This window comes from Triticum urartu, chromosome 2, assembly GCF_003073215.2.
Source record: "Triticum urartu cultivar G1812 chromosome 2, Tu2.1, whole genome shotgun sequence".
In the NCBI taxonomy this organism is placed as follows: domain Eukaryota; kingdom Viridiplantae; phylum Streptophyta; class Magnoliopsida; order Poales; family Poaceae; genus Triticum; species Triticum urartu.
The window spans coordinates 18,345,859-18,417,947 of record NC_053023.1 but is presented as its reverse complement, the minus strand read 5'-3'; the positions used below and the strand labels follow the sequence as shown (position 1 = coordinate 18,417,947).

Genomic DNA, 72,089 nt, shown 5'->3' with positions numbered 1-72,089 from the left:
CCTCCAGCGCCTCTCCCGCGCCACAGCAACCCCACCACCCACCCCGCGCCGCACCACTTCCACCCCGCGTCGCGCCACGCGTCACAAAACCTAACCCTAGCCATGAGTTCCTCCTCCTCCACCGTCTCCAACCTGTTCGCCGGTCCCGATGTCACTCTCGTCCACGACCTCAACATCCACGAGCGCGTTCCGGTGAAACTTGATCAATCCACCGCCTCCTACTCCGCTTGGAAGCGGTATTTTTCGCTGGTGTTTCGCGAGTACCTCCTCCATGGTCACGTCGACGGCACCGTGGACTAGGCCCTCATGATCCATGACGAGGAGTGGATGATCCTTGACGCCACCATCATCCGCTGGTTCTACCTCACCATCTCCACCGACCTCTTCCACACCGTGGTGGATGAAGATGACGACGCCTACGCCGTCTGGACCAAGCTCAACGGCCTCTTCACCGACAAAAAGCTGCAGCGCAAGGTCCTCCTCCACGACGAGTTTTACGGTTGCCAGCTGCTTTACTCGTCCATCGACAATTTTTGCATGCGCCTGAAAAAGTTTTCCGATGAGCTCCGTGATCTTGGGGAGACAGTTGGCGACGAGCTCCTCATCAGCACCCTCACCGCTGGTCTTAACGAGGATTTTGGGAACGCCGCGTCCAACCTCACCCTCATCCCGGAGCCTACCTTCGCTAAGGTGGTGGCGTACCTCAAGCTGGAGGAGCGCCGGATGAGGATGGCACGGACTCGGGCGACCCACACCGCCCTCGTCGCCGGCACCCGCGGGGGTCAAGCCCCGCCACCTCCGCGCCCGATGCCGCCCCAGCCGGCGGCACCCGCTTTCTCGCCTGGCTTTCGCCCGCCCCGACTGCTCCCTTCCCGCCGCCCCAGTCGGCGGCCAATGGGGGGGGGAGGGGTCGTCGCGGCGGCCGCAAGTAGGGGGCGCGGGCGCTCACGAAGGAGCACCCGGCCCGCCGCAGCAGGCCTATCAGCCGGCCCCGTGGTACTTCGGCCAGAACCCATGGACCGGCGTTGTGCATGCCTACTCCATGCCGGTTCCCCGTGCCCCTGCCCCGGGTATTCTCGGTGCCCGGCCACCGTCGCACCAGGTGTTCTACGCCACGCCGCAGCCCTATGCGGCACCCTACGGCCAGCAGCCGCAGCCAGGCGGGCTGCCGCTGCTACCCCTGACGGCCCCGCCGCAACCTCTCCAGCCGGCACCGTGGGACCCGGCCCTTCTGGCGGCTCTTCACACCGCTCCTTCACCATCCAGCTACACCGGCGGCGGCGACTAGTATATGGACACTGGAGCTACCGCGCATATGGCCGCTTATCCCGGTAACCTCCACACCTCCTATCCTGTCCACACTTCCAACCGCATCACCGTCGGTGATGGCTCCTCTCTTCCTATCACTCACATTGGTCATGCATACTTTTCGTCTAACTCCACTACAATATCCATGTCTAATGTCTCAGTTTCTCCCGAGCTTATTAAAAATCTTGTTTCTGTTCGTTCTCTTACACGTGAAAATCTCGTTACCGTTGAATTTGACGAATGTGGTTTTTCTGTTAAGGACGCTCGCACCCGGATAGTACTCCACCGATGCGACAGCCCCGACGAGCTCTACCTGTTTCACTCCGCCACCTCCACCACCTCCGCCGCCCCTGTCGCTCTCACCACCGGAGTGGATCTTTGGCACGCTCGCTTGGGTCATCCCAGTCCCGCCACCCTTCGTCATATACTTCGGAGTTCTTCTTTCACGTGTAATAAGAACGAGGATCCCTCGTGTCATGCATGTCGCCTCGGCAAACATGCTCGTCTCCCGCTTAGGGCTTCTTCTCATGTTGCATCGTACCCGTTTGAGTTAATTCATAGTGATGTTTGGACCTCTCCTATTGCCAGTAATACGGGCTATCTTTATTATCTTGTCATACTTGATGATTTATCGCATTATGTGTGGACCTTCCCGTTGCGCCGCAGGTCGGATGCTATATCCACTCTCGCCACCTTCTACTGCTATGTTCTCATGCAGTTTGGTCGTCCCATTCTTGCGTTGCAGACAGATAAGGGAAGGAGTTCACAACCTAGCTGTTCGCACTCTCCTCACCACACATGGCACGACTTTTCGTCTCACCTGCCCGTACACCTCACAACAGAACGGTCGCGCTGAGCGTATCCTTCGCACTCTCAATGACTGCGTTCGAACTCTCCTCTTTCACGCCAATGTGCCTCCGCGCTTTTGGCCTGACGCTCTCGCCACCGCTTCACTCCTCATTAACATCCGTCCATGTCGCACTCGCGGGAACTTTGCACCTCATCACCTCCTCTTCGGTGCACCACCCTCTTATGAGAGCTTCGCATCTTCGGCTGTCTTTGCTACCCTAGCATCGCCGCTACTGCGCCTCATAAGCTTGCACCTTGCTCCGTCGCCTGCATCTTTCTCGGCTACCCACCTAACACTAAGGGCTACCGCTGCTATGATCCTGTCTCCCATCGTGTTTTCACCTCCCGGCATGTTTACTTTGATAAGATGGTGTTTCCATTTCAGCAGCAGGTACCTCTTGTCGCCTCGTCGCCGCCGGCCACCGGCGGCCCTTCGGTGACTCCGTCAGGTGGACGGCCCCGACCGGCTCTCGGACCGCCTCCGGGCTTTTGCGGTTCTCGCGCCACGGGACGAGCTGCATCTCGCGCCCCCATGCCGGCGCCTGCCCTCTCGGCCTCCTTGGCCGACCACGACGCCTCGGCTGGCGCCCCCCTTCACCCGCTGACCCCGACTCGGGTGCCGCGGGCTCGGGCGCCACCGGCTCGGCCGCCCCTTCGGCCGCCTCGGCCGCTGCCTCTTCGGCTGCCGCCTCGCCGGTCCCGTCGCTGGCCCCGTCGCAGGCCGCCTCGCCGGCTGCTTCGCCACCCGCCTCGCTGGCCGCTCCGGTGTTGCCGTCTGGCCCTGTTACACGGGCTAGGACTGGCGTTCACCGTCCGAGACTGTGGTACTCGGGCGATGAGTACCTCTTCGCCGCCTCCACCGCGGAGCCGTCTCCTCTTCCCGCGTCCGCTCGCGCAGCCCTCCGTGATCCTCACTGGCTTGCGGCGATGCAGGAAGAGTTCGACGCTCTTCAGCGGAACCGTACCTAGACACTGGTTCCCTGGCCTCCTCGCGCCAATGTCATCACCGACAAGTGGGTGTTTCGCCACAAGACCCGCTCGGATAGTACACTTGAGTGCTACAAGGCTCGCTGGGTGGTTTGTGGTTTCCGACAGCGCGCTGGCGTTGACTTCACTGAGACGTTTGCCCCGGTTGTTAAACCGGGCACGATCCGCACCGTCCTTCAGCTCGCGGTGTTCCGAGGCTGGCCAGTTCATCAGATGGATGTCTCCAACGCCTTCCTCCACAACCATCTTGATGAGCAGGTTTATTGTGAGCAGCCCACCGGTTTCGTCGACGCATCTCTCCCTGGCCATGTGTGTTTGCACCCTACGGGCTCAAGCAAGCACCCTGCGCCTGGTACCAGCGGATCGCCGAGTTTCTTCAAACACTGGGTTTCAGCGTCACTCGCTCGGATGCCTCACTTTTTATCTATCGACACGGTGACACGACTGCATATTTGCTCCTCTACGTCGACGACATCATCCTGACGGCCTCCTCCACAGCTCTTCTTCAGCAGATTACTCTTCGGCTGCGTGACGAGTTTGCCATCAAGGACTTGGGTGCTCTACATTATTTCCTTGGCATTGAGGGCTCGCGACCGGACGGCTTCTTTCTTCATCAGCAGAAGTATGCGCGCGAGCTTCTTGAGCGTGCTGGCATGCTCAACTGTCACCCTGTTGCTTACTCCTGTTGACACGAAGGCCAAGGTTGCTGCTCTTGAGGGCTCGCCAGCGTCGGATGCTCCCTCCTACCGGTCTATCGTCGGCGCTCTTCAGTATCTGACTCTCACCAGACTGGATCTTCAGTATGCTGTTCAACAGGTGTGTCTCCACATGCACGCCCCTCGTGACTCCCATTGGACTCTCGTGAAGCGGATCCTCCATTACATTCGCGGCACGATGACCCTCGGGCTCACCCTCACGGCGTCCACTTCTCTGGAGATGATGGCCTACTCCGACGCGGACTGGACTGGCTGCCCAGACACTCGTCGGTCCACCTCCGGCTACTGCGTCTACCTCGGTCCTTCACTCGTCTCGTGGTCATCCAAGCGACAACCCATGGTTTTGCGCTCAAGCGCGGAGGCTGAGTACCGAGCTGTGGCTAACGCTGTTGCTGAGTGCACCTGGCTACGACAGTTACTTCAGGAGCTGCATCACGACGTCTCCCAGGCTACGGTTGTCTACTGCGACAATTTCTGCGGTGTACCTCTCCGCCAACCCCGTTCATCATCGCCGGACTAAGCACATTGAGCTGGACATTCACTTTGTGCTGCGAGCAGGTGGCCCTTGGACGTATTCGGTGTTGGGGAACGTTGCAGAAAACAAAAATTTTCCTACGGTTTCACCAAGATCCATCTAGGAGTTCATCTAGCAACGAGTGATCGATGCATCTACGTACCTTGTAGATCGCGAGCGGAAGCGTTCAAAGAACGGGGATGATGTAGTCGAACACGACGTTGATTCAAATCACCGATGATCAAGCACCGAATGGACGGTGCCTCCGCATTCAACACACGTATGGAACGGATGACGTCTCCTCCTTTCTTGATCCAGCAAGGGGGGAGGAGAGGTTGATGAAGATCCAGCAGCACGACGGCGTGGTGGTGGATGCAGGGCGTCACAGTAGCAGGGCTTCGCCTATACTACGAGAGAGAGACGTAACGGGGAGAGAGGGAAGCACCAAAGGATCAGCGCTGAAATCCCTCCTATCCCCCACTATATATAGGAGGGCCAAGGGGGGGTGGTGCGCAGCCTAGGAGATCCAATCTCCTAGGTGCGGCGGCCAGGGGAGGGTTTCCCTCCCCCCAAGGCACTCAGGGGTGCCTTCCACTAGTGGGACTCCTCCCATATGGAAACCCTAGGCGCATGGGCCTAGTAGGGCTGGTGCCCTTGGCCCATCAAGGCCAAGGCGCACCCCCTACAGCCCATGTGGCCCCCGAGGACAGGTGGCCCCACCCGGTGGCCCCCGGGACCCCTCCGGTGGTCCCGGTACAATACCGAATAACCCCGAAAACTTGTCCCGATTGCCGAAAACAGCAACTTCCTATATATAATCTTTACCCTTCCGGACCATTCCCGGAAACTCCTCGTGACGTCCGGGATCTCCATCCGGGACTCCGAACAACATTCGGGTACTGCATACACATATCTTCATTAACCCTAGCGTCACCGAACCTTAAGTGTGTAGACCCTACCGGGTCGGGAGACCAAGCAGACATGACCGAGGACGACTCTCCGGTCAATAACCAACAGCGGATCTGGATACCCATGATGGCTCCACATGCTCCACGATGATCTCATCGGATGAACCACGATGTCGAGGATTAATCAACCCCGTATACAATTCCCTTTGTCAATCGGTATGTTACTTGCCCGAGACTCGATCGTCGGTATCCCAATACCTTGTTCAATCTCGTTACCGGCAAGTCACTTTACTCGTACCGTAATGCATGATCCCGTGATCAACCACTTGGTCACCTTGAGCTCATAATGATGATGCATTACCGAGTGGGCCCAGTGATACCTCTCCGTTATCCAGAGTGACAAATCCCAGTCTCGATCCGTGTCAACCCAACAGACACTTTCGGAGATACCTGTAATGCACCTTTATAGTCACCCAGTTACGTTTGTGACGTTTGATACACCCAAAGCACTCCTACGGTATCCGGGAGTTACACGATCTCATGGTCAAAGGAAAAGATACTTGACATTGGAAAAGCTCTAGCAAACGAACTACACGATCTTTGTGCTATGCTTAGGATTGGGTCTTGTCCATCACATCATTCTCCTAATGATGTGATCCCGTTATCAATGACATCCAATGTCCATAGCCAGGAAACCATGACTATCTGTTGATCAACGAGCTAGTCAACTAGAGGCTTACTAGGGACATATTATGGTCTATGTATTCACACGTGTATTACGATTTCCGGATAATACAGTTATAGCATGAATAAAGACAATTATCATGAACAAAGAAATATAATAATAATACTTTTATTATTGCCTCTAGGGCATATTCCAACAGTCTCCCACTTGCACTAGAGTCAATAATCTAGTTACATTGTGATGAATCGAACACCCATGGAATTCTGGTGTTGATCATGTTTTGCCCTAGGGAGAGGTTTAGTCAACGGATCTGCTATATTCAGGTCCGTATGTACTTTACAAATCTTCTATGTCTCCATCTTGAACATTTTCACGAATGGAGTTGAAGCGACGCTTGATGTGCCTGAGTCTTCTTGTGAAACCTGGGCTCCTTGGCAAGTGCAATAGCTCCAGTGTTGTCACAAAAGAGTTTGATTGGCCCGACGCATTGGGTATGACTCCTAGGTCGGTGATGAACTCCTTCACCCAAATTGCTTCATGTGCTGCCTCCGAGGCTGCCATGTACTCCGCTTCACATGTAGATCCCGCCACGACGCTCTGTTTGCAATGCACCAGCTCACTGCTCCACCATTCACATATACACGTATCCGGTTTGTGACTTAGAGTCATCCAGATCTGTGTCGAAGCTAGCGTCGACGTAACCCTTTACGACGAGCTCTTCGTCACCTCCATAACGAGAAACATTCCTTAGTCCTTTTCAGGTACTTCAGGATATTCTTGACCGCTGTCCAGTGTTCCTTGCCGGGATTACTTGGTACCTTCCTACCAAACTTACGGCAAGGTTTACATCAGGTCTGGTACACAGCATGGCATACATAATAGAACCTATGGCTGAGGCATAGGGGATGATACTCATCTCTTCTATCTCTTCTGCCGTGGTCGGGCATTGAGCTGAGCTCAATCTCACACCTTGCAAAACAGGCAAGAACCCTTTCTTGGACTGATCCATTTTGAACTTCTTCAAAATCTTATCAAGGTATGTGCTTTGTGAAAGACCTATGAGGCGTCTTGATCTATCTCTGTAGATCTTGATGCCTAATATATAAGCAGCTTCTCCAAGGTCCTTCATTGAAAAACTCTTATTCAAGTAGGCCTTGATGCTGTCCAAGAGTTCTATATCATTTCCCATCAAAAGTATGTCATCTACATATAATATGAGAAATGCTACAGAGCTCCCACTCACTTTCTTGTAAACGCAGGCTTCTCCATAAGTCTGCGTAAACCCAAACGCTTTGATCATCTCATCAAAGCGAATGTTCCAACTCCGAGATGCTTGCACCAGCCCATAAATCGAGCGTTGGAGCTTGCACACCTTGTCAGCATTCTTAGGATCGACAAAACCTTCCGGCTGCATCATATACAATTTCCTTAAGGAAACCATTAAGGAATGCCGTTTTGACGTCCATTTGCCATATCTCATAATCGTAGAATGCGGCAATTGCTAACATGATTCGGACGGACTTTAGCTTCGCTACCGGTGAGAAAGTCTCATCGTAGTCAATTCCTTGAACTTGTCGATAACCCTTAGCGACAAGCCGAGCTTTATAGATGGTCACATTACCATCCGCGTCTGTCTTCTTCTTAAAGATCCATTTATTTTCTATGGCTCGCCGTTCAACGGGCAAGTCAGTCAAAGTCCATACTTCGTTTTCATACATGGATCCTATCTCGGATTTCATGGCTTCTAGCCATTTGTCGGAATCCGGGCCTGCCATCGCTTCTTCATAGTTCGAAGGTTCACCGTTGTCTAACAACATGATTTCCAAGACAGGGTTGCCGTACCACTCTGGTGCGGAACGTGTCCTTGTGGACCTTCGAATTTCAGTAGGAGCTTGATCAGAAGTATCTTGATCATCATCATTAACTTCCTCTCTAGTCGGTGCAGGCACCTCAGGAACATTTTCTTGAGTTGCGCCATTTTCCGGTTCAAGAGGTCAATACTTCATCAAGTTCTACTTTCCTCCCACTTACTTCTTTCGAGAGAAACTCTTTCTCTAGAAAGGATCCATTCTTGGCAACAAAGATCTTGCCTTCGGATCTGAGGTAGAAGGTATACCCATAAGTTTCTTTAGGGTATCCTATGAAGACGCATTTTTCCGACTTGGGTTCGAGCTTTTCAGGTTGAAGTTTCTTGACATAAGCATCGCATCCCCAAACTTTTAGAAACGACAGCTTAGGTTTCTTCCCAAACCATAATTCATACGGTGTCGTCTCAACGGATTTCGACGGTGCCCTATTTAAAGTGAATGCGGCAGTCTCTAAAGCATAGCCCCAAAAAGATAGCGGTAAATCGGCAAGAGACATCATAGATCGCACCATATCTAATAGAGTGCGATTACGACGTTCGGACACACCATTACGCTGAGGTGTTCCAGGCGGCGTGAGTTGTGAAACTATTCCACATTTTCTTAAGTGTGTGCCAAATTCGTGACTCAAGTATTCTCCTCCACGATCTGATCGTAGAAACTTGATTTTCCTGTCACGTTGATTCTCAACCTCACTCTGAAATTCCTTGAACTTTTCAAAGGTTTCAGACTTGTGTTTCATTAAGTAGACATACCCATATCTACTTAAGTCATCAGTGAGGGTGAGAACATAACGATAGCCACCGCGAGCCTCAACACTCATTGGACCGCACACATCAGTATGTATGATTTCCAATAAGTTGGTTGCTCGCTCCATTGTTCCTGAGAACGGAGTCTTGGTCATTTTACCCATGAGGCATGGTTCGCACGTGTCAAATGATTCATAATCAAGAGACTCTAAAAGTCCATCTGCATGGAGCTTCTTCATGCGTTTGACACCTATGTGACCAAGGCGGCAGTGCCACAAGTATGTGGGACTATCATTATCAACCTTACATCTTTTGGTACTCACACTATGAATATGTGTAGCATTACGCTCGAGATTCATTAAGAATAAACCATTGACATCGGAGCATGACCATAAAACATATCTCTCATATAAATAGAACAACCATTATTCTCGGATTTAAATGAGTAGCCATCTCGATTAAACGAGATCCTGATACAATGTTCATGCTCAAACATGGCACTAAATAACAATTATTGAGGTTTATAACTAATCCCGTAGGTAAATGTAGAGGTAGCGTGCCGACGGCGATCACATCGACCTTGGAACCATTCCCGACGCGCATCGTCACCTCGTCCTTCTCCAGTTTTCTTTTATTCCGCAGCTCCTGTGCTGAGTTACAAATATGAGCAACGCACCGGTATCAAATACCCAGGAGTTACTACGAGTACTGGTAAGGTACACATCAATTACATGTATATCAAATATACCTTTGGTGTTGCCGGCCTTCTTGTCCGCTAAGTATTTGGGGCAGTTCCGCTTCCAGTGACCCTTCCCTTTGCAATAAAAGCACTCTGTCTCAGGCTTGGGTCCATTCTTTGACTTCTTCCCGACAGCTTGCTTGCCGGGCGCAGCAACTTCCTTGCCGTCCTTCTTGAAGTTCTTTTTACCCTTGCCCTTTTGAACTTAGTGGTTTTATTCATCATCAACACTTGATGTTCCTTCTTGACTTCTACCTCTGCTGATTTCAGCATAGCAAATACTTCAGGAATGGTCTTTACCATCCCCTGCATATTGAAGTTCATCACAAAGCTCTTGTAGCTTGGTGGAAGCGACTGGAGGATTCTGTCAATGACCGCGTCATCCGGGAGATTAACTCCCAGCTGAGTCAAGCGGTTATGTAACCCAGACATAGTGAGTATGTGCTCACTGACAGAACTATTTTCCTCCATCTTACAGCTGAAGAACTTATCGGAGACTTCATATCTCTCGATCCGGGCATGAGCTTGAAAAACCATTTTTAGCTCTTCGAACATCTCATATGCTCCATGTCTCTCAAAACGCTTTTGGAGCCCCGGCTCTAAGCTGTAAAGCATGCCGCACTGAACGAGGGAGTAGTCATCAGTACGTGTCTGCCAAGCGTTCATAGCGTCTTGGTTCTGTGGGACGGGTGGATCACCTAGCGGTGCTTGTAGGACATAATCTTTCTTGGCAGCTATGAGGATGATCCTCAGGTTCCGGACCCAGTCCGTATAGTTGCTTGCCATCGTCTTTCAGCTTGGTTTTCTCTAGGAACGCGTTTGAAATGAATACAACGTTGGCCATTTGATCTACAGGACATATTGTAAAGATTTTTAGACTAAGTTCATGATTAATTAAGTTCATCTAATCAAATTATTAATGAACTCCCACTCAGATTAGACATCCCTCTAGTCATCTAAGTGTACACGATCCAAGTCGACTAAGGCCGTGTCCGATTAACACGTGAGACGGACTAGTCATCGTCGGTGAACATCTCCATGTTGATCGTATCTTCCATACGACTCGTGTTCGACCTTTCGGTCTCTGTGTTCGAGGCCATGTCTTCACATGCTAGGCTCGTCAAGTTAACCCTAAGTGTTTTTGCAGTGTAAAACTTCTTACACCCGTTGTATGTTAACGAAAGGATCTATCACACCCGATTAAACACGTGGTGCTTCGAAGCCACGAACTGTAGCAACGGTGCACAGTTAGGGAGAACACTTCTTGAAATTGTTGTAAGGGATCATCTTATTTACTACCGTCGTTTTAAGTAAACAAGATGCAAAACATGATAAACATCACATGTAATCAAATAATAACAGTGACATGATATGGCCAATATCACATAGCTCCTTTGATCTCCATCTTGGGGCTCCATGATCATCCTTGTAGATCGTCATACTCATCGACATGTAAGTCGTGATTCCTTGTACAAGAACATGATCAATCTCATACATCACATATATCATTCATCACATCCTTTTGGCCATATCACATCACATAGCATACCCTGCAAAAACAAGTTAGACGTCCTCTAATTGTTGTTTGCATGTTTTACGTGGCTGCTATGGGTTTCTAGCAAGAACGTTTCTTACCTACGCAAAGACCACAACGTGATATGCCAATTGCTATTTACCCTTCATAAGGACCCTTTTCATCGAATCCGATCCGACTAAAGTAGGAGAGACAGACACCCGCTAGCCACCTTATGCAACTAGTGCATGTCAGTCGGTGGAACCTGTCTCACGTAAGAGTACGTGTAAGGTCGGTCCGGGCCGCTTCATCCCACGATGCCGCCGAATCAAGATAAGACTAGTAACGGCAAGCATATTGAACAAAATCAACGCCCACAACTACTTTGTGTTCTACTCGTGCATAGAAACTACGCATAACTATGCATAGACCTAGCTCATGATACCACTGTTGGGGAACGTAGCAGACAAAAATTTTCCTACTGTTTCACCAAGATCCATCTAGGAGTTCATCTAGCAACGAGTGATTAGATGCATCTACGTACCTTGTAGATCGCGAGCGGAAGCGTTCAAAGAACGGGGATGATGTAGTCGAACACGACGTGATTCAATCACCGATGATCAAGCCACCGAAACGGACGGTGCCTCGCGTTCAACACCACGTACGGAAACGGATGACGTTCTCCTCCTTTCTTGATCCAGCAAGGGGGAAGGAGAGGTTGATGAAGATCCAGCAGCACGACGGCGTGTGTGGTGTGGATGCAGCACAGTAGCAGGCTTCGCCTATACTACGAGAGAGAGACGTAACGGGGAGAGAGGGAAGCACCAAAAGGCTAGGTATGAAGTCCTCCCCTCTCCTCAACTATATATAGGAGGGCCAAGGGGGGGTGGTGCGCAGCCTAGGAGATCTAATCTTCCTAGGTGCGGCTGGGCCCCAAGGGGGAGGGTTTTTCCCCCCTCTCCCCCCAAGGCACCTCAGGGGTGCCTTCCACCACTTGGACTCCCCCTTGGTGGAAACCCTAGGCGCATGGGCCTAGTAGGGCTGGTTCCTTCCTTGGCCCATCTAGGCCAAGGCGCACCCCTACAGCCCATGTTGCCCCCCGGGACAGGTGCCCCACCCGGTAGGGCCCCCGGGACCCCTCCGGTGGTCCCGGTACAATACGATAACCCCGAAACTTGTCCGATGGCCGAAACAGCACTTTCCTATATTATAATTCTTTACCTCCGGACCCATTCGGAACCCTCGTGACGTCCGGATCTCATCCGGGACTCCGAACAAACATTCGGGTTCTGCATACACATATCTTCATAACCCTAGCGTCACCGAACCTTAAGTGTGTAGACCCTACGGGTTCGGGAGACAAGCAGACATGACCGAGACGACTCTCCGGTCAATAACCAACAGCGGGATCTGGATACCCATGATGGCTCCCACATGCTCCACGATGATCTCATCGGATGAACCACGATGTCGAGGATTAATCAACCCCGTATACAATTCCCTTTGTCAATCGGTATGTTACTTGCCCGAGACTCGATCGTCGGTATCCCAATACCTTGTTCAATCTCGTTACCGGCAAGTCACTTTACTCGTACCGTAATGCATGATCCCGTGATCAACCACTTGGTCACCTTGAGCTCATAATGATGATGCATTACCGAGTGGGCCCAGTGATACCTCTCCGTTATCGGAGTGACAAATCTGACAAATCCCAGTCTCGATCCGTATCAACCCAACAGACACTTTGGGAGATACCTGTAATGCACCTTTATAGTCACCCAGTTACGTTGTGACGTTTGATACACCCAAAGCACTCCTACGGTATCCGGGAGTTACACGATCTCATGGTCAAAGGAAAAGATACTTGACATTGGAAAAGCTCTAGCAAACGAACTACACGATCTTTGTACTATGCTTAGGATTGGGTCTTGTCCATCACATCATTCTCCTAATGATGTGATCCCGTTATCAATGACATCCAATGTCCATAGCCAGGAAATCATGACTATCTGTTGATCAACGAGCTAGTCAACTAGAGGCTTACTAGGGACATATTATGGTCTATGTATTCACACGTGTATTACGATTTCCGGATAATACAGTTATAGCATGAATAAAGACAATTATCATGAACAAAGAAATATAATAATAATGCTTTTATTATTGCCTCTAGGGCATATTTCCAACATTCGGGTCCTCCACGTTCCGACAGCACAACAGTTCGCCGATGTGATGACGAAGGGACTGCTGACTTCCACCTTCGAGGAGTTTCGTTCCAGTCTTTGCGTCACTGGCGCCGCTTCGACTGCCCTGCCGGGGGGGGGGGTGTTGAGTATATTATGTACGTGTATATTTGTGTATAGGGCCCACCTCCTGTTTCCTCTGTATAGTTGAGGTTATGGCTCCCCTCTGTACTCATATATACGTGCCTGGTGCACTAATCAATACATCGCGATTGCACAGCCCACATCTTACCCTTCTACACTAATAAACGGATCTACGAAAAGGGAAAACTCACAGTTGCGACAACTGACACACATGCAACATCCCACTGGTCGCAACCTGGAAAAATTGGAGTGAACTTTTCAATGAATACTGCTCAACTAGTGATTTTGGCATTTTTAAATACTATTAAATGGGTTTTTAAGCGTCAGATGAAAAGGACTCGCCTGAAATCCAGACGAACCTCACGCGCTCATGTCTCCCTCTCAGTATTTGTCTCATTTTCACCGCATATTGCTTAGTAGAGCGATTTGCCCCTGCACTGCAGCGTCATGGTCTCCAACCTTTTCATCTGGACTAGTATATTTTTTGTTCTTTCTGCTATTTTATTATTATTTTATTTTTGGCAAGATGTAAATACTTTTGTGATGATAAAATATGAATACTCCGAAAAAACCTGTCGTAACACAATTGTTAATACAAAATATTTAATTAATGATTGTTACATATAGAGCTGATTTCGCATAGGGCCTAAGGGCATGTACAATGGTTGATAAAATAGTCTTATTCTTAAGTCTTGCATGTAATTAAGAGATGACAAAAAAAGATGTCTACAATGGGTCATTTCTTAGCCTTATCTTCATAACTAGTTATTCCTAAAAACATGGTGACACATATTGTGCTAAGATATCATCTCTTGTCTTATCTTAAATAAGAGAAGACAAGCCTTTTCTTATGAGTTCTCTCTCCTCTACCTCATCATTTATCCTACATGGCACTCCTAAGATAGCATCATTGTACATGCCCTAAGATTTTAAAGGTACGGTCCTGGGATTTATGCAAAGTATTTATTCTCTCGACACTCTGCTCTAGGTACATGGTGCCTTGCCATCCACGGAGCACACCGGGATCCAGGGGCTGACCGTTGGCTCCGCTGCTGCGACTGCGCCGTCCACAACACAAACACGAAAAAAAAACCACCTCAACATGCAAACATGCATTCGAATTTCCATTCTATTATTCAATTATCCTATTTATATTTAATAAATATTTAACTATACAATAGTTAAACACAGTAAATCATATGTACTTTTATTTTTAGTTCTCATATTATTACCCCGCGTGTTTATGTTCATGCAAGGGTTTTTCCGATTCCGATTTTTCAGTATGGATCAGTAAAACCGGTTTCCGTAAAATCTTGGAATTTTCAGATATTTTTGCCTGAAATTCTCAAACAAATTTTGAATTCGAAAATTTTGTGCCTCAGTATAAATTGTTTACACCTGGTTTTAACTATAAAACAATCAAACATAATAAATCATGTATTTTTTTACTTCTAATATTATTACCCCGCATGTTTATGTTCCACGCAAGGTTTTTTTTCTCGATTCCATTTTTTTGGTAGGGACCGGGAAACCGGTTTCCGGAATATCTTGGCATTTCAGTTTTTTCCACCAAAATTTTCAAACTAATTTTGAATTCAAAAAAATTCATGCCTCAATATAAACTGTTTACGCCTGGTTTGAACATAGCGATGTTCTTGTTCATGTGGCCAGCCTATCTTCTCTACGTATGGAAGCTTGCGGGTTTGAATAACCCTTCCGTGTAAATTGTTTTTTCTAATTTTGTTAAGCTTGAAAAAACTTTAAAAAGTCAGTTGGCAAAACTGGGATTCAATCCTGTGCACCCACATAATTCATACCATCATACTATGAGTTATCTTCTGTTTAGATTTAGAAAGGCATATGAGAGCTATCTGACATATGTTAGCCATATAAATTCAAATAATTCAAAAAATTTGGGCAAAATTTGAATTTTCACTAGGTAACGGAAGGCTGGTTTTCGACCGGTTTCCCAAAATCTCGGCCGAGAAAAATAACCTGGTTCCATGTAATCAAATCTAATTAAAATATATTGCAAAATTTCCACAACGACGTGCAAGTTATCATCTAGTTTATTAAGCAAGGGTGGAAACGAGGTACACAGTGCCAATTAAGTGGGCAGGAGGAAAAGATTGATCGCATGTCCTCTCCTGCCCTCTGGCACGCTTTGTCTAGAATGTGCTAAAATGCGTATTTAGTCTCCCCGTATGTTCAATGGATGGTTCAGAACTGCTGAAATATTTGATAAAAAAGTTTGCCAGTTGGGGTTGCTGCAGTTCGGCATAGTATCTGGAACACGCGAAATGATGCTTGTCTCTGGCACACACAAAAAAACTGCATGATGCGTCCGTTGAGATCAACTAATTGGATAATGGATTCACTATTGGTCACTTATGTGAAACAGGTGGTAAAGAAAAGTCTGTTGCAGTGGGGAGTAAGGCTTTTTGAACACCCGACAAACGAAGTGTTTGTGGCTATGCGGGTCTAGAGACTAACTTAACTAATGCTTGATGGTTGATCTCTGAGTAGTTTTCTGGTGTTGATAAGGTGTGTTATAGTCGCTATTTTCTGCTTTTGTATAGCCTGGATGTAGAGTGTTGGTTGTTTGCCTCAGTCGTCAGTATTTTGCATTGGTAGTCGGTACATTGCAGTTGACCAGGGGTGCTAGCATATTTTGGTTTGTTGTCGGTCTTTGCTGGGTTCGGCGGCTGTTTAGCTAGCTTGTGCTGCCTTGTTTCGATGTTGCTTCAAGTTCGATGGTCTTGTTGTTGCAAAGGGTCTTTTTATTCCCCTTAATGGAGATGTGTGAGATAGGACTGGATTCTTACTAGTTAGCACCACAAGTTGGTGGGCTAAGCGGCTCCAATTTGAACCTCACCAGCACCTAATTTGAACATTAATCTTTTTTTTGGATGAAAAAGTCTGTGTCTATATAGTACACACCGACCAACACACTATTTTGAGATATACATATAGAAAACAATTAACATGTTACAAGATTCAGCAAATATGTTTAGCGGGATTCAAAAGCGTCCTATTTGACCAAGCTGCAGAGCTGCTCGTTGCCTCTCGATGTGGCAACAAGGCAACGTCACGAGAAAACAGCAGGACGCATCAAACCAAACCGGTAATTAAGGGGCTGTTCGGGAGTCCACCAGCTCCCTGGATTTTAAGAATCTGGAGAGTACCGATTCACTCACTCCACAGTTTTGAACTAAAACTCCACCAACTCCGGGAGCAGCAGCGTGGAGCGGAGGGACTCCGAACAGTCCCTAAGTTAAGTCCAACCAGACCAGGTTCAAGTTGCATAACCAACGAGATGCCCTTTGGGTGTTTTTATTCGAACAAAAAGAGGACCTTGCCCGTAACACAATACAAAAAGACTACGGATTTGAATTAATTTAACTTAACACAAACCGGGACCAACCGGGACTAAAGGGGGCCTTTGGTCGCGGTTGGTGCCACCAACCGGGACCAAAGGCCTTGTGCTGCTGCGGCGTCGAAAGTTTAGTCCCACCTCGCTAGTTGAGAGGGGTGCGCAGTGGTTTATAAGCCCCACTGCCGCACCCCTCTCGAGCTCCTCTCCATTGCAGGCTTACGGGCTAATTGTCACTGCTATGCCTTTGGGCCTAACTGGGCCTCCTGCGGGCCTGAATCCTGGCCCATGGATGGGTTTCTAGTCGTATTCAGGCCGTGGGGGCCCAGTAGGTGGCATTTTTTTTTCTTTTTTTCTATTTATTTTTTCGTTTCTACTTAGAACTAAATACTTATAGTTTTTTAGTGATTTCTTTTTTCTTTTAGGTCACAAAAATTATAAACTTTCTGTTAGTGCCATTAGCTTTAAAATTTGAATAGTAATTTGAATTTTTTAAAAATTTGTGTGAATCACTATTTTATGAATCACTAGTTTACTAAATTTGTGTGAAAACACTTTGTGTATTATATTTACTATGTACAATCTTTCTGCACAGAGATACCAAAAATTATAAACTTTCTGTTAGTGCCATTAGTTTTCAAATTAGAATAGTTAAAATTTGAATTCTTTGAAATTTGTGTGAATCTCAAGTTTGTGATTAACTTTACTAGTGCCATTAGTTTTCAAATTAGAATAGTTAAAATTTGAATTCTTTGAAATTTGTGTGAATCTCAAGTTTGTGATTAACTTTACTAGTGCCATTATTTTTTCATTTCTACTTAGAACTAAATACTTATAGTTTTTTAGTGATTTCTTTTTCTTTTAGGTCACAAAAATTATAAACTTTCTGTTAGTGCCATTAGCTTTAAAATTTGAATAGTTTAAATTTGAATTTTTTAAAATTTGTGTGAATCACTAGTTTACTAAATTTGTGTGAAAACACTTTGTGTATTATATTTACTATGTACAATCTTTCTGCACAGAGATACCAAAAATTATAAACTTTCTGTTCGTGCAATTAGTTTTCAAATTAGAATAGTTAAAATTTGAATTCTTTGAAATTTGTGTGAATCTCAAGTTTGTGATTAAAATTACTAGTTCCATTAGTTTTCAAATTAGAATAGTTAAAATTTGAATTCTTTGAAATTTGTGTGAATGTCAAGTTTGTGATTAACTTTACTAGTGCCATTAGTTTTTCATTTCTACTTAGAACTAAATACTTATAGTTTTTTAGTGATTTCTTTTTTCTTTTTAGGTCACAAAAATTATAAACTTTATGTTAGTGCCATTAGCTTTAAAATTTGAATAGTTTAAATTTGAATTTTTTAAAATTTGTGTGAATCACTAGTTTATGAATCACTAGTTTACTAAATTTGTGTGAAAACACTTTGTGTATTATATTTACTATGTACAATCTTTCTCCACAGAGATAACAAAAATTATAAACTTTCTGTTAGTGCCATTAGTTTTCAAATTAGAATAGTTAAAATTTGAATTCTTTAAAATTTGTGTGAATCTCAAGTTTGTGATTAAAATTACTAAAAAAATGAACATAGATGCGCCTATAGAGAAAATTCAACCTAAATTCATAATCAATTTCCTATGAATTTCAGAGAAATTCATTATGAATTTAGGTCAAATTTCCTGTATAGGGGCATCTATTTCATTTTGAGAGGAGCTCAACAATGCAGAGAGGGAACGGGCTTAATAAAACCAGTGTGGCGCCCTTCGGTTGGCGAGGTGGGACTAACATTGTGAATCGCAACGAGAACCGACCATTTAAGTCCCGGTTCGTGGCAATGACCGGGACTAAGGGGGCCTTTGGTCCCGGTTCAGGCCACCAACCGAGGCCAATGGTGGTGGGCCAGGAGCCAGGCCCATTGGTCCCGGTTCGTCCCACCAACTGAGACCAAAAGGTCCATACGAACCGGGACAAATAGCCCACGTGGCCCGGCCGGCCCCTTAGGCTCACGAACCGGGACCAATGGTGGTGGGCCAGGAGCCAGGCCCATTGGTCCCGGTTCGTCCCACCAATCGGGACCAAAAGGTCCTGATAAACTAGGACCAATGGCCCACGTGGCCCGGCCGGCCCCCTGGGCTCAAGAACCGGGACCAATGCCCCCATTGGTCCCGGTTCTAGACTGAACCGGGACTAATGGGCTGACCCGGCCTAGACCATAGCCCCCTTTTCTACTAGTGCATAATAAGCTTATAGTCTTTTTCTTATTCTTCTTCTTTTCCAAAATGACATAGGTTAGCTTCATTTTACCTAAGTTGGCTCTAATATACTAACTTAGAGCTTATATGCTTAGTTTCCTATAGGTTAGCTCCAAAATAACTTATGTTAGCACAAAATGATCAAGTTTACATAATAAGCTTATAGTCTTCTTCTTATTCTTCTTCTTTTCCAAAATTCTTCTTATTCTTCTTCTAGTGTTCTTCTTCTTCTAGTATTCTTCTATCTTCTTCTAACTTCTTGTTTATCATTTTGCAGATTTGATTTAATTCACGGAAGCTTGCATGGATGGAGTGCTTCTTTTCCATTTGTGTTTTTATTTTGTATCAATGTGAAACTTTTGTGAATTGATGGATAACGGTGTTGGATGAACAATGTGAAACTTTTGTAATATGTAACGATGGAACTATGTGTTGGCTATGTATGTATATATGATGGAACTTGTGTGTTGGCTATGTATGTATATATGATGGAACTTGTGTGTTGGCTATGATTGTTATATGGATGCTTGTTGTATATATATGTGTTGGATATCTCATAGGTGAAATAGTGACCTGAGATTAAGAAAAAAATTAAAAAAATTGTTACTAATGGCGCACTACCGTGTGGTGCGCCATTAGTATAGCAGACACTAGTGGCGCACCGTGGGCAAAACTAATGGCGCACTGTCTGGTGCTCCATTAGTATATCAGATACTAATGGCGCACCAGTGGTGCGCCATTAGTAAAAAATTCTAGTGGCGTGATACTAATGGCGCACCAGTGATGCGCCATTAGTAGGCAAAACTGGTGCGCCATTAGTAGCCATTTTCCTAGTAGTGATAGTGCCATGAATAGACCCGGTTTATGGGTAGATTCCCGATAAATCGCTTGTCATAATGATAAATCGGCGCAAACGATAAACGGTGAAGATAAGGCATCATCTTATCAGTGACCCCAAGAGTACCGATAAATTGGATGATAAATCGCCGAATCGGAAGATTTTTTGAACAGTGGCCAGATTCTCACCCTTTGGGTTTGCTTAGCCATCCTACGAAGATGCTCTGTTCATCTTGGCCTTTGTGTGATGAACATCGAATCATTGATGGATTTGTATCTCCTTTGGCTGGATACAGAGGTCGATATTCCGAGAAGAAGGGCTTCAGACTTTCCTGGGTTTATGAAGTGAAAGAACTACGGTAACCATCCAGTTCTTTTTGGAGTTTGCACATGAATCCTACATCTTCCACGGGATGTTTATAGGCCTCATTTTTTATGCATCAAAGTTATAACAGGGGTTTGGTTATTGCAACAGGTAGCTTATTTACGCCCTAATTCCCTTTACTTTTTTAAAATGTGTACATATCAATGTTTAGTGTCACTTGAAGTCAGAACAAAGAGCTGGTACACCGGACACAAAAGAAAGGAGTAGACTGATATACAGATTCAGATGATATAGTTCTGTAGATGTGAAGCATGGAAAGTTCTAGGTAAAAGTGAATTGATTGTCGGAATTGGGGGCACATTCTCACCGGTCTGATGTATCTATAATCACAAATTCAACATGTAATTTAGCAAGTCTGCATGCTGTTTCATACTAGGTTTTGAATATTTGGGTTTCTTCTGCTTTGGATGAAATTATGATTTTATAGGCCAAGGAATTTTACTTCAGGATTCTCGGCTGTCCAATCACCAAACTTTGAGGTGAGCTTTCTCTTAATTTCTTTTTAGAGGTGTACTTATTTAGAGCACGGATGTCTTCGTCTCACTTGATACCTACAAGAAGTGAGTTTCTCTTAATTACATGAGAGTAAACAACAGATGACCGGATACATGGTTGAGTATGGTTGTAATCAAACGGCATATTCACTTGAGCTTTTAAAACAGGCAAAATGTTAATTCTTTTATTGAGTTACTCTAAAAATAGTCCTCTTGATTTATGTATTGATATCTCCAGTTCTACATTAGAGTATTAAATGTATGTCTGTTACGTAACGAATACTGCTTCACAACCCCATCTTATTATTCACTCTAGTGCCTTAAGTGTGTGTTATTGCATCCATTGGTTACATCATGTGGTAGCCTGATAAGTAGCTGGCTTGGTGTCGTATTTTATTGGTTCCGTATGGTATTTGTTATATAATATACCGGGTAAGCATGCACTTTCCTCCTCCGGAGGATATTTGTATAGATGTGGTTTTCTAAAATTCATTTTGTTTTCATTGAGAAAACCACATACTGTTGGAGAAGTATTTAATTATGCTCTTACTTTAGATGTTCTTTTACTGCAGTGTAATCTGCTAGCAGAGCTATACACTGCAGAGTACAGAGTTGATATGAAGCTCTGCTAGGTTCCGAACAGAAAGATAAACCATATTCTAAGGTTCAACATATTATTGTTTCTTTTGGAGTTCTTCCTTGGAAACAATCAATGATCAAATCATCGTCTTAGGTATTTATTTTTCTCTCATGTGAAGTTAGCATTTTGGTGTTGTGTATTTCCAGATTGTGCTCCCACTAACTTATTTAGCCCCTGTACTAAAGATGAGTGGCTTGATTTGAAAATTATGGTTATGAACACAAAGCTAATTGGTACTATGTTCATAATGATGTGATAACATTAGGCCTTTAGCTACACTTCATGTTTTTCTGATAAATTATTTCGTGTACAGACCGCAGAATATTGTCTTGAATGTATGTATTTCCTGCTAAGCTCAATATTCATCTGGTTAAGCATATACCCCTCACTTTCTTGAAGGTAAATATCTCTTTGCCCTTGGGAACGGGATAGATATTTTTGTGTTCTCGGTGTTAAGTTGTTGTCGTACTTAATATTCTCTTTTTCCTTATCTGTTAAATGACCCTTCCGCCTGTTGCGGTTGGTGCCACTGAAAGAGATGCCAGAATACGTGTGTGTAATGGCAAATGGTAAATGCATTTGTTTCATTTTGTGATCCCACCGACCATGTTAAAATATGCACCTACAACGACCACCGTACGTGACGAATCTTCTTTTTGAACCATGATCCATTTGTTAGGCTTGATACCTATGTTTAGTGTCTGTACCAGGCGTGTTTCAGTTGTATTTCCCTTTGGAAAAGTCACACTATTCCTTCAAATATATTCACAGTAAAGGAAAATAGGTACGTTTCCTAAAAAAGCCCATTTCCTTAAGGAGACCTCGCTCACGCCCGACCCGTTTAAAGAAAAATAGCATGCCTACCACAAAATAAGGCCCAATGATTTTTTTGGATAGGATAAGTGCACTTCAGGCCACCCAGGGTCAAGCACTCAGCGGCGGCGCTAGAGGAGAAACCTTTTGTGCGAGAGTGCTCTCAGTTGAAAATATTCAAAGGTTGGTGCCTCAAGTTAAACTTATCACCTTCGATTCTTTCCCTTTTCTTCCTACTAAGTTTGATCCATCTACTCCTTGCTACACCTCCTCTGGACAAGCAATAGCTATTGCCGTCATTGATGCCGATGAGATTCTCGGCCAAGCGATACCTGAGTGGTTGGAATTGGCAATCATATGCTTCCGGCGGTATCAGTCGCCATGATGACCTCCGCCATTGGTTCTCATTTTGTGTACTTATCAAGACTGCTATCTAACTGTAACTAGCCTTGTGTATAAAGGCCTTGCTTTTGGTATTTTGTGTGGTGCCGCGCATATAACGAAGAATCCGCTTCATCAGGGTCCAATGGGAGTCACGAGGAGCATGCATGTGAAGACACACCTACTGCATGGCATACTGTAGGTCCGGGCATGTGAGCGTCAAGTACTGCAGCGCATTGACGATGGAGTGATAACGCTGCATCCTGTGCAGGCGAGCCGTCAAGTGCAGAGATATTGGCCTTCGACAGGCATGGCAGCAGGCTTGCAGTTAAGCATGCCCGTGTGCTCGAGAAGCTTATGAGCATATCGCTGCTAAAGAAGAAAGAACACATCAGCACGTCGTACCACCTCGATGCCGAGGAAGTAGTGAAGAAGCCCCAGGTCCATGAGGGCGAACTCATATTCGAGACGAGCAGTGAGCTGATAAGGAGCTCAGTGGAGGACGCCATTAGGATGATGTCATCGATGTAAAGCGGGAGGTAGGCGGTAGCAGCGCCCTGATGATAGATGAACAACGATGCGTCAGAGCAGGTTGATCAAAGCCCGAGCCATTGGAGGAAGGCGGCGATGCGCCAGTACAATGCACGTGGTGCCTCTTGAGCCCATAGATGGATCAAGAAATCAAACACACGTGATCCGGATGAGTGGCGCTGACGAATCCGGTAGGCTACTGGCAAAACACCTGCTCGGTGAGATGACCATGAAGAAATGCGTAGGAAACATCCAGCTGATGCACGGGCCATGTGTGAGACAACGCAAGCTGTAAAACATCGCGAATCGTGCCCGATTTAACAACCGGGGCAAAGCTGTCGAAGTCAACTCCAGCGCGCTGCCAAAAGCTACAGACTACCCTGTATGCTTTGTAGCGCTCAAGGGAGTCAGGGCGGGTCTTGTGGTGGAACACTCATTTCCCATTTATGACGTTGGCATGGGGAGGCCGCGCAGCACAAGTTGCCACGTGCTGACGTCCGGTTGTGCTCCAACGCATCAACTGCTTTTGCATTGTGGTGAGCTAGTGAGGGTCGCGAAAAGCAGCGCGGGCTCAAAAGGGAATCGGCGATGGTGATGAAGTTGATGCGGTACACACATACTCTTCAGACGAATAGCACTTGCCGGGACAAAGCACACAAGCGCAAACACGGGTCGTCATGTGGTGCAGCGCTACCGGGGCGGGTAGAGCAACGGGCGAGGGCGCATCCCCATCGAGTTACTTTGTGTGTGACGTAAACCCAGCAACCATCATAAACATAATTGTTTCTGGTAAGCAAACCATCCAAGTTCATGTACCTCTATAGAGAATCGCCAATCTACCATGCTAATGTAGATCCTTGGCCCTGTATAATCCCATCATAGACCCATTAGTTCGGTCCATGGGCGTCAAAGTCCACACCTGGAGGACAGTAGGAAACATGAATCTTAGTGTCCATTCGTATAGGTTGCAGTGCTCGACTACTTTGGCGCTAGGATTAGCAACCCCTGTGCAATTGGCAACCTCCTTGGCCTCATGCAATTGATCATCTGTTCCTCTCCTGCCCTCTTGTGCGCTTTATATGGAATGTGCCAAAATGCACTTTTATTCTTCTTTCCATGGATATTTAATAACTGCTGGAATCCTGGATAAACAAGTTTGCTGGAGTGACCAGAAAATTAGTGCTAGTTGTGGTTGCTGCAGTTCCGCGGACTATCTGGGACACGCCAAATGATGGTGTTTCTGGCACACACGAAAAACCCGCTGGATGGTGTGTCTGTTGTGATCAAACTAATTGGATATTGGATTCACTATTGGTTTCTTTTGTAGAGAAATGAGGTAAACAAAAATCTGTTGCAGTGGCAAGTAAGGCTCTTTGAACAGGTGGCAAATGAAGTGTTTGGAGCTGTGCGGGGCCAGAAACCAACTCACTTAAGGCTATCGGTCTTCGGCTGGATTCAGCAGCTGTTTAGTAGGGCCATCTCCAGAAATTTGGGGCCTCGGGTGGAAACCAAAATGTGGAAAATTTCACATAACAGAAGAATTAATGTGCGTAAAGCATACTGTCACTTTATTAAAAAAATCCAGTCTGTTTTATTTGTACCTTATTTAAGCATATATCAGATATTATGCAAAAATGGTAATGTGATAGCAAAGCAATGAACGAACCTCCTGTTCTACCAAAAAGGACCATCTGTCTAGTATTTCTTGGAATATAATCTTCAATCATATCTTTGTACTATATCATATCTCCAAGACATCAATTTCTGCATCATCTTCCATAACCTCTATTGTATATCATCACCACCATCGTCAACATTAACATCTGCAGTTTGATTTTCAGAATCAAGTTGGCAGGCTCACTAAATATCTATCGACGGCACTTGTTTGAGTTCGAGCCTCAAGATCCAGTCTTTGTTTTGCAACACCAGAATCATGTTTCCTAATTCTAGTAGACATGATGATGATCCAGGAACAAAACCTAACAAATTATAAGTGATCATTGATCAAACAGAGTCTAATTAGATTCATATAGTAATGATCGCTAGATGACCTCTAGATCATTCAAATACAAAGAAATAAATTGATAAAAAAACCTTGCTCTTGGATATTAAAACAAAGTCTAAAGTAGATGTTGCTTCAAGTTGGATGTGTTGAGAAACAATTAACATGTTACAAGACTCAGAAAAATATCTCTAGCAGGGACTCAAAGCATCATACTTGACCAAGCGGCAGAGCTGCTCGTTGCCTGTCGATGTGGTAACAAGGCAGCGTCACAGGAAAAGAGTAATTAGGTTACGTCTGTGTCTCCTTTTCGCTCACACCAGGTTCAAGTTGCATCACCAATAAGATGCCCTTTGGGTGTTTTTGTGCCAGAACAAAAGAGGACCTTGCCCGAAACATAATACAAACACATCATGGATATTGAATAATTTAATTTAACAAAGCCATCACACGTTGTAATTAACAAATCAATCGTATCATCACGTAAGAGCAGATTGAAAACAGGCAAGCATACATGGTGTCATAATATATATCTGGGATAACTCAGCTGCATTGGTATTTATATACACTTGTAATTTGCACTAGTAGTCTCGGACAGACGACAATGGTTCACGAAATTAAAGGCAATCTAAGACTCTGCTAGCTAGCAAAAAGTAGTACTAATTAACACCAACTTGTTGAAGTATCATCCGGTATTAACTACTCAAAATCTTGAGGGCTAAAACCGAAGCCAAGTTTATTTGTCAACGGTGACGGAGACGTTGCCGCTGGTAACGGTGTTTTTGGTGAGGACAGTGGGCAGCTCAACGTTCTTGCCCTTCTTGGGGGTCGATTTGTAGTAGTAAAAGTACAGGATCAGCTGGATGAGGCCGAAGATTGTACCGAGGGCATTGGGGATCTGCACAGAATTTAAAGAGGACATAACAGTTAGATCAATCCGCGCTGAGGAGTTCTTGATTGTATGTCTGGCTGGTTTGTGACTAATTATTTCCAATATGTATGTGTATGTACATACCGTGATGTAGATGTCAAACTTGATGAGCGCATAGCCCGTCCAGCACAAGCCATTGAGGAAGTTCACCAGCGACAGGAAGAATGGCATGTACTCCACACTCTTGGTCCTGATCACTTTACCCTGCAAATAAGCAGTACAATGTTACTACTTTCATCTTAAAGTTTTGAGTTATATTAGTATTTACTACACTCGTAAGTTGGTAAAAGCGTCCGTAATTAACAATTAGCCTGAGCTAGTAATTCACCCTGTAAAGGAAGTTTACCTTGAGGTAGAAATAAACCATAGGCTTTTTTGATTAAAAATATATGATGTAGCATAGTGTAGAAGAACTTGCGTGAGAGGTGAACAACTCAGTTCGGACTTTTTTTAACAGGGTTTTGGCACCAACGTTAAAACATGAAAGGTGGGTGCATCTTTTAGATGGACATAGATTTTCAAGCAGAATCAACAACAAACAAGGTATACTAGTTAACAAATTAAGGTCTGTCAAAAGCATCCACTAGAACTTTAAAAATAAATTATAGGCAGGTATTTTTCTAGACAACGCATCATTACCACACCATACGTGCACAACGCAGATTAATTAGCCACCTGAACTAACAAGTTAAAGCGTTATCAAAGATCGCGGGTCGACGATCCATAAGTTGGGGTGGTGTACGTACCATGATGGTGAGCGGGGAGGCGTACATGATGGAGCCGAAGATGACGCAGAGGATGCCTACGATCATGGAGCGCTTCTCATGGGTGTGGGCGCCAACGAGCACACCGGCCACCACGGCAGCCATGAACGCTGCCTCGATGGCGAGCACGCCGAGCATCTTCCACTGCACGCACAGCACAGGCACATGGCATGGGTTAGGGCATGCAGGAGGATCTTCTGTATAGAAACTAACGCCGAAAAGAGACAGTAGGCCGGATGAGGGGGCATTAGGATGGTTGCACGTACGTACCCTTGTGTTCTTGGCCGCGTAGATGATGAAGATGATGATGTAGGCGCCCTCGATGACGAGGCCGATGCCGTTGATGGTGAGGACGAGGGTGCTGTTGGGGTGGACGATGGGGAGCCCGTAAAAGAACCAGAGCAGGCAGTTCATGAGCGTCGCCAGATAGGGGTCCGGCTTGAACTCCTCCACGTCCTTGGCCTTGTAGATCCGCCAGAACGTCGGCCTGCGTATGTACGTACAATTAGAAAACGAGCCTCAGATTCATGCCCTAGCAACCACCTTTCATATATGTATAAATGCAGACTAGACGAGAGGAGGAGGAGAGGACTTACACAGGGGAGAGGAAGAGGCCGAAGGAGATGACATTGCCGATGATGCCGACCCAGCCGGCGTCACCCAAGGACACTGCAAAGTCCAAGACCGACCCAGTCGGCCTAACGACTCCGGAAGCCCAACACGCGTGTTACCGGAGGCCATGAAGTGCTGTTGATGCTCTACTTCCTTGATCCGGTAATACCAAAAAAGGCTTTCACCCCGCTTTATAAATAAAACAAACCACCATACCCACAGAGTACCACAAAGATCCACACACACCCAAGTCACACGAATAGTACAGAAGGTGCAGCTGAGGGCACAGCAAAGGCGGCAGCAACACAGCCCCGCCCCGTCCTGAGGAGCAGGGTCTAATCTGGCTCGGGTGGTGGCGGAGAAAGTGGCAGCACCAAGCGTCTAGCCATCGTACGAAGGTCAGCGATGATGGTGTTGATGGCATCCCGGTCCTGGAGGCGGCTAAGCGGCCGCCAAAACTGCAAGTACACACACATTTTAAAGACAGCGTCAGTAGCACGTCGAAGAGGAACCCACTGGATCACAAGCTTATTCTGAACCGTCCAAAGAGTCCACGCAAGCACCCTATGGTCAGCCACCTAATGTGGCGACCCGGAGGGGGAAAGGTTTGGATCTCGGTAATTAAAGAGGTTCGGGAAGTTGGTGTGGCACCAACGGCCACCAACCACCTCGCGAAGGCAGCTCCACACAACGGGCAAGACCCATCACCCGGGCCGTTACACTTTAGCACCTCCACACCGGAGGGGACGCGCCCGCAGATCCATTGCCATAAGAAGATTCTAATCTTCAGGGGCCTGATCGACCAAATCTGTTTGAGGGGCGCCGGTCTGCGTGTGGCTATGATGGCCCGGTATAGCGACTTCGTGGTGAATCTTCCCGAAGGCTCCAGGTGCCAGGAGAGGCGGTCTTGTGTCAGCGCAAGGTCCGGCTCATGGAGAGCAACAACGTCCATGAGCTCCTGTCAGGTGATAAGTTCCGGAGGCCCAAAGGGCCGACGGAACGCGAGGTGCCCTAAGTCTATAAGGGCCGTCTAAACGGAGACCCGAGGGTCAACCGCGATAGAGAACAAGTGCGGGAAGCAAGCCGCAAAAGGGGCATCGCCCGCCCACCTATCGAACCAGAAGAGGGTGTCGGTGCCTGTTCCCACCGTGATGAAGGATCCGATGCGAAGGACCGGAAGCAACTGGACGATGGACTGCCAGAACTGGGAGCCTCTGAACCGTTGACAGAAAACAAGTGGCTAGCTGCGGAGATACTTATTCCAGATAATGTGGAGCCACATGACACCATCCCCATTGGCGATCCGCCAGAGCCAACAGGTCAGGAGGGCAATGTTCATCCGTTTCGAGGACATGATGCCCAGCCCTCCCTGGTCCCGGGGCTTACAGATCTCAGTCCAACGCACCATGTGGTATTTCTGCTTATCCCCATCACCGGCCCAAAAAAACCGAGCCTGGACCGTGTCGATCTCATGATGCAGAGTCTCGGGCAGACTATAGAAGCTCATGATGAACAAGAGGAGGCTGGAGAGTGATGAGTTGATGAGAATCGTCTGCGCCGCCTTAGACAACCAACGACCCTGCCAAGGTTCAATACGACGGTGGAGCTTAAGCAACGAAGGCCATAGGTCCGCAACGGATAGCAACGAATCACTAATGGGGATCCCCAGGTACGACGTGGGGAAGGAGCCGAGCTGACAGTTGAGCTGGTTGGCAATACTCTGGCTCTCCGCAGGAGAGTACCCCATCACCATCACCTCGCTCTTATCGAAGTTAATCTTGAGGCCCGACATCTCCTGGAAGCAAAGGAAGAGGAATTTGACATTCATGATGTTGGCCATCGACCCCTCCACCATAATGATGGTGTCGTCGGCGTACCGAAGAAGGGACACACCATGTCCTCCCACCAGGTGCGGGACTACACCTCGGATGTGTCACGTGGCCTTTGCCTTGTCAAGGATAATCGCCAAGGTATCTACCACCATGTTGAAGAGGAACGAGGAGAAAGGATCGCCTTGACGGACCCCACAAAGGGTGGGGAAGTAGGGGCCGATCGATCTCGCCGTTAATGTTGACCGCGGTCTGCCCGAATGAAACTAGCTGCATGACCCGGGTGACCCAACGGTCGTCAAACCCCTTACGGAGCAAAACTTCCCGGAGGAAGGACCAGCTGACCGTGTCATATGCTTTGTGGAAGTCAATCTTCAAGAAGACGGCCTTCAGGTGTTTGGCATGGACCTCATGGAGGACTTCATGAAAGACTAGGACACCATCGAAGATATATCGCCCTTTGATGAAGGCCGACTGGTCCGGATGTGTAATACGATTGGCCAAAGGAGCCACCCTAATGGCGTACCCCTTTGCCAAGATGCGGAAGATCACATTGATCACAGTGATCGACTAGAACTGACGGATGTCCGAGGCGTCGGGAACCTTGGGAATCAGAGAGATGATCCCAAAGTTGAGGCGGCGGAGGTCAATGGAGCCGACGTAGAATTCCTCGAAGAGGGCCATCACCTCGCGCTTGATGGTGGTCCAGAAGACCTGGAAGAATTTCACCGGGAGGTCGTTCGGGCCCGGAGCAAAGGACAGATTCATGCCGCTAATAGCTCTCCAGACCCCCTCCTCCGAGAACGGAGCTGGCAGCATTTTCTGCGCCAGACACGCACTAGGGGCCTGTCTAAAACTCTGTAGCAAGCGTTAGGCCTCCCTGAGGGGAGGAAGAGAACAGGGCCTTGTAGAACCCATCTATGTCCGCCCAAATCTCGGTCGGGCGCTGAAGAACGGCGTCCCCATCCCGAAGCCAAGGAATAGAGTTACACCGCCTACGGCCATTCATGATGGCCTGGAAGTAACTCGTATTAGCGTCTCCCTTGAGTACCCACTTTTGGGTCCCACGAAGTCACCAATATGCCTCCTCATCTGTGTAAATGACCATTAGCTGGTCCTCCAGATCATATCGCAGTAGCCACTCGTTAGGGGAGAGGCCAACGCGTCCGCCCGAAGGTCTAGAGCTTGGATGGAGTGAAGAATAGTCGTCTTGCGTTCCCGCAAGTCCCGGCCAAGATTAGCGCCCCACCCCTTCATGAACTGCCTAGAGCGCTTGGCACAGAAGCGCCACTCGTCGACCGCCAATAGATCCCGGTGGGGGAGCAGTATGCCTCCATCCAGCGATCGCGGACTGCTTCAACGAACCCATTCTGGTTGAGCCAGAATGTTTTGAAGCGGAATCAAGGCGGAATGGGAGGACGCTCATTCTTAGAGGAGAGAAGGAGGGGCGTGATCTGAGCCAATATGAGTGATGGATCGAAGGGATGCAAGGGGGCACCGGAGCTCCCATTCTGGCGAGACCACGACTCGGTCGAGGACGGAGCTGGTCGGGTTGGCCTGGCGGTTGGTCCAAGTAAACTGGACACCCACTCTATCCAGCTCCTTGAGGCCTATCTCGGCAATGCAGTCATTGAACATCTGCATCCTAGGAAGGTTGATCAGGTAATTGCTCTTATCCTCCACGAAGCAGAGGAGGTTTAAGTCCCCACCCACCACGACCGGGAGCTGGGCCGCGAATACCTTCCTTGTAAGCTCGTCAAGGAATTAGGCAGATCGGTTGTGGCCAATAGGACCATAAACTATTATGATCTCCCAATTGAAGTTAATCGCACGTTCAAAGAGCTCCATGTTGATGAAGAACTCGCCCAAGTCCATACTACCTACCTCGAAAGTGGCTTATTTCACACCTAGAAGTATGCCACCCGAGTGCCCTGTGATCCCACTAGAAGGGACCCAATGCCAGGCGAACAGGTGAGTGCTCAAGCGCTCGAGCTCTGATAGGGAAACTCCGTGCGCATGGTCTGTTGGATGGCTATGATGTCAATGTGTTCATCTCGCATATACTCTATGAGTTGGCGGCGGCCATCTTGGCCAAAGCCGCGGATGTTCCAAAAAAGCGGCCGAATCAAGGAGCCATCGGGGGGCTGCTTGACCCCAGGACACGGGAGGCGCTTTGAGTGTAGAGGGCGACCGTGCGGGAGCGGGTGCGGGCGCGGATCTCGGCAACCTCGACCGGAGGAGGAACCATTTCCCGAGAGGCGAAGTCCGAAGGGTCAGGCATGCGCGCGCGGGCCTCGGCCAACCGCCCCTCTAAGATTTCCCGGGCGCGGATTGCCTCGAGATGGACTAGAGGGGGAGCAACCTCCCCTCGAAAGACAATGGTGATAACCCACAGGTATAGGGGATCACAACAGTTTTCGAGGGTAGAGTATTCAACCCAAATTTATTGATTCGACACAAGGGGAGCCAAAGAATATTCTCAAGTATTACCAACTGAGTTGTCAATTCAACCACACCTGGAAACTTAATATCTTCAGCAAAGTACTTAGTAGAAAAATAATATGATAGTGGTGGTAACGGTGGCAAAAGTAACGGTAGCAGTTTTGGTTTTATAGTGATTGTAACAGTAGCGACGGAAAAGTAAATAAGCGAAGAACAATATATGAAAAGCTCGCAGGCAATGGATCAGTGATGGATAATTATGTCGGATGCGATTCCTCATGTAATAGTTATAACATAGGGTGACACAGAACTAGCTCCAGTTCATCAATGTAATGTAGGCATGTATTCCGAATATAGTCATACATGCTTATGGAAAAGAACTTGCATGACATCTTCTGTCCTACCCTCCCGTGGCAGAGGGGTCCTATTGGAAACTAAGGGATATTAAGGTCTCCTTTTAATAGAGTACCGGACCAAAGCATTAACACATAGTGAATACATGAACTCCTCAAACTACGGTCATCACCGGTAAGTATCCCGATTATTGTCACTTCGGGGTTAACGGATCATAACACATAATAGGTGACTATAGACTTGCAAGATAGGATCAAGAACTCACATATATTCATGAAAACATAATAGGTTCAGATCTGAAATCATGGCACTCGGGCCCTAGTGACAAGCATTAACCATAGCAAAGTCATAGCAACATCAATCTCAGAACATAGTGGATACTAGGGATCAAACCCTAACAAAACTAACTCGATTACATGATAAATCTCATCCAACCCATCACCATCTAGCAAGCCTACGATGGAATTACTCACGCACGGCGGTGAGCATCATGAAATTGGTGATGGAGGAATGTTGATGATGACGATGACGACGGATTCCCCTCTCCGGAGCCCCAAACGGACTCCAGATCAGCCCTCCCAAGAGAGATTAGGGATTGGCGGCGGCTCTGTATCGTAAAACGCGATGAATCCTTCTCTCCTATTTTTTTCTCCCCGAACACAAATATATAGAGTGGGAGTTGAGGTCCGAGGAGCGTTAGGGGGCCCACGAGGTAGGGGGCGCGCCCAGGGGGTAGGCGCACCCCCCACCCTCGTGGACAGGGTGTGGGCCCCCTGGCCTTGATTCTTTTGCCAGTATTTTTTGTATATTCCAAAAATAATCTTCGTTGATTTTCAGGTCATTCCAAGAACTTTTATTTCCGCACAAAAATAACACCATGGCAATTCTGCTGAAAACAGCGTCAGTCCCGGTTAGTTCCATTCAAATCATGCAAGTTAGAGTCTAAATCAACGGCAAAAGTGTTTGGAAAAGTAGATACGTTGGAGACGTATCAACTCCTCCAATCTTAAACCTTTGCTTGTCCTCAAGCAATTCAGTTGATAAACTGAAAGTGATAAATAAAAACTTTTACAAACTCTGTTTGCTCTTGTTGCAAATATGTAAAGCCAGCATTCAAGTTTTTAGCAAAGATTATGAACTAACCATATTCAGAATAACATTTAGGTCTCATGTTTACTCATATCAATGGCATAATCAACTAGCGAGCAATAATAATAAATCTCGGATGACAACACTTTCTCAAAACAATCATAATATGATATAACAAGATGGTATCTCGCTAGCCCTTTCTGAGACCGCAAAACATAAATGCAGAGCACCCCTGAAGATCAAGGGCTGACTGGAAATTGTAATTCATGATAAAAGAGATCCAGTCAAGTCATACTCAATGTAAACTAACAATAATACATGCAAATGACAGCGGTGCTCTCCAATTGGTGCTTTTTAATAAGAGGATGATGACTCAACATAAAAGTAAATGGATAAGACCTTCGCAGAGGGAAGCAGGGATTTGTAGAGGTGACAGAGCTCGATTTTGAAATAGAGGTGAATAATATTTTGAGAGATATACTTTCATTGTCAAGATAACAACCGAGAGATCTCGATATCTTCCATGCTACACACATTATAGGTGGTTCCCAAGCAGAATGGTAAAGTTTATACTCCGCCACCACCAACAAGCATCAATCCATGGCTTGCCCGAAACAACGGGTGCCTCCAACTAACAACAATCCTAGGGGAGTTTTGTTTGAAATTATTTTGATTTGATTTGAGCATGGGACTGGGCATTTCGGTGACCAACCATTTTCTCATGAGTGAGGAGCGGAGTCCACTCCTCTTGAGAATAACCCACCTAGCATGGAAGATACAGACAGCCGTAGTTGATACATGAGCTATTCGAGCATACAAAACAGAATGCTTATTTAAAGATTTAGGGTTTGGCACATACAAATTTACTTGGAACAGCAGGTAGATACCGCATATAGGAAGGTATGGTGGACTCATATGGAATAACTTTGGGGTTTAAGGAGTTGGATGCACAAGAAGTATTCCCGCTTAGTACAAGTGAAGGCTAGAAAGAGACTGGGAAGCGACCAGCTAAAGAGCGACAACAGTTATGAACATGCATTAAAATTAATCAACACCGAATGCAAGCTTGGGTAGGATATAATTCACCATGAACATAAATATCGTGGAGGCTATCTTGATTTTGTTTCAACTACATGCGTGAACATGTGCCAAGTCAAGCCAGTCGAATCGTTCAAAGGAGGATACCACCCTATCATACCACATCACAACCATTTTAATAGCATGTTGGCACGCAAGGTAAACCATTATAGACTCCTAGCTACTTAAGCATGGCATGAGCAACTATAATCTCTAATTTTCATTGCAAACATGTTACATAAATAATAGGCTGAATTAGGAACGGTGAACTAATCATATTTACAAAAACAAGAGAGGTCGAGTTCATACCAGTTTTTCTCATCTCAACCAGTTCATCATATATCGTCATGATTGCCTTTCACTTGCACGACCAAACGGTGTGGATAATAATAATAGTGCACGTGCATTGGACTAAGCTGGAATCTGCAAGCATTCAATACAAGGGAGAAGACAAGGTAATATCAGCTCTTTGTTAGATCAATGATAATGCATATGAGAGCGACTCGACATTTTCATCGTGGTCCTCTCCTCTCGACCCCCAAAGAAAAAGAAAAGAAACAAAACTATATACACGGAAAAGCTCCCAACAAGCAAAAGAAGAACGCGAAATCTTTTTGGATTTTATTTTTAATTACTACTACTACAAGCATGGAAAGTAAACTAGCTAAAAGCTACAACTAACTTTTTTAGTTTTTCTTAAGGTTTTTCAAACACACAAGAAGAAAGCTTAAAAAACTAGCATGGATGATACAATGAAAAAGTATGAGCACTGACAACTGACATGAGTGTGTGAACATGAATGTATTGTCGGTGAGAGATACGTACTCCCCCAAGCTTAGGCTTTTGGCCTAAGTTGGTCTATGTCCATGGATCAAAGTTGTAGCTGGGGTCATACTGAGATGCAGCGGCAATTGCCTCATGAGCTGCAGCTTGGAGGCGAGCTGCCTCCGTCCTCCTCTCATACTCGCTTGCCTCCTCCCTGGTTATAACATATCTCCCATTTGTCTGAAAATCAAAGAAAGCAGGAGCAGGGAGAGCAGCGTGGACGGTGCGCCGTCTGTCAAAGATTAGTCGGTACTAGAGGAACTGATCGTTCCTCTCAACAAACTGATGACGAACCATAGCATTATAATCTAGATAAGAAGGAGGCAACTCAATATCATCCCCATGTATGGGTATACCAAGAAAGTTAGCTACACGAGTTGCATAAATTTCTCCAAACAAATCTCCAGTTAAACCATTAAGATGCAACCTACGTGCAACAATAGCCCCCCAAGTTGTATTGTTTATCTCCTAATACAGCACTCTTGAGAACAGTAAGATCAGGAACACACATGTGACATACCTCATCCTTACCGTTAATGCATCTACCCACGAAGAGAGAAAAATAATGTATGGCAGGAAAATGAATGCTCCATATGGTAGTTTGTGTTATTTCTCTAGATTCCCCCACAGTGATACTAGCAAGAAATTTTTTAAATTTAGATTTGCGAGGTTCACTAGCACTACCCCACTGCGGGAGTTTACAAGCAGTATTAAAATCTTCTAAGTCCATGGTATAAGATTTATCATAAAGATCAAATAGGACATTGTCAGAGTTACGCGAGGATGTAAATTTAAACCTTTTCACAAATTAATTAGTTAAATAGAGGTATTGCCGGCACTTATCTGCCTCGAAGCTCTCAAGATCAGCGTTACGCACATTGATACATCTCAAACGCGTCTATAATTTTTGATTGCTCCATGCTATATTATCTACTGTTTTGGACATTATTGCGCTTTATTTTCCACTTTTATATTATTTTTGGGACTAACCTATTAACCGGAGGCCCAGCCCAGAATTGTTGTTTTTGCCTGTTTTAGGGTTTCGAAGAAAAGGAATATCAAATGGGAGTCCAAACGGAATGAAACCTTCGGGAACGTGATTTTCTCAACGAACAAGACCCGGGAGACTTGGACCCTACGTCAAGACACAAAAGAGGACACCATGAGGTAGGGGGCGCGCCTACCCCCCCCCTCCCCAGGCGCGCCCTGCACCCTCGTGGGCCCCCTGTTGCTCCACCAACGTACTCCTTCCTCCTATATAAAATGATTGTACGTGGGACTCTTTTCCTGTCCGGCTGACCTGGCCGTAGGACAACAACCACAACATACAATCATACCATAGGCTAGCTTCTAGGGTTTAGCCTCTCCGATCTCGTGGTAGATCTACTCTTGTACTACCCATATCATCAATATTAATCAAGCAGGACGTAGGGTTTTACCTCCATCAAGAGGGCCCGAACCTCGGTAAAACATTGTGTCCCCTGCCCCCTGTTACCATCCGGCCTAGACGCACAGTTCGGGACCCCCTAGCCGAGATCTGCCGGTTTTGACACCGACATTGGTGCTTTCATTGAGAGTTCCTCTGGGTCGTCGCCATTAGGCTTGATGGCTCCTACTATCATCGATAGCGATGCAGTCCAGGGTGAGACTTTTCTCCCTGGACAGATCTTCGTATTCGGCGGCTTTGCACTGCGGGCTAATTCGCTTGGCCATCTGGAGCAGATTGGAAGCTACGCCCCTGGCCGTCAGGTCAGATTTGGAAGTTTGAACTACACGGCCGACATCCGCGGAGACTTGATCTTCGACGGATTCGAGCCACAGCCGGGCGCACTGCACGGTCACGATGGGTATGACCTAGCTTTGCCGCCGAACAGTACCCCAGAGGCTGCGCCCGCATCAGCTCGGACCCTTAGCTCGGAGCCAACTGCGCCAATCGAGGACGGGTGGTTAGACACCGCCTCAGGGGCTGCAGTCTCAACGGCGATCGAGCCGAACACCAGCCTAACCCTCTGAGCAGCCCGTGACTCCATGGTGCCGGACTCTTTTCCGGACTCCGAACCTTCCGCGCCCCTGCCAATCGAATCCGATTGGGCGCCGATCATGGAATTCACCGCCGCGGATATCTTTCAGCACTCGCCCTTTGGCGACATTCTGAATTCACTAAGGTCCCTCTCTTTGTCAGGAGAGCCCTGGTCGAACTATGGACGACAGGATTGGGATGCGGACGACGAAGAAATTCGACGCCCACCCACCACCCACTTCATTGTGCGTCGATTTTAAGGACCTTAACAAGGCCTGCCCAAAGGATCCTTTCCCCCTCCCCCGCATCGATCAAATCATCGACGCCACCGCAGGACATGATTCATTGTGTTTCCTCGACGCATACTCCGGCTACCATCAAATTAAAATGGCAGAGCCAGACCAAGCCGCAACGGCATTCATCACACCATACGGCCCATTCTGCTTCAACACAATGCCCTTCGGGCTCAAAAACGCCGGCACAACATATCAGCGCATGATACAGACATGTCTGGCAAACAGATCGGCAAAACAGTGGAGGCATACGTAGATGACGTGGTTGTTAAAACCAAGCATGTCGAAACTCTAGTAGATGACTTGAGGCTCACATTCGATAACCTCCGAACATATGACATCAAGCTCAATCCGGAAAAATGCGTTTTCGGCGTACCAGCCGGAAAGCTCCTGGGATTCATTGTCTCCAGTAGAGGTATTGAAGCTAATCCGGCCAAAATCCAAGCGTTGTCACAGTTGGCTACCCCAATAGACCTCAAACAAATACAAAAATTGACTGGAAGCGTGGCGGCTCTAAGCCACTTTATCTCCCGCTTGGGAGAAATGGCATTACCCCTTTATCGCCTCCTCCGGCGCACCGAACACTTTGAGTGGACGGATGCCGCCACGGCCGGACTCAACGAAATAAAAGCCATATTGGCAACAAACCCAGTCCTGGCCGCGCCAAACATTGGCGAACCAATGCTATTATACATCGCGACAACTCATCAAGTAGTAAGCGCAGTGCTCGTCGTCGAACGAGAAGCGGACGGACACAAATTCCCCCTTCAAAAGCGGGTTTACTATGTGTCCACTGTCCTTACTCCATGCAAATCACGGTACCCACATTATCAAAAGATAGCGTACGCGGTATTCATGGCATCCCGGAAGCTGCGACACTACTTTCAAGAGTGTTCGATAATGGTAGCCTCAGAAGTACCACTTAACGATATCATAAACAACCGCGACGCAACGGGCCGGATTGCCAAATGGGCCATTGAGCTCCTCCCATTCGACATAACTTACAAGCCACGGCGAGCTATTAAATCGCAAGTTTTGGCTGACTTCGTCACCGAGTGGATGGAAGCCGAACTCCCTAAGGAGTACAACACATATTCAAACTGGATCATGCACTTCGACGGCTCCAAAATGTTGGCTGGTCTGGGGGCTGGTGTCGATTTGACATCCCCAACAGGAGATTCAGTTCAATACGTACTACAGATAATGTATATGGACTCCAACAACGCAGCTGAATATGAGGCCCTTCTACATGGTCTCCGGATGGCAGTATCCATGGGCATTCAACGCCTAGAGGTGCGCGGGGATTCAAACCTCGCGATATCCCAAATAAATGGATACTTTGATGCCAAGGATCCGAAAATGGCAGCTTATCGCAATGTCGTCCTAAAAATGTCAGCTCGGTTCGAGGGGCTCGAATTTCACCATGTGGCTCGGGAAAACGGTGAGGCGGCGGATATCCTCACCCGCATCGGCGCAAAACGCGACGCAGTCCCTTCCAACATATTCCTGGAAAGGCTCTTCAAGCCATCCGTAGCATGGGAAGGGGACACCGATAACAACAGTCCGAACCCGGCCAAAATACCCGATACCGAACTCTCTGACACAATCGGAGGCTCCGCCACCGAAATAACACATTCAGCCCATGAAATAATGGCCACTATTGCCCCGTGGACAGAACCATTCCTAGCCTACCTAACTAGACAGGAACTTCCGAAGGACCAAAATGAGGCACACTGCATAGTGCGGTGATCCAAGGCCTACAGGGTCCATGAGGGAGAATTGTACAAAAAAAGCGCTACCGGAGTCCTTCAAAGGTGCATCTCCGAAGAGGAAGGGTGGAACCTTTTGGCAGAAATTAATGCCAGACTCGGCGGTCATCACGCCGCAGCCCGGGCTCTTGTAAGCAAGGCCTTTCGTATAGGATTCTATTGACCAACGGCCCGGGCAGATGCACAGGACTTGGTCCAACGTTGCGCCGGTTGCCAGCTCTTTGCAAATCAAAGCCACATGCCACCCATCGCCCTCCAAACAATCCCCATTACATGGCCCTTCGCGGTCTGGGGGCTTGACATGGTTGGACCCCTTCAAGGGGGAACCCACAAGAAAAAATACTTATTGGTCATGGTGGATAAATTCACCAAATGGATAGAGGCTAAACCGGTTAAAACAGCCGAATCCGGACCGGTGATAGATTTCATATCCGGGGTTGTACACCGTTACGGCGTCCCCCACAGCATCATCACTGATAACGACACAAACTTCACGGCCGACAAGGTAAAACTCTGGTGTAGCAAAATGGGCATCAAGCTCGATTATGCTTCAGTCTATCACCCACAAACCAACGGTCAAGTCGAATGAGCAAATGGTCTTATAATGAGCGGCATTAAACCCAGATTAGTGCGCTCCTTAACGGAGTCTGACACGCACTGGTTAGAGGAGCTCGACTCCGTACTCTGGGGGCTGCGGACCACGCCGAATCATAGTACCGGATATACACCGTTTTTTATGGTGTACGGCGCAGAGGCAGTCCTGCCCCGTGACATAATTCATGACTCACCTCGAGTGCGCATTACGAAGAAAGAGAAGCCGAGCTCGATCGGCAGGACAGTCTGAGGAAGAGCGCGACGTAGCCAAAACCCGTTCCGCATTTTACCAGCAATAGGCTCGCAGATACCAAAGCAGAGAAGTACGGGCCAAAACTTATAATGTTGGCGAACTAGTTCTACGACTGCCGGATAAGAAAAAGAACAAGCTCGAGCCCAAATGGGAAGGTCCCTTCATTATCGACCAAGTTCTGACCGGTGGAGCATACCGACTGCGGGATGCATTGACTAGTCGACTCGAGCCGAACCCATGGAACGCAGCCAGGCTTCGAAGATTCTACGCCTAGCACCGGACTCTATGTTAGTCCCCTCCCTTTGTCCATTTTCTGCATATGCATCATCTGTCTTGTTTCCCTTTCTTTCTTTTATTTCTCTAGGCCTTCAAGGGTCACCTTGTGCCTCACTCGTACATTACAGATGCGCTAGCCGCACTCTTCATACCTGGGGGCTTCTTTCACAGAAGCTTAAATTATTTACCTGGGCCTCACGCCCAACACATGTGTTATACTTCCGCATGTACCTTTTTGCACCATTATATGCATCGATATGACTTAAGTTTTGGCCAAGCTGGGTTGCCTGACTCTTGTATTTATGCCCTACGTTCCCATTAATTCGGCTAGGGCATAAGGTGAGCACCTCTGCGATTGTTACCGCCGGGTCAGCCGAACGTGTACCTCAGATTGGGTGAAGCCGAAAGCTAGCGTTCTTAAGGGAATATTCGGTTGGTGAACAAAAGATGACTTTTATTTATTATCCATATCTGCCCCCAGATGCTTTTTCTGCGCTTCTTATCGCAGTCCGGACATGCACTTTAGGGCATGCTTACCCAGGGAAAGGAACCCTTAACGGAACTATTCTCCCTGGAAGATGTTTCTTACTACCCATGTAATATAACATAACTAGTTGCACACTTGTCTGATAAAGCACTAATGACCCCTACGCCTGGTCTCCACGCATGCCCCGGTTCCTACATAACCGAGAGGGTATTCAGATACACTCCGGACCGTCGGGTCCCAAGGTTGAAGCGAAAAGGTCCGCCACAACAAACCATCTACAATCCGGCTAGAAGGCATTATACATGTCAATTTAAAATTACATAGTCAATTTGACTGGTTGAATTCCTCTTCAATACCATCCAATAGGCTGTCTAGTCTACAGTCCTTTGGGAATACTTTGCGGCCAATTCTACTTGGCCGTACACTAAGCTCACAGGGATCTCCTTCCCATCGGGCCCCACAGGTCCAACTTCGGCCATGTGGTTCGGGTCAGCCTTTGTGTACCGTGTCTTCACCATTGCCTAGGCTTCCCTGGCGCCCTGATGGCAGGCTGATATCTTCCATAATTGGAAGCACGGCCGCGCTCCCTTCAGCTTTTCTGCCAGCTCTCTAAGGCCTTTGGGTATGGAGACGGATGGCCACAAGGCCTGGGCGATGCCTTGCATCACCTGCCGAACTCGTTCGTGCAGCTGTGAGAGCTCGGGAAGAAGGTCACACGTTGAACCAGGCATTTCCTCGGCAGGACGACCTGTTAGCATACCTACAGACATAACTCTGTCAGCCAGCTTCCTCGCCGAACTCTTTTTCAAAGTTCGTTCAAACACTTACTAAATATGCTGCGTCGAAGCCACCGATTCTCCTTAACAAAGTCCGACAGTTGGGCACGAACATCTTTTAGTTCCACGCCCAGCTTGGTGTTGGCATCTAGGAGATCATTCTTCTCCTGCCTCACCCTCGTAAGCAAGCTCTCACCGGCCTTTAGCTGGCGTAGGAGCTGTTGCTTATCCAGATTTACTCCAGCGTCATCTGCAGTTTTATCCTCAGATCTGCATATACGCCGCATTCTATATGATACTTATCATTCGAAGGATATGTTACCAGAGGGGTCTCTTTGGGCTCCCCTGCTGCGGCCAGTGCGGCCTGAAGTTGGGCTTTGCACTCTTCCAGCTCCTGGGACAGTTGAGTATTCTTTTCTGTAAGAACCTGCATAACAAATGATCCTTAAATCAGTTATCCTAACTGTTTCAAGTCTCATGGGCTACTGATATATATATAATCACCAAATTTTCTCACCCGTATGTCTTTTACATACTGCTCCGTGGCTCTGGCTAGACCATTTTGAGCGGCATGGAGGTAAGCGTCTCCCGAGTTGAAGGCATCCAATGCCTCTTGGGAGAAACAAGCGTCACGAAGAACAGTCCGGCGACGCCTGTGGTTCATGGAACTTTCCACCTCGGAATTGGTGGCGGACAGTTTATCCGCATCCTCTATCGGAGGAGTCGGCGCATGCCTCGTATTCGTTCCCGCCTCCGAATCCGGCCTTCGAGCCTGGCTAGTGGAGGCGTGATTGGTAGCCTCTCCGGGTATAGTCCGGCGAGCGCTCTTTTTCCTGAAAAAAGGCGTGGGCGTTAATATGCCTCTGAGAATAATGTCTTGCAATAAAGATGGCGCGCCGTACCGCTGCGCCAGTGTCTCAATCCGGACTGCGGGTCTTTTCAGCCTACCTGGCCTCGCGGCCCCTTGTTGGCTAGTCGCCGCAGGCTCGGCCTTCCGCCTCGAGGACCTCCCCTGCAAAACACGGCTGTTATACGGCAATCAAAAAAACGCAAGGACGGATCCCCTTTTGAAGTGCTGGGACTTCGGTCTCAGTCACCTATGAGGCTGGAAGTAGCCCAGGGTAATCGGACGTAATGGCCACCAAAGCGTTGTCATTACTCGATTGGTAAAATACCCCATCGATCAGCTCCACATATATGTCCCGTCCAGGGTCCTCGGGTTGTGGAGGAGGGCTGTTTATCTCCTTTATAGCCTGGCGCAGCTCCTGCGATGAAATCGCTAGACTGAATACTTAACTACGGGAATACGAAATGGATGGGCGAGAAAAAGTCTCCGCTTACCCAGCTCGGAGGATTGTACATAGAAAATCCGCCCTGCGGGTTGACATGAAGGAATTCCTCCTCTTCTCCCTTGTACAAAGTGGATAAGATCTTTATTAGATCAGCAGCCGATGCCGGCCCTTTGCGGCCATGGCGGGTGGCGTCATCCTCCCCGTTGAAATCCCACATGGGGTGGCCTCTCTATTGAAGCGGCTGCACCCCCTGCATAATACATATGGCCATGACCTCGATCATGGTCAATCCGGATCGAGCTAAAAAACTTAACTGGCTCATCAGGTAAAGAACGTCCCTGTCATCTTCCTCCAGGGAGCTCCATGGATGCCAGCTCCGGCGCTTCTTAAAAGGGGCGTTGTCGAACTCAGGAAGGCTGATTCTAATAGGATGCGGGAGGGGGACGTCTTCTATATAAAACCATTATGAAGGCCAGTCTTCGGACGTCTTCTTTGGGGTTCCGGACAGGTATCCGGTCCCGGCAATACGCCACACTTCAGCTCCGCCCACTTGATATATTGACCCCTTCTGAGAACGGGGCACAAGGCAGAACAGCTTCCTCCACAGAGCGAAATGAGACTCACAGCCCAAAAACTGTTGGGGATCGTAGCAGAATTTAAAATTTTCTACGCATCACCAAGATCAATCTATGGAGTCATCTAGCAACGAGGGAGAGAGGAGTGCATCTACATACCCTTGTAGATCACGAGCGGAAGCGTTCAGAGAACGGGGATGATGGAGTCGTACTCGCCGTGATCCAAATCACCGATGACCAAGTGCCGAACGGAGGGCACATCCGCGTTCAACACACGTACGGAGTGGATGACGTCTCCTCCTTCTTGATCCAGCAAGGGGGAAGGAGAGGTTGATGAAGATCCAGCAGCACGATGGCGTGGTGGTGGATGCAGCAGTGATCGCAGCAGGGCTTCGCCGAGCTTCTACGAGAGGGAGAGGTGTAGCAGGGGAGAGGGAGGCGCCAAGACTTCAGGTACGGCTGCCCTTCCTCCCCCTCCTTTATATAGGCCCCCTGGGGGGCGCCGGCCCTGGAGATGGGATCTCCCAAGGGGGCGGTGGCCAAGGGGGGTGGAGTGCCCCCCCAAGGCAAGTGGAGGCGCCCCCCATCCTAGGGTTTCCAACCCTAGGCGCAGGGAGGCCCAAAGGGGGGGCGCACCAGCCCACTATGGGCTGGTTCCCCTCCCCACTTCAGCCCATGGGGCCCTCCGGGATGGGTGGCCCCACTCGGTGGACCCCCGGGACCCATCCGGTGGTCCCGGTACAATACCGGTGACCCCGAATCTTTCCCGATGGCCGAAACTACACTTCCTATATATAATTCTTCACCTCCGGACCATTCCGGAACTCCTCGTGACGTCCTGGATCTCATCCGGGACTCCGAACAACTTTCGGATTACTGCATACTCATATCTCTACAACCCTAGCGTCACCGAACCTTAAGTGTGTAGACCCTACGGGTTCGGGAGACAAGCAGACATGACCGAGATGACTCTCCGGTCAATAACCAACAGCGGGATCTAGATATCCATGTTGGCTCCCACATGCTCCTCGATGATCTCATCGGATGAACCACGATGTCGAGGACTTAATCAATCCCGTATTCAATTCCCTTTGTCAATCGGTACGTTACTTGCCCGAGACTCGATCGTCGGTATCCCAATACCTTGTTCAGTCTCGTTACCGGCAAGTCACTTTACTCGTACTGTAATGCATGATCCCGTGATCAACCACTTGATCACATTGAGCTCATTATGATGATGCATTACCGAGTGGGCCCAGAGATACCTCTCCGTCATACGGAGTGACAAATCCCAGTCTTGATTCGTGCCAACCCAACAGACACTTTCGGGGACACCTGTAATGTACCTTTATAGTCACCCAGTTACGTTGTGACGTTTGGCACACCCAAGGCACTCCTACGATATCCGGGAGTTGCACAATCTCATGGTCTAAGGAAATGATACTTGACATTCAGAAAAGCTACAGCAAACGAACTACACGATCTTTGTGCTATGCTTAGGTGTGGGTCTTGTCCATCACATCATTCTCCTAATGATGTGATCCCGTTATCAATGACATCCCCATGTCCATAGCCAGGAAACCATGACTATCTGTTGATCAACGAGCTAGTCAACTAGAGGCTCACTAGGGACACATTGTGGCCTATGTATTCACACATGTATTACAATTTCCGGATAATACAATTATAGCATGAATAATAGACAATTATCATGAATAAGGAAATATAATAATCATTTTATTATTGCCTCTAGGGCATATTTCCAACAGTCTCCCACTTGCACTAGAGTCAATCATCTAGTTACATTGTGATGAATCGAACACCCATGGAATTCTGGTGTTGATCATGTTTTGCTCTAGGGAGAGGTTTAGTCAACGGATCTGCCACATTCAGGTCCGTATGTACTTTACAAATTTCTATGTCTCCATTTTGAACACTTTCACGAATGGAGTTGAAGCGACACTTGATATGCCTGGTCTTCCCGTGAAACCTGGGCTCCTTGGCAAGGGAAATAGCTCCAGTGTTGTCACAGAAGAGAGTCATCGGGCCCGACGCATTGGGTATGACTCCTAGGTCAGTAATGAACTCCTTCACCCAGACTGCTTCGTGTACTGCCTCCGAGGCTGCCATGTACTCCGCTTCACATGTAGATCCCGCCACCACGCTTTGCTTGCAACTGCACCAGCTTACGGCCCCACCATTCAAAATATACACGTATCCGGTTTGTGACTTAGAGTCATCCAGATCTGTGTCGAAGCTAGCATCGACATAACCCTTTACGACGAGCTCTTCGTCACCTCCATAAACGAGAAACATTTCCTTAGTCCTTTTCAGGTACTTCAGGATATTCTTGACCGCTGTCCAGTGTTCCATGCCGGGATTACTTTGGTACCTTCCTACCAAACTTACGGCAAGGTTTACATTAGGTCTGGTACACAGCATAGCATACATGATAGACGCTATGGCTGAGGCATAGGGGACGACACTCATCTTTTCTCTATCTTCTGCCGCGGTCGGGCTTTGAGTCGTGCTCAATCTCGTACCTTGCAATACAGGCAAGAACCCCTTCTTTGACTGATCCATTTTGAACTTCTTCAATATCTTGTCAAGGTACGTACTCTGTGAAAGACCAATGAGGCGTCTCGATCTATCTCTATAGATCTTGATGCCTAATATATAAGCAGCTTCTCCAAGGTCCTTCATTGAAAAACACTTGTTCAAGTAGGCCTTTATGCTATCCAAGAATTCTATATCATTTCCCATCAATAGTATGTCATCCACATACAATATGAGAAATGCTACAGAGCTCCCACTCACTTTCTTGTAAATGCAGGCTTCTCCATAAGTCTGCATAAACCCAAACGCTTTGATCATCTCATCAAAGCGAATGTTCCAACTCCGAGATGCTTGCACCAGCCCATAAATCGAGCGTTGGAGCTTGCACACCTTGTCAGCATTCTTAGGATCGACAAAACCTTCCGGCTGCATCATATACAATTCTTCCTTAAGGAAACCATTAAGGAATGCCGTTTTGACGTCCATTTGCCATATTTCATAAGCATAGAATGCGGCAATTGCTACCATGATTCGGACGGACTTCAGCTTCGCTACAGGTGAGAAAGTCTCATCGTAGTCAACCCCTTGAACTTGTCGATAACCCTTAGCGACAAGCCGAGCTTTATAGATGGTCACATTACCATCCGCGTCTGTCTTCTTCTTAAAGATCCATTTATTTTCTATGGCTCGCCGATCATCGGGCAAGTCAGTCAAAGTCCATACTTCGTTTTCATACATGGATCCCATCTCGGATTTCATGGCTTCCAGCCATTTGTCGGAATCCGGGCCCGCCATTGCTTCTTCATAGTTCGAAGGTTCACCGTTGTCTAACAACATGATTTCCAAGACAGGGTTGCCGTACCACTCTGGTGCGGAACGTGTCCTTGTGGACCTACGAAGTTCAGTAGCAACTTGATCTGACGTTTCATGATCATCATCATTAACTTCCTCTCTAGTCGGTGCAGGCACCTCAGGAACATTTTCCTGTGTTGTGCCACTTTCCGGTTCAAGAGGTAATACTTCATCAAGTTCTACTTTCCTCCCACTTACTTCTTTCGAGAGAAACTCTTTCTCTAGAAAGGATCCATTCTTGGCAACAAAGATCTTGCCTTCGGATCTGAGGTAGAAGGTATACCCAATAGTTTCTTTAGGGTATCCTATGAAGACGCATTTTTCCGACTTGGGTTCGAGCTTTTCAGGTTGAAGTTTCTTGACATAAGCATCGCATCCCCAAACTTTTAGAAACGACAGCTTAGGTTTCTTCCCAAACCATAATTCATACGGTGTCGTCTCAACGGATTTCGACGGAGCCCTATTTAAAGTGAATGCGGCAGTCTCTAAAGCATAGCCCCAAAATGACAGCGGTAAATCGGTAAGAGACATCATAGATCGCACCATATCCAATAGAGTGCGATTACGACGTTCAGACACACCATTACGCTAAGGTGTTCCAGGCGGCGTGAGTTGTGAAACTATTCCACATTTTCTTGAGTGTGTGCCAAATTCGTGACTCAAGTATTCTCCCCCACGATCTGATCGCAAGAACTTGATTTTCCTGTCACGTTGATTCTCAACCTCACTCTAAAATTCCTTGAACTTTTCAAAGGTCTCAGACTTGTGTTTCATTAAGTAGACATACCCATATCTACTCAAGTCATCAGTGAGGGCGAGAACATAACGATAACCACCGCGAGCCTCAACACTCATTGGACCGCACACATCTGTATGTATGATTTCCAATAAGTTGGTTGCTCGCTCCATTATTCCTGAGAACGGAGTCTTGGTCATCTTACCCATGAGGCATGGTTCGCACGTGTCAAATGATTCGTAATCAAGAGACTCTAAAAGTCCATCTGCATGGAGCTTCTTCATGCGTTTGATACCTATGTGACCAAGGCGGCAGTGCCACAAGTATGTGGGACTATCATTATCAACCTTACATCTTTTGGTATTCACACTATGAGTATGTGTAGCATTACGCTCGAGATTCATTAAGAATAAATCATTCACCATCGGAGCATGACCATAAAACATATCTCTCATATAAATAGAACAACCATTATTCTTGGATTTAAATGAGTAGCCATCTCGTATTAAACGAGATCCTGATACAATGTTCATGCTCAAAGCTGGCACTAAATAACAATTATTGAGGTTTAAAACTAATCCTGTAGGTAAATGTAGAGGTAGCGTGCCAACGGCGATCACATCGACCTTGGAACCATTCCCGACGCGCATCGTCACCTCGTCCTTCGCCAGTCTCCGCTTATTCCGCAGCTCCTGCTTTGAGTTACAAATGTGAGCAACTGCACCGGTATCAAATACCCAGGAGCTACTACGAGTACTGGTAAGGTACACATCAATTACATGTATATCACATATACCTTTCGTGATGCCGGCCTTCTTGTCCGCTAAGTATTTGGGGCAGTTCCACTTCCAGTGACCACTTCCCTTGCAATAAAAGCACTCAGTCTCGGGCTTGGGTCCATTCTTTGGCTTCTTTCCGGCAGCTTTCTTACCGGGCGCGGCAACTCCCTTGCCGTCCTTCTTGAAGTTCTTCTTACCCTTGCCTTTCTTGAACTTAGTGGTTTTATTCACCATCAACACTTGATGTTCCTTTTTGATTTCTACCTCCGCTGATTTCAGCATTGAATATACCTCAGGAATGGTCTTTTCCATCCCCTGCATATTGAAGTTCATCACAAAGCTCTTGTAGCTCGGTGGAAGCGACTGGAGGATTCTGTCAATGACCGCGTCATCTGGGAGATTAACTCCCAGCTGAGTCAAGCGGTTATGTAACCCAGACATTGTGAGTATGTGCTCACTGACAGAACTATTTTCCTCCATTTTACAGCTGAAGAACTTGTCGGATACTTCATATCTCTCGACCCGGGCATGAGCTTGAAAAACCATTTTCATCTCTTCGAACATATCATATGCTCCGTGTTTCTCAAAATGCTTTTGGAGCCCCGGTTCTAAGCTGTAAATCATGCCGCACTGAACGAGGGAGTAATCATCAGCGCGCTGCTGCCAAGCGTTCATAACGTCTTGGTTCTCTGGGATGGGTGCGTCACCTAGCGGTGCTTCTAGGACATAATCTTTCTTGGCAGCTATGAGGATGATCCTCAGGTTCCGGACCCAGTCCGTATAGTTGCTGCCATCATCTTTCAGCTTGGTTTTCTCTAGGAACGCGTTGAAGTTGAGGACAACGTGGGCCATTTGATCTACAAGACATATTGTAAATATTTTAGACTAAGTTCATGATAATTGAGTTCATCTAATCAAATTATTCAATGAACTCCCACTCAGATAGACATCCCTCCAGTCATCTAAGTATAACATGATCCGAGTTAACTAGGCCGTGTCCGATCATAACGTGAGACGGACTAGTCAACATCGGTGAACATCTTCATGTTGATCGTATCTTCTATATGACTCATGCTCGACCTTTCGGTCTTCTGTGTTCCGAGGCCATGTCTGTACATGCTAGGCTCGTCAAGTCAACCTAAGTGTATCGCGTGTGTAAATCTGGCTTACACCCGTTGTATTCGAACGTTAGAATCTATCACACCCGATCATCACGTGGTGCTTCGAAACAACGAACCTTCGCAACGGTGCACAGTTAGGGGGAACACTTTCTTGAAATTATTTCGAGGGATCATCTTATTTAAGCTACCGTCGTTCTAAGCAAATAAGATGTAGAACATGATAAACATCGCATGCAATCAAACAGTGACATGATATGGCCAATATCATTTGCTCCTTTGATCTCCATCTTCGGGGCTCCATGAACATCGTTGTCACCGGCATGACACCATGATCTCCATCATCATGATCTCCATCATCGTGTCTTCTTGAAGTTGTCTCGTCATCTATTACTTGTACTACTATGGCTAACGCTTTAGCAACAAAGTAAAGTAATTACATGACGTTTATGTTGACACGCATGTCATAAATAAATAAAGATAACTCCTATGGCTCCTGCCGATTGTCATACTCATCGACATGCAAGTCGTGATTCCTATTACAAGAACATGATCAATCTCATACATCACATATATCATTCATCATTCATCACAACCTTTGGCCATATCACCTCACAAAACACTTGCTGCAAAAACAAGTTAGACGTCCTCTAATTGTTGTTGCAAGTTTTTACATGGCTGCTATAGGTTTCTAGCAAGAACGTTTCTTACCTACGCCAAAACCACAACGTGAATTGCCAATTTCTATTTACCCTTCATAAGGACCCTGTTCATTGAATCCGATCTGACTAAAGTGGGAGAGACAGATACCCGCCAGCCACCTTATGCAACTAGTGCATGTCAGTCGGTGGAACCGGTCTCACGTAAGCGTACGTGTAAGGTTGGTCCGAGCCGCTTCATCCCATGATGCCGCCGAATCAAGATAAGACTAGTAACGGCAAGCAAATTGACAATATCGATGCCCACAACTACTTTGTGTTCTACTCGTGCATAATAACTACGCATAGACCTAGCTCATGATGCCACTGTTGGGGATCGTAGCAGAATTTAAAATTTTCTACGCATCACCAAGATCAATCTATGGAGTCATCTAGCAATGAGGGAGAGAGGAGTGCATCTACATACCCTTGTAGATCACGAGTGGAAGCGTTCAGAGAACGGGGATGATGGAGTCGTACTCGCCGTGATCCAAATCACCGATGACCAAGTGCCGAACGGACGGCACCTCCGTGTTCAACACACGTACGAAGCGGATGACGTCTCCTCCTTCTTGATCCAGCAAGGGGTAAGGAGAGGTTGATGAAGACCCAGCAGCACGACGGCGTGGTGGTGGATGCAGCAGTGATCGCAGTAGGGCTTCGCCGAGCTTCAGTGAGAGGGAGAGGTGTAGCAGGGGAGAGGGAGGCGCCAAGACTTCAGGTACGGCTGCCCTCCCTCCCCCCTCCTTTATATAGGCCCCCTGGGGGGGCGCCGGCCCTGGAGATGGGATCTCCCAAGGAGGCGGCGGCCAAGGGGGGTGGAGTGCCCCCCAAGGCAAGTGGAGGCGCCCCCCATCCTAGGGTTTCCAACCCTAGGCACATGGGGGCCCAAAGGGGGGCGCACCAGCCCACTATGGGCTGGTTCCCCTCCCCACTTCAGCCCATGGGGCCCTACGGGATGGGTGGCCCCACCCGGTGGACCCCCGGGACCCATCCCGGTGGTCCCGGTACAATACCGGTGACCCCGAATCTTTCCCGATGGCCGAAACTACACTTCCTATATATAATTCTTCACCTACGGACCATTCCAGAACTCCTCGTGACGTCCAGGATCTCATACGGGACTCCGAACAACTTTCGGATTACTGCATACTCATATCTCTACAACCCTAGCGTCACCGAACCTTAAGTGTGTAGACCCTACGGGTTCGGGAGACAAGCAGACATGACCGAGACGACTCTCCGATCAATAACCAACAGCGGGATCTGGATATCCATGTTGGCTCCCACATGCTCCTCGATGATCTCATCGGATGAACCACGATGTCGAGGAATTAATCAATCCCGTATTCAATTCCCTTTATCAATCGGTACGTTACTTGCCCGAGACTCGATCGTCGGTATCCCAATACCTTGTTCAGTCTCGTTACCGGCAAGTCACTTTACTCGTACCGTAATGCATGATCCCGTGATCAACCACTTGATCACATTGAGCTCATTATGATGATGCATTACCGAGTGGGCCCAGAGATACCTCTCCGTCATACGGAGTGACAAATCCCAGTTTCGATTCGTGCCAACCCAACAGACACTTTCGGAGACACCTATAATGTACCTTTATAGTCACCCAGTTACGTTGTGATGTTTGGCACACCCAAGGCACTCCTACGGTATCCGGGAGTTGCACAATCTCATGGTCTAAGGAAATGATACTTGACATTTAGAAAAGCTACAGCAAACAAACTACACGATCTTTGTGCTATGCTTAGGTTTGGGTCTTGTCCATCATTCTCCTAATGATGTGATCCCTTCATCAATGACATCCCCATGTCCATAGCCAGGAAACCATGACTATCTGTTGATCAACGAGCTAGTCAACTAGAGGCTCACTACGGACACATTGTGGTCTATGTATTCACACATGTATTACGATTTCCGGATAATACAATTATAGCATGAATAATAGACAATTATCATGAACAAGGAAATATAATAATCATTTTATTATTGCCTCTAGGGCATATTTCCAACAAAAATAACTCGCAAAGAGCTACGAATCCCGTGATATGCAGCATGGAGGCAGGCGTAAGGTTATGCAACTGGAGGCCGTAGAACTCCAGGAGCCCCCGGAGAAACGGATGAATTGGAAATCCGAGCCCTCTTACCAAATAAGGGACAAGGCATACCCGCTCTCCCTTGGAGGGATTGAGAAGGCTCTCCGCTTGCTCTCCGCCATTATAGGTGGCAATCTCGGCTCGAACCGGGACCATGTATGCTGGGGGAAGAAATCCCTTGGTCTGAAGCATCACTAATTTGCTGCGCGGAACGGAACATCTCTCCCAATCTCCAGGCTTGGGGCTAGGGGAGCGAGAGGAGGAGCTGCGTCGACCGGCCATGATGGAATGGATCTCTGTCGAATGCGCTCCGATGAAGGCTCGCCAAGGGAGGATGGTGTGATTTGGATCTGAATCCTCGTCTTTTTAATAGGCAGCTCATTCACACAGCTAGGGGGTAAATGTAAAAACACCCTGGCTCTTCACATTCGCTCGACACGTGGAAAGTGGCCATTATTGGGCTTCGAATCCAAGGAGTGCAACATTCACAAGAGGCCGGACACTATTTCGACAGGTACACGGAATTTGGAGAGGAACCCGCCTTGCAATGCCGAAGAAAATACTGCGCGCCGGACTCATCGTCATTGAAGCCTGGTTCAGGGGCTACTGAGGGAGTCCTGGATTAGGGGATCTCCGGACAGCCGGACTATATCCTTTGGCCGGACTGTTGGACTATGAAGATACAAGATTGAAGACTTCATCTCGTGTCCGGATGGGACTCTACTTGGCGTGGAAGGAAAGCTAGGCAATATGGATATGGATATCTCCTTCTTTGTAACCGACCTTGTGTAACCCTAACCCTCTCCGGTGTCTATATAAACCGAAGGGTTTTAGTCCGTAGGACAATAACCACAACATACAATCATACCATAGGCTAGCTTCTAGGGTTTAGCCTCTCCGATCTAGTGGTAGATCTACTCTTGTACTACCCATATCATCAATATTAATCAAGCAGGACGTAGGGTTTTACCTCCATCAAGAGGGCCCGAACATGGGTAAAACATTGTGTCCCCTGCCTCCGGTTACCATCCGGCCTAGACGCATAGTTCGGGACCCCCTACCCGAGATCCGCCGGTTTTGACACCGACACCTACGTACCCCCAAACGATCAGAAATGGAGCCAAAAACCTAATTCCACCGCCGCAACTTTCTGTATCCACGAGATCCCATCTTGGGGCCTGTTCCGGAGCTCCGCTGGAGGGGGCATCGATCACGGAGGGCTTCTACATCAACACACATAACCCCTCCGATGAAGTGTGAGTAGTTTACCTCAGACCTATGGGTCCATAGTTATTAGCTAGATGGCTTCTTCTCTCTTTTTGGATCTCAATACAATGTTCTCCCCCTCTCTTGTGGAGAACTATTCGATGTAATCTTCTTTTTGCGGTGTGTTTGTTGAGACCGATGAATTGTGGGTTTATGATCAAGTCTATCTATGAACAATATTTGAATCTTCTCTGAATTCTTTTATGTATGATTGGTTATCTTTGCAAGTCTCTTCGAATTATCAGTTTGGTTTGGCCTACTAGATTGATCTTTCTTGCAATGGGAGAAGTGCTTAGCTTTGGGTTCAATCTTGCGGTGTCCTTTCCTAGTGACAGTAGGGGCAACAAGGCACATATTGCATTGTTGCCATCGAGGATAACAAGATGGGGTTTTCATCATATTTCATGATTTTATCCCTCTACATCATGTCATCTTGCTTAAGGCGTTACTCTGTTTTTAACTTAATACTCTAGATGCATGCTGGATAGCGGTCGATGAGTGGAGTAATAGTAGTAGATGCAGGCAGGAGTCGGTCTACTTGTCTCGGACATGATGCCTATATATATGATCATACCTAGATATTCTCATAACTATGCTCAATTTTGTAAAATTGCTCAACAGTAAATTGTTCACCCACCATAGAATACTTATGCTCTCGAGAGAAGCCACTAGTGAAACCTATGGCCCCCAGGTCTATCTTTATCATATTAATCTCCTACTACTTAGTTATTTCCTTTGCTTTTTTACTTTGCCTTGATTTTACTTTACATCTTTATCACAAAAATACCAAAAATATTATCTTATCATATCTATCAGATCTCACTCTCGTAAGTGGCCGTGTAGGGATTGACAGCCCCTATTCGCGTTGGTTGCGAGGATTTATTTGTTTTGTGCAGGTACGAGGGACTCGCGCGTAGCCTCCTACTGGATTGATACCTTGGTTCTCAAAAATTGAGGGAAATACTTACGCTACTTTGCTGCATCATCCCTTCCTCTTCGGGGAAAACCAACGCAGTGCTCAAGAGGTAGCACACATATGCGTCAAATTCTTCCTTGATGCCTACCTGGACCATGAAATCCTCTGACGGCCATTCACAAGGCCGCACTTAAGCCTTCCTTGGTAGTTCATTGTCCGGCTCGCGTATTGCGGGCCTTGGGCCTTGCTTCCTTGAGGAGCCACCTTGGTACATTTTTCGAAACATAATTCTTGCTCTGAAAAATTTCTGAAATTTTTAGTGACTCAAAATAAAAGTGAACCAAACTCAACAAAATTGATAGCAACTATTCCTACAAGTGCCTAGATGCTATATCATGCATTAAAACTACTTTTGACCACATAAATTTGACATGCAAGCTCAAGAACAAGGCCACCTAAGAAGCAAAAATTTGCAATAAATAAAACACTAGGACAAAAACTAATTGGACCATTGGAGGAGTCACTTACCGAAGAACAATCCCCCAAAGCAGTTTTGTGAATGGAGCTTTGAGCAAGGAGATCGAAAATGGCAACAAGATGAGCTAGAACTCGGGTTTGAGATGGTGGGTGATTTCTTCTGGAGGAAGACGAAGTGTGTGGGTGCAAGGATAAGTGGAGGGGACTCACGTGGGGTCCACGAGGCAGGGGGCGCGTCCAGGGGGTAGGGCGCGCCCTCCATCCTCGTGGGCACACGTTGGGTCCCCTTGATGTGTTCTCAGTGCCAATAATTCTTAAATATTTTGGAAAAAAATCATATTTCATTTTCAGGGCATTTGGAGAACTTTTATTTTCAGGGTATTTTTTTATTGCAAGGGTAATTCAGAAAACAGACATAAAATACTATTTTTAATTTATTTAATATAAATAACAGAGAGTAGAAAGAGGGTACACAAAGTTGTGCTTTCTAACTTCATCCATCTCATGCTCATCAAAAGGAATCCACTAACAAGGTTGATCAAGTCTTGTTAACAAACTCATTCCGAATTGCATGAAACCGGAGAAATTTCAATTAACACTAGGTTACCTCAACTAGGATATGCACATCCCCAACAATAAGCATATCATATTTCTTCTTGGCAGTAGGAAGAGGAAATTCAAAACCTCCAATAGTGATCGTTGAAATGTTTCCAATAGAATTGATACTATGGACTTGAGGTTGTTTCCTCGGAAAGTGTACCGTATGCGCATTACCATTAACATGAAAAGTGACATTGCCTTTGTTGCAATCAATAACAGCCCCTGCAGTATTCAAAAAGGGTCTTCCAAGAATAATAGGCATATTATCGTCCTCGGGAATATCAAGAATAACAAAGTCCGTTAAAATAGTAACGTTTGCAACCACAACAGGCACATCCTCACAAATACCGACAGGTATAGCAGTTAATTTATCAGCGATTTGCAAAGATATTTCAGTAGGTGTCAACTTATTCAAATCAAGTCTACGATATAAAGAGAGAGACATAACACTAACACCGGCTCCAAGATCACATAAAGCAGTTTTAACATAGTTTCTTTTGATGGAGCATGGTATAGTTGGTACTCCTGGATCTCGAAGTTTCTTTGGTATTCCATCTTTAAAAGTATAATTAGCAAGCATAGTGGAAATTTTAGCTTCCGATATCTTTCTTTTATTAGTAACAATATCCTTCATGTACTTAGCATAAGGGTTCATTTTAAGCATATCAGTCAAACGCATACGCAAAAAGATAGGTCTAATCATTCCAGCAAAGCGCTCAAAATCCTCATCATCCTCTTTCTTGGATGGTTTAGGAGGAGAAGGCATGGGTTTCTGAACCCATGGTTCTCTTTCTTTACCGTGCTTCCTAGCAACAAAGTCTCTCGTATCATAACGTTGATTCTTTGATCGTGGGTTATCAAGATCAACAGTAGGTTCAATCTCTACATCATTATCATTGCTAGGTTGAGTCACGTCGGTCGCAGTCGCTGTGGGATGAGAGCTGACGGCGGAGGTCGTCCTCCCAGCGGACAGCATCCGGCGACGGCCGAGGCGGCACATCCTCGAGACTGTGCTTGGAGTGAGCCCCACCGTCCGCCCATTCGTGGGTCATGGGCTCGATCCTAGATGGGGGAATATAGCAGAAGAGGGAGGGTTTCGGCGGGCTTGCCGCAGGGAGGCAGAGGGAGGTGGCGGTCGAGGTAGGGGAGTCGGGCGGGGTGGAGGCGGCGGAGGGAGGAATCGAAAAACCTCTAGGAGGCCAGATGAAGCCCCCGCATGGGCTAGGGCACGGTTGGGGGTGGGCCTGCCGAGCAGGAACTGGGCCCAGGCATTTCTAGGCGGCCCAGCCAGGTGGTTCGGGCCAGGGGACTGGCCCACCCGCGATGGCCCAGCCCGAGGAGCTCCCAAGGGGGCCCAGCCAGCAGACGGGGCACGGCACCCGCTGGAGAGGATGGGGCACTCCGAGCGGGCGCCTCCGTCGCCAGAGCTATGAGCCGAGCAAGGGCTAACCAGGGGTGGCGGAAGGTGGCTGGGGCCCTACCAAAGGTGAAGGAAGCGATAAACGGCCTGAAAGGCGAGCGGCGCACGGAGGGTGCAGAAGAGGGCAGAGGCTGTTGCTGTCGGGGCGACGGGGAGGATACGGCGGCCAGGGTAGCCGGCGTAGGAGGCACGCGCCATGAGGAGCGAGCATGTCCCAGGTTAGAATGGCCGGCGACACCCCAAGACCAGCGACGGCGGCCATTCCCGGACCTCAAGACCCTACCTTTCCCCGCGGCCTAGCGGGAAGTGCTCTCCGGCAGGGCGCGCGCCGGCGCGATTGCGACATGGCAGCAGAGCCCCTGCCACGGGGGGCTGAGCCGCAGTCCATGCTGGTCGCCGCTGGGCGAGCTGGGGAGGGGGAACGGCTAGGCCGAGGGGGCGTCGACGTCGGCGTCTGAGTCCTCCGCTAGATCGGCCCACGAGGGGCGAGCTAGGGTCGGGGGAGGCTGCTGCGGGAGAGAGGAGCGCGGGGGGAGGGGGCCAATGGCCGGCAAGGTCACGGCGGAGCCTGGCTGGGGCGAGCAGGGCCGCCGCACGGGGGACAGGGTGTCGCCGGGGGCATCGCTCGTGGAGTCAGCGGGCGGGGGGCGAGCGTTGTCCATCGTCAACTGCATGCTTGATCACATAATATAAGAGTGTTTTTTACACTATGCGACGGAGGGAGTAATATACATTTATCTTTCTACTATTAAAGTGGAGTACGTATGTCGTTTTGTTTCATTTGGTTACCTCGCTCCCCCATCGATCAAACGCCCTAACTGTTGGGGAACGTAGTAATTTCAAAAAAAATCCTACGCACACGCAAGATCATGGTGATGCATAGCAACGAGAGGGGAGAGTGTTGTCTAGGTACCCTCGTAGACCGGCAACAGAAGCGTTGACACAACATAGAGGAAGTAGTCGTACGTCTTCCCAATCCGACCGATCCAAGTACCGAACGTACGGCACCTCCGAGTTCTGCACACGTTCAACTCGGTGACGCCCTCAAGCTCCGATCCAGCCGAGTGTTGAGGAAGAGTTTTGTCAGCACGACGGCGTGATGACGGTGATGATGTTCTACCGACGCAGGGCTTCACCTAAGCACCGCTACGATATGACCGAGGTGGAATATGGTGGAAGGGGGCACCGCACACGGCTAAGGAACGATCACGAAGATCAACTTGTGTGTAATGGGGTGCCCCTTTGCCCCCGTATATAAAGGAGGGAGGGGGGAGGTGCGGCCAGCCCCTAGGGGTGCGCCTGGAGGAGTCCTACTCCCACCGGGAGTAGGACTCCCCCCTCTTGCCTTGTTGGAGAAGGAAAGGGGAAGGGGGAAAGAAGAAAGGGGGGGCGCCCCCCCCCCCTTCCTTGTCCTATTCGGACTAGGGGGGAGGGGGCATGTGGCCTGCCCTGGCCGGCCCTCCTCTTCTCCCTTAGGCCCCATGTAGGCCCATTAACCCCCGGGGGGTTCCGGTAACCCCCCGGTACTCCGATAAAAACCCGATTTCACCCGGAACGATTCCGATATTCAAATATAGACTTCCAATATATCAATCTTTATGTCTCGACCATTTTGAGACTCCTCGTCATGTCTGTGATCACATCCGGGACTCCGGACAACCTTCGGTACATCAAAACACAAAAACCCTAATTACGATCGTCACCGAACTTTAAGCGTGCGGACCCTACGGGTTCGAGAACTATGTAGACATGACCGAGACACGTCTCCAGTCAATAACCAATAGCGGAACCTGGATGCTCATATTGGTTCCTACATATTCTATGAAGATCTTTATCGGTCAAACCGCATAACAACATACGTTGTTCCCTTTGTCATCAATATGTTACTTGCCCGAGATTCGATCGTCGGTATTCCAATACCTAGTTCAATCTCGTTACCGGCAAGTCTCTTTACTCGTTCCGTAATACATCATTCCGCAACTAACTCATTAGTTGCAATGCTTGCAAGGCTTAAGTGATGTGCATTACCGAGTGGGCCCAGAGATACCTCTCCGACAATCGGAGTGACAAATCCTAATCTCGAAATACGCCAACCCAACAAGTACCTTCGGAGACACCTATAGAGCACCTTTATAATCACCCAGTTACGTTGTGACGTTTGGTAGCACACAAAGTGTTCCTCCGGTAAACGGGAGTTGCATAATCTCATAGTCATAGGAACATGTATAAGTCATGAAGAAAGCAATAGCAACAAACTAAACGATCAAGTGCTAAGCTAACAGAATGGGTCAAGTCAATCACATCATTCTCCTAATGATGTGATCCCGTTAATCAAATGAGAACTCATGTCTATGGTTTAGGAAACATAACCATCTTTGATCAACGAGCTAGTCAAGTAGAGGCATACTAGTGACACTCTGTTTGTCTATGTATTCACACATGTATTATGTTTCCGGTTAATACAATTCTAGCATGAATAATAAACATTTATCATGATATAAGGAAATAAATAATAACTTTATTATTGCCTCTAGGGCATATTTCCTTCACTAACGTCCCCCCCCCCTCCCCTCCTCAACAACTTTTATTCTATAAAAACCCAACTCTTGTTCTCCATTTTTAACCGCGTTTTTACTACCTAGAAACAAATCACTCCACTAAGTCATATCTATATCGGTCCTCTCTCCTCCAGGGTTGTGCCGCCACATGCCCGAGCATTCTACACCACTGCAATAGCCCCCATGACTTTCTCCTACATAATCATCCTCTCCCCGAAGGAACTTGCAGAGAGAAGACAAGCGCTGCGATAGCAGTCGGAGGTGGCCCGGAGGCCCGAGAATGGTGTTGCCTGCAATCGGTGGCCTTCTTCAAGGGCCTACTGTAGCGCGGCGAGCCTGATGCGCCGCGACGGATGCTGCACCGTAGTGCGGTTGGAGGTCTCCTCGCGCCCACTGCATCCTGTTCTGATGCTGCTTGCATGCCTGCACAGTGTGTCACCGTCAAGGCCAAGCTCCTATAATGTCTGGGGCCCACCTGTCATAACGGTTTACTTAACAATGAAAATAACCGAAATTGACTTTGCCACCACATCATCCCTGAGATGTGGGTCCCGCATGTCATAAACGTATTTAAACCGTCTAAACTGGTCATTATCTGAATGTGGAGTTTTTAGTGACAAAATTTAAAAAAGGTAGTTTCCAGTCATTTTTTAAAAGTGGCAGTTCAGTGGGACACGAACCCCAAATGTGATAGTTCTTTTGTCAATTACTCTTATTTAAAAGGTTGCCAGCACGTGTATGCAACGAACAATTAACATGCGTATGTTACAAATGTACGTAATCAATAGGGTTCAAAAGGTGCATATGTTGAGCTGAAAGCTGCTCGTTGCCCTGCACATGCCTCTCGATGTGGCAACAAGCCAAACCAGCGAACCGGTAATAAAGTCCAGGTCGTGTCTGCCCACAGAAATTACATGCCAACTCAGTAAACAAGAATGCAAAAACGCTGCCGTTCAACAAATCCATTTTGCCATCAAATAGTGGATTGAGAGAGTATGAGGACAAGCGTGGTGTCATAACCTGCGATAAGTCAGCTGCATATATTAGGTCTAATTTGTACTAGAACAGACGACAATGAATGGTTCGCGGAACTAAAGGCACAGTCAGACTCTAGCTAACAAATAGTACTAGCAGTCTAGCACCACAGATCTCAGCCGCCAACCGGATGACATATCGCTTATCTCTCGACGGTGAGGGAAGGGAAACGTTGCCGTTGCCAACAATGTTAGTTCTCTGTGGCGGCGGCGGGCAACTCGACATTCTGCTCCTTGACGGGGGTCGACTTGTAGTAGCACAGGTAAAGGATCAGCTGGAAGATGCACAAAACTGTACCGATGGCATTAGGGATCTGAATGGAATTAAAATAGGGTATCACAGTTAAATCGACGCAGAGGAGTTCTCGATTGGCAGGGTTTGGGACTTTTCGAGATGCAGGCGTACTGACCGTCACGTAGGGGTCGTTCCCTATCAGTCCATAGGATAGCCAGCAGCAGCCGTTGATAGTGTTCACCAGAGAAACGGTGAACGGCATATACTCCACGCTCTTTGTCTTGATAACTTTGCCCTGCAAGCAGGCAGTACAATATGGTTGATTTCGTCTTTTCCTTTTTTGAATTGTTTTAGTATTTTCGTAGGTAATTTACAAAGGCTATATTATTATACGTAACTAGATGATACCTTGATAGTTTTGAGATATTGTGTAGAATCATCATTGGTATTACCCTTAAGAACAAACAAAATGAAATAAAAACTAGAAAAACCAATATAATGAAGCATTCCAAGGAAGAATGTATTAGCGACATTAGTATTACCCTTCAAAAAAACTTGCACACAACTTTGCACATTTGTAGTATGCAAAGAATAAACATATAGTAGTGTAATTTCCACACTCTAATGTAGTTTACCCACATATTGTATAGTACTTGTGTTTATACTTACACACTTTAAAAAAATGATGTTTTCTAAGGAAACAATGAATTAGTGACACTAGTATTAACCTCTGAGAAGAAAGAAAATGAAAAAAAAGAGACAAAATTTGCATACAATTTACACGTAATTGCGCTTTTTATAAGATGGAAAATTAAACATATGATAGTGATTTTTTGCAAAATTAAGTTTTTTAAGAAGCAAAGAATTAGTGGCGTTGATATTACCCTTAAAGAAGAAAGAAAATTAAAATAAAACTAAAAATTCAAAATAATGAAATTTTATAAGGATAAACAAATTAATGGCATCGGTATTACCCCATAATAAGAGAGGAAATGAAAACGACTTTAAAACTTGCACACAAGTGTTCAGTGAAATTGCACTCTTCATATATGCAAAGAATAAATATGTAATACTGAAATTTCCGTACTCTAGAACAACTTACACACATATTGTATAGTACTTACGTGTATCCATTTACACTCATCCCAACATCGGAAAAATACCAATACAAGAAAAAGGAAAAACAGTAAAAAAAAAGCAAAAACATGTAAAACTGAAGGAAACTAGAACAGGCAACGGGTAATGGGCTTCAAGCCCAACAAGAAAATGGAGTCACCCCGAACAATGGCAAGTAAAAAAATTAACCCAAGAAGCCATGAAACAACACAAGAGAGAGAGAGAGAGAGAGAGAGAGAGAGCATGAATCTGGATAAAAGAATCAAAGGTCGGAAATCGCCTTAGGGCATGTACAATGGTTGATAAGATAGTCTTATCTTAAGTTTTGCATGTAATTAGAGATGACAAAAAAACATGTTTACAATGGGTCATCTCTTAGCTTTATCTTCAATAATTAGTTATTCCTAAAAATATGGTGAGACAAATTGTGCTAAGAGATCATCTCTTGTCTTCTCTTAAATAAGATAAGACAAGCCTTCTCTTATGATTTCTCTCTCCTCCACCTCATCATTTATCCTACGTGGCAGTCTTAAGATAGAACCATTGTACATGCCCTTACCCACATTTAAAAACAGGCAAGTTACATATAGCTAAAATAGGAAGTTTTTTGGTTGGATGGCTATACTTAAGCAGAACAGAGCTAGGGGGTTGCATTACTTAAACATGCATCTTTTAAAATCGCCATACGTCCAGAACGGCCACATGTGCGGCATTAACACGCAACCGATAGAGTTTGAAACCAAAGCTATAGCGAATCAAAGCGTGGATCCATGCATGTGGGTAGGTTTGCGCCTGTACGTACCATGACTGTGAGCGGGGCGGCATACATAATCGTGCCGAAGATGATGCAGATGATGCCGACGATCCTGGAGCGGTCCTCGTAGGTGTGGGCGCTGAGGAGCACTCCGACCACCACGGACGCCACGAACGCCACCTCAAAGCCAACAACGATAAGTATCTTTAGCTGCACGTACGCAGAGGCAGGGGTTAGGGATGTAGGGACCAGAAACCAGCGGCGAAAAAATACGGAAAAATCAATTGTTCTTCCGGGCGGGGAATAGGGGTATCAGGCATGTATATATGTACCCGCTTCTTTGGGGGCGAGTAGAGGAAGAAGATGGAGAGGTAGATTGTCTCGATGATGATGCCGATGCTGTTGATGGTGATGACGAGGAAGCTGTTGGGGTGGACGATGGGGAGGCCGTAGAACAACCAGAGCAGGCAGTTCATGAGCGTCGCCAGGTAAGGGTCCGGCGTGAACTGCTCCACGTCCTTGTTCTTGCAGATCCGGTCAAATGTCTGCCTGCATGCGCCATGCAGGAAGAAAACAAGCTCAGATTCATGTCCTGGTTACCAACAACCACCTTCCATATACAGATCACCAGGCAAGAGGAGGAGAGGAGGGCGGCTTAATTACGCAGGGGAGAGGAAGAGGCAAAAGGAGATGCAATTGCCCATGATGCCGACGACGTTGCGAGCTGCGTCGGCCGAAACCATGGTGCTCAGGTCGCCGGGAATTCAACCACCTGAGAAAGGTTGGCTGTGGTTTGTTTGGGGCGTCGCCGAGTTTATATAAATAGGGGGGTTCGCCTTCCCAGAATTGCCGATATGGATATGGTTAAACGGTTAGATTTGAGAGTAAGCTGGTCTTCTTCATGTCCAGGCCTTATATTGGACTCACGTTTCAATTTCTTCCTCACCCGAGCGCGTGCTTGTTCCAGCCAAAAAAGGGTCACGCAGCTCCTCTCCCGCCTAATAATACACCTAATCGGATAACCCTCAAACAACCCTGCGCGCCAAACGCACGAGAAATATAGCGCCAAATACGTCCACAATACACATGGTTGGGCACCAGATCTCTAGATTAATCATTTGTTAATACTTGATACATACAAAAAAACAAAATCTAATGCTAATACGAAAAGGTACAGAGGGACTAACTAGGATGAAGAAGAGGCAAATTCTCCAAATCACAAGCGACCAACTAACCTCTCTTGTCCCCTTATGTCTTCTACAAGGAACCATGAGGAATTGAGGATGATGAACAACAACCACGGAAAGTAAGAGTCCTACACTCTGGTTTTTGGAGGCGTTCATAAAGGTAAGGTGTGCGTACGTGCTTTCAAAGGGATCAATGTGCATGCATGTTATGAGCGTATGCATGTACCGTGTTTCTCAAAAATATTTATATGGTTTAACTTAGACTGCAATTTTGGATTTCTGAGAGATTGTATTGTTTTATACACAACTAATAGAAATGCTACATGGTAGTATATGTTAGTATGTATTAAAATGTACAAGTATAATCATGATACGAGATTAATGCAAAAGTATGTATCTCTTGAAAACTTTTGATGGATAGAAAAAGCGAAAAATTGTTAGGACGCTGGTGAGCCTAATGCGCTTTTCCTATCCATGGGCGCAGCGCATAATCAGAATTAGCAAAAAATTAAATAGAGACAAAGTAGATGACTTTTGCGACATGGAAAGTGTTTCGAACGTTAAAAAATGCATTGCCTACAAACCGTGTGTCCAAATCAAAATCAGTTTTCACCTTGTGTTCCTCACGACGAGATTTTCCAAACTACGATCCCACATGGTCATAATCCAACAAATATTTCTGAACACAAACTTCATGTTATGACAAGCCAGTTTTATGATCGAAATATGCTTTTCTAGCTCAGGTTGATCTTCAACCATGACAATATAGTCAATCATTTGTTGTACATTTTTCGTTGGTGAAAAGCATGTTTCTAAGAAATAGTTTCCTGTTTATCTGTAAAGTTGTGCATGTGTAGTTTGTAGGGCATGCACTAGTTTAAAGTAATGTAATAAAATGAAAATACAAGTTTGCATTACAAGTTATTGTCTGTCCTGCTAATTTGTGTTTCAAATATTACAGGTGAACTCTTAAAATTTTATTAAACAGTTCTAAACCTTGAATTTGCTTTTAGCGCATAGAATTCATGATAAAAGATGAACCACCTACCAGTTTGTGTTAAAGTTTATACTAAACACTTGATGTTTGTTACAGTACATTGCTTTTTAAATATATCCAACGTGTCCATGTGAAATCATGTTTTAAAGGTCTTGTGACAAGGAACATCAAAGAATACAAGAAAAACATGTCGGGTCTAGTTTTACACACAAAAAACAACTTATCCGTATGTTCTGGAAAAGCAAGTTCATAAGAAAACATATTGTTTGTGGCATGAAACTTCTTTCTAAAGAAAAATTGAAACATGCTTTTCTTGGGTCTAGTTTTGAAAAACTGACCGCGCGAAAGCAATGGTGAAAGCAGAATTTTAAAATTTTGGAAAAACAACTTACTATGGTGAAGCACAAGTTTACAGTGCCTACTTTTCTTTCGCAAACCTATAAATTGGCCATTTTTACGAATCGTATGTGTGCAAAGCAAGTTTTTCTCAAGTATATAATCACTAAAACATTGTTAAAGATATTTTATAGAACTCTTAGAGTCTGCGTTGATACTTCCATAAACTAGTACATGTGCTAAAAAGTCTGTGGCTACCATTTAATGTAATGATATGGAAGAAACTATGTACATGAAAATTGATTTTTACCCCCACCCCGAGCCACCACCGCCACAAAAATGTAATGTGTGATAGGCCTATCGGTTTGCAGTGAAAAAGCATGTTTGTAGCACAAACTTGATTTTTACATGCTTTTTTCATGATCTAAAATTGCATTTCAAAAATAGTTGTTGAAATATGCCCATGTGGGGTTTAGTTCAAAGATCTTGTTATGAGGAGTCAATGGCGAAAACGAAAATTGAATTGGACACTCTATTTGAAACTCATGTGTTCTTCAACTTCCGTAATATGTTTGCATGTCACAACATTATCTGTCTTGTTTGCATGTGCTTACTACATGGTACTTATTCCATGAGGGGAGATGGCTTGTCTGTGTATCCGCCTGGACAAGCAAACGCGCACTTGCAGTTTTTAGCATTTGGTTAAATGTTATCTAATAATAAGGAATGCCTATAAATGGAAACCGTGCATGCACATTTGGTGCCCAAAGCAAAATAAAGTAAATTTATTATGAGTTTCCTTCATATATATTCAAAAGAGAGGGCAAAAAATTATATGCATGATCCTGTTTTGACAAGTAGTTGCTATAATTAGAACATATATATGTGTGGTCAAATGTGCCCTTATGAATAGATGGCTCTATTATGTTCTCACTTCTCAATGACCAAATCATTCTATTGTAATTGCATTTTAAAGTGAAAACCTATCTGTAATTGCTTTCTGCCAACTTCTAGTTGTATACAAACATGCTGCCAGAGCTTTTGTGGGATAGAACATGGCACAAATAGCGAGGATACCAAAGTTGAGTGATGACACATTATACTTTGGAAATCGCTGTTGTGTAGGAAGAGTAGATCTGCGTGTGTCGGAGGGGGCGTCACTGCTGCACGCGAAGAGGAGATCCACGTGTGTGTGTGAGTGATCGCCATGGCCATCAAATACCCATGGAGGCCTTGTGCTTGCCCTTCGACGGTAGTGACGACCTGCAAGTTATATGCCATGGAAGCGAGTTATGTGCCATGTATGTGCACTAAAATCAACATCATGTCAAGGGCAGCAAGTTATATGCCATGGAAGCGACTTATGTGCCATGTATGTGCACCGAAATCAACATTTATAGGAAACCCCAAATTAGGTAAAGATCATTCAAGTCTTTATTTTTACATAAAAGTGAATAAAGAAATTAGTTATACAAAAGACAACATAACAAAACCTATGTGAAACAGTCACCACCCCTAGCGGCTCGGGAGAGCAACCCTAAGCCTCTATAACCACCTCCCCTCGCCCCTTCATTGTCTCGCCGCCGCCAGAGGGTGCCCACCGACAAAGCTCGGGCCAGCTCCAAGGAAGGCGGCTGCAGGACACTTATTCCTCACCTATGAAGTGCTTCCCTCCACTCCACCCCTATCGTGTTCACCGTTGTTGCCGCCCTATGGTCCTCCGGCCCTCCCTTCTTACATGGTGCGGCTCAGCCTCTATTGCTTGTCATGCTGGTTGGGAGCCCATGCTGCTACATAGTGGCATAGCTGCCAGAGCTGGGATGCCCCAGGTCATGCTAGGGTGCAGGAGGCTCTCCCGGTGGTAAATGCCCATGAGGGTTGGGGCTGGTCGCTCCCTTGCTCGCTGGTGGTTGCATCCAATTAGATCGGCGAATGTTCCCACAGATGTTAGATTTTGGAGAACTGCTACCTCTTGAGCATGCGTTGGTTTTCCCTTGAAGAGGAAAGGGTGATGCAGCAAAGTAGCGTAAGTATTTTCCTCAGTTTTTGAGAACCAAGGTATCAATCCAGTAGGAGGCCACACGCAAGTCCCTCGTACCTACACAAACAAATAAGAACCTTGCAACCAACACGATAAAGGGGTTGTCAATCCCTTCACAGCCACTTGCAAATGTGAGATCTGATAGAGATGATAAGATAATATTTTTAGTATTTTTTATGATAAAGATTAAAAGTAAAGATTGCAAAATAAACGGCGAAAGAAATAGCTTGTTGATGGGAGATTAATATGATGGAAAATAGACCCGGGGGCCATAGGTTTCACTAGTGGCTTCTCTCAAGATAGCATAAGTATTACGGTGGGTGAACAAATTACTGTCGAGCAATTGATAGAAAAGTGCATAATTATGAGAATATCTAGGCATGATCATGTATATAGGCATCACATCCATGACAAGTAGATCGACTCCTGCCTACATCTACTACTATTACTCCACACATCGACCGCTATCCAGCATGCATCTAGAGTATTAAGTTCATAACAACAGAGTAACGATAGGTAAGATGACATGATGTAGAGAGATAAACTCAAGCAATATGATATAAACCCCATTTTTTTATCCTCGATGGCAACAATACAATACGTGTTGTTTCCCCTACTATCACTAGGATCGAGCACCGCATGATTGAACCCAAAGCTAAGCACTTCTCCCATTGCAAGAAAGATCAATCTAGTAGGCCAAACCAAACTGATAATTTGAAGAGACTTGCAAAGATAACCAATCATACAGAAAAAAATTCAGAGAAGATTCAAATATTGTTCATAGATAATCTTGATCATAAACCCACAATTCATTGGATCTCGACAAACAAACCGCAAAAAGAGTTACATCGAATAGATCTCCAAGAAGATCGAGGACAACTTTGTATTGAGATCCAAAGAGAGAAAAGAAGCCATCTAGCTAATAACTATGGACCTGAAGGTCTATGGTAAACTACTCACACATCATCGGAGAGGCTATGGTGTTGATGTAGAAGCCCTCCGTGATTGATGCCCCCTCCGGCGGAGCGCCGGAAAAGGCCCCAAGATGGGATCTCACGGGTACAGAAGGTTGCGGCGGTGGAATTAGGTTTTCGTGGTGCTCCTCGATGGTTCCGGGGTACGTAGGTATATATAGGAGGAAGAAATAGGTCGGTGGAGCCACGAGGGGCCCACGAGGGTGGAGGGCGCACCCAGGGGTAGGCATGCCCTCCTACCTCGTGGCCTCCTCGTTCGTTTCTTGACGTCCACTCCAAGTCCTCTGGATCACGTTTGTTCCAAAAATCACGCTCCCGATGGTTTCATTCCGTTTGGACTCCGTTTGATATTCTTTTTCTGCGAAACACTGAAATAGGCAAAAAAAAACAGCAATTTGCACTGGGCCTTGGGTTAATAGGTTAGTCCCGAAAATAATATAAAAGTGTAAAATAAAGCCCATTAAACATCCAAAACAGAATATATAATAGCATGGAGCAATCAAAAATTATAGATACGTTGGAGACGTATCAAGCATCCCTAAGCTTAATTCCTGCTCGTCCTCGAGTAGGTAAATGATAAAAACAGAATTTTTGATGTGGAATGCTACTTAGCATATTCTTCAATGTAACTTTCTTCATTGTGGCATGAATGTGCAGATCTGAAAGATTCAAGATAAAAGTTTAATATTGCAATAAAAATAATAATACTTCAAGCATACTAACCAAGCAATTATGTCTTCTCAAAATAACATAGCCAAAGAAAGCTTATTCCTACAAAATCATATAGTTTGGCCATGCTTCATTTTCGTCACACAAGAATGCTCTCATCTTGCACAACCCCGATGACAAGCCAAGCAATTGTTTCATACTTTAGTTATCTCAAACTTTTTTCAACTTTCACGCAATACATGAGTGTGAGCCATGGATATAGCACTATGGGTGGAATAGAATATAATGATGGGGGTTGTGTGGAGAAGACAAAAAAGGAGAAAGTCTCACATTGACGCAGCTAATCAACGGGCTAGGGAGATGCCCATAAATTGAAGTCAATGCAAGGAGTAGGGATTGCCATGCAACGGATGCACTAGAGCTATAAATGTATGAAAGCTCAACAAAATAAACTAAGTGGGTGTGCATCCAACTTGCCTGCTCACGAAGACCTAGGGCATTTGAGGAAGCCCATTGTTGGAATAAACAAGCCAAGTTCTATAATGAAAAATTCCCACTAGTATATGAAAGTGACAAAACAAGAGACTCTCTATCATAAAGATCATGGTGCTACTTTGAAGCACAAGCGTGGAAAAATGATAGTAGCATTGTCCCTTTTTATTTCTTTTTTTTATTTTTTCCCCTTATTTTGGGCCTTTCTTTTTTTTATTTGGCCTTTCTCTCCTTTTTTAGGACAATGCTCTATTAATGATGATCATCACACTTCTATTTATTTACAACTTAATGATTACAACTCGATACTAGAACAGAGTATGACTCTATATGAATGCCTCCGGCAGTGTACCGGGAAGGGCAATGAATCAAGAGTACAACGAGGGGAAGGAGAGTGCATCTACATACCCTTGTAGATCGCTAAGCGGAAGCGTTCAAGTGAACGGGGTTGATGGAGTCATACTCGTCGTGATCCAAATCACCGATGATCCTAGCGCTGAACGGACGGCACCTCCGCGTTCAACACACGTACAGCCCGGTGACGTCTCCCATGCCTTGATCCAGCAAGGAGAGAGGGAGAGGTTGAGGAATACTCCATCCAGCAGCATCACAAAGGTGTGGTGGTGATGGAGGAGCGTGGCTATCCTGCAGGGCTTCGCCAAGCACCACGGGAGAGGAGGAAGAGGTGTTGGAGAGGGAGAAGGAGGCTGCACCAAAGGCAAAAGGTGTCTCTTGAGAGGCCCTCCTTCCCCACTATATATAGGGAGCCCAAGGGGGGGGGGGGGCGCCGGCCCTAGGAGATCCAATCTCCTAGGGGGGTGGCGGCCAGGGGAGGAATCCCTCCTCCCCAAGGCACCTAGGAGGTGCCTTCCCCTTCTGGGACTCTTCCTTTAGGGTTTCCCCCACGCATGGGCCCTAGGGGAAAGTGGCGCCCCAGCCCACTTTGGGCTGGATCCCTTCCCACTTCAGCCCATGGGACCCTCCGGGATAGGTGGCCCCACCCGGTGGGCCCCCGGGACCCTTCCGGTGGTCCCGGTACAATACCGATGACCCCGAAACTCGTCCCGATGGCCGAAATAGGACTTCCTATATATAAATCTTTACCTCCGGGCCATTCCGGAACTCCTCGTGACGTCCGAGATCTCATCCGGGACTCCGAACAACATTCGGTAACCACATACAAACTTCCTTTATAACCCTAGCGTCATCGAACCTTAAGTTTGTAGACTCTACGGGTTCGGGAGACATGCAGACATGACCGAGACGTTCTCCGGTCAATAACCAACAGCGGGATCTGGATACCCATGTTGGCTCCCACATGTTCCACGATGATCTCATCGGATGAACCACGATGTCAAGGACTTAATCAATCCCGTATACAATTCCCTTTGTCTAGCGGTATTGTACTTGCCCGAGATTCGATCGTCGGTATCCCGATACCTTGTTCAATCTCGTTACCGGCAAGTCTCTTTACTCGTTCCGTAACACATCATCCCATGATCAACTCCTTTATCACATTGTGCACATTATGATGATGTCCTACCGAGTGGGCCCAGAGATACCTCCCCGTCACACGGAGTGACAAATCCCAGTCTCGATTCGTGCCAACTCAACAGACACTTTCAGAGATACCTGTAGTGCACCTTTATAGTCACCCAGTTACGTTGTGACGTTTGGTACACCCAAAGCATTCCTACGGTATCCGGGAGTTGCACAATCTCATGGTCTAAGGAAATGATACTTGACATTAGAAAAGCTTTAGCATACGAACTACACGATCTAGTGCTATGCTTAGGATTGGGTCTTGTCCATCACATCATTCTCCTAATGATGTGATCCCGTTATCAATGACATCCAATGTCCATGGTCAGGAAACTATAACCATCTATTGATCAACGAGCTAGTCAACTAGAGGCTTACTAGGGACATGGTGTTGTCTATGTATCCACACATGTATCTGAGTTTCCTATCAATACAATTATAGCATGGATAATAAACGATTATCATGAACAAGGAAATATAATAATAACTAATTTATTATTGCCTCTAGGGCATATTTCCAACAGTCTCCCACTTGCACTAGAGTCAATAATCTAGTTCACATCGCCATGTGATTAACACTCACAGGTCACATCTCCATGTGACTAACACCCAAGAGTTTACTAGAGTCAGTAGTCTAGTTCACATCACTATGTGATTAACACTCAATGAGTTCTAGGTTTGATCATGTTGCTTGTGAGAGAGGATTTAGTCAACGGGTCTGAACCTTTCAGATCCGTGTGTGCTTTACAAATCTCTATGTCATCTCCTAGATGCAGCTACCACGCTCTATTTGGAGCTATTCCAAATAACTGTTCTACTATACGAATCCAGTTTACTACTCAGAATAATCTAGATTACTGTCAAAGCTTGCATCAGCGTAACCCTTTATGACGAACTCTTTTACCACCTCCATAATCGAGAAAAATTCCTTAGTCCACTAGTTAGTAAGGATAACTTTGACCGCTGTCCTGTGATCCATTCTTGGATCACTCTTGTACCCCTTGACTGACTCATGGCAAGGCACACTTCAGGTGCGGTACTCAGCATGGCATACCGTATAGAGCCTATGACAAAAGCATAGGGGACGACCTTCGTCCTTCCTCTTTCTTCTGTCGTGGTTGAGCTTTAAGTCTCAACTTCATACCTTACAACTCAGGCAAGAACTCCTTCTTTGACTTATCCATTTTGAACACCTTCAAGATCATGTCAAGGTATGTGCTCATTTGAAAGTACCATTAAGCATTTTGATCTATCCTTATAGATCTTGATGCTCAATGTTCAAGTAGCTTAATCCAGGTTTTCATTGAAAAACACTTTTCAAATAACCCTATATGCTTTCCAGAAATTCTACATCATTTCCGATCAACAATATGTCAACAACATATACTCATCAGAAATTCTATAGTGCTCCCACTCACTTCTTTGGAAATACAAGTTTCTCATAAACTTTGTATAAACCCAAAATCTTTGATCATCTCATCAAAGCATACAT

At 46.5% G+C, this 72,089-nt stretch overlaps 2 protein-coding genes across 2 annotated transcripts; both read right to left on the bottom strand.

The window, feature by feature from the left end:
- Positions 1 to 25,608: 25,608 nt before the first annotated feature.
- Positions 25,609 to 29,019, bottom strand: LOC125534775 (bidirectional sugar transporter SWEET6b-like). Its single transcript, XM_048697883.1, has 7 exons — positions 28,585 to 29,019; positions 27,574 to 27,637; positions 27,164 to 27,236; positions 26,838 to 27,054; positions 26,550 to 26,711; positions 25,888 to 26,007; positions 25,609 to 25,770 (listed from the first exon to the last, which is right to left on the bottom strand). The coding sequence occupies exons 1-7, from the start codon at positions 29,017 to 29,019 to the stop codon at positions 25,609 to 25,611; spliced, it is 1,233 nt and encodes a 410-aa protein (XP_048553840.1).
- A 31,426-nt stretch (positions 29,020 to 60,445) lies between these two features.
- LOC125540714 (bidirectional sugar transporter SWEET6b-like) lies at positions 60,446 to 63,102 on the bottom strand. Its single transcript, XM_048704295.1, has 5 exons — positions 63,023 to 63,102; positions 62,692 to 62,908; positions 62,408 to 62,569; positions 60,665 to 60,784; positions 60,446 to 60,568 (listed from the first exon to the last, which is right to left on the bottom strand). The coding sequence occupies exons 1-5, from the start codon at positions 63,100 to 63,102 to the stop codon at positions 60,446 to 60,448; spliced, it is 702 nt and encodes a 233-aa protein (XP_048560252.1).
- Between the last annotated feature and the right edge of the window lie 8,987 nt (positions 63,103 to 72,089).

What these genes read in the sequence shown, in the direction of transcription:
- LOC125534775 (XM_048697883.1), bottom strand. Translation starts at nt 29,019, where the DNA reads ATGGCCAACATCATGAATGTCAAATTCCTCTTCCTTTGCTTCCAGGAG. An exon ending in ATAAGCAGAAATACCACATG is followed by an intron (nt 27,638 to 28,584) that starts GTGCGTTGGACT and finishes GTGTACTTGCAG; the next exon opens with TTTTGGCGGCCGCTTAGCCG. An exon ending in CCTCCCCGCTCACCATCATG is followed by an intron (nt 26,008 to 26,549) that starts GTACGTACACCA and finishes GCTTATTTGCAG; the next exon opens with GGTAAAGTGATCAGGACCAA.
- LOC125540714 (XM_048704295.1), bottom strand. Translation starts at nt 63,102, where the DNA reads ATGGTTTCGGCCGACGCAGCTCGCAACGTCGTCGGCATCATGGGCAAT. An exon ending in ACTCGCCCCCAAAGAAGCGG is followed by an intron (nt 62,570 to 62,691) that starts GTACATATATAC and finishes GCGTACGTGCAG; the next exon opens with CTAAAGATACTTATCGTTGT. An exon ending in GGAACGACCCCTACGTGACG is followed by an intron (nt 60,569 to 60,664) that starts GTCAGTACGCCT and finishes AATTCCATTCAG; the next exon opens with ATCCCTAATGCCATCGGTAC.